A 72089-nucleotide genomic window follows, 5' to 3' on the forward strand; every position below is an offset into this window, starting at 1 on the left:
AGATATATGAAACTGAAATAGCTGTTGCAAAAAAACAATTTTTATACAACATTAAGCTTAAGATTAATAGGGGTGCCCAAACTTTTTCATATGACTGTATTCTTGCACATTCTAACTTACCATCATCAGGCACTTCCACATCTTTCACCCTGCTCAGAGTATAGCTGTTCCAATCCCAGGCCTAGGAGCAAAGAAGAAAGTTCCCAGCCACTCACCCACAGGCCCAAATGCTAAACTGGCATATTTACAGGCTGTTAGCCTAGGAAATATTGCCATATAGGCTGGTAGACATGGAGGATTTCCGCTGGCTCATGGAGGCAGCAGTCCCTTGGTACTCGGTCCCCAGCTGCCACTTTTTCCGATATGGCATATCTTGTACCATCACATGTCCAGCAACATCACCTGTGCCCTTACCAAGGCACTTACTGGCATTGTCCTCTTAATGACCGACACGTGGACAAGTCCTTGTTGTTTTAGAATCTATTTCGTTTTGACCATCCACCATTTTGTTGTGGTTTTCAGGCTGCTGGACTTTTTTCTCTTGTGCTCCGTAGGTCAGGTGATTGCATTACCCTTTATTACCCAGCACCTGCCTCCCAGTCCTTGCTGGACAACAGTGTTAATCCGCTAATGTTCTGGCTTGGTGCCTTGTAATCTTTCTGTGTTTGATATTGTGCAGTTCTGGGATCTCTAAATATGCCAGCTTTGTTTTTGGTTTCCCATTTGTTTCTGCAGCTTCATCTTTCCTTCTAGGAGGTTACCTGTTTTTGTTCCCAGTCCTAGATCGTTCAGGGGCACCCTTCCCCCCTACCTGTAGGCCTTCATTTAAGTTTAGCCTATGAAACTTTGGTGGGTCTATTCACAAGGAATAGGTCGCCCACGTCATCGTAGGGTTTCAGCCTAGTCCTAGTACAGGGTCAGCTGTTCCCCCTTCTACCATAGTTCTGAGCTGCAGATCCGGAACACTTCATATGTACTACTGACACCAAGGATTACTGACCCTACTTCTATAAGGGTTTTCTCCATCTCCCACAGCTGTTCCTGCACCCTGTCCTGCTCCTCTTCATCCACCATCTCAGGTATCTCAGAGCACATTGTCCTCATCAGCCAGAATCTGGAAGGATCTGCTGAATCTTATTTGTCTAGGAGACAAACCTGTTGTGAATTCTGCTCTTGGGCTCCCTCCGGTGGTTGTAAGTGGTAGCGCTGCTGTCTCTGAATCACAGCATTTATCAGGTGTGTTCACTTTTTGCAATTGTGACTGGGCTATTTAGTCTTGCTTCACCCTTTAGTCAGTGCCAGTTGTCCATTGTTCCTGGAGGATTCACATCTCTGCCTGGTCTCTCCTGCTTTGCAGTTCTTTTCATCAAAGATAAGTTCTGGCCTTGATTTTTTGCTGTCCACATGCTGTGGCCTTATTGTTCAGTTATTTTCCATGTTTTTTGTCTTGTCCAGCTTGGTCTGTATAAGGATTTGTTTAGCCAAGCTGGTATCTCTGGAGATGCAGATGTACCCTCCATATCTTTAGTTAGCTGTGGAGTTTTTGTATTTTCTGTGGTGGATATTTTCTAGTGTTTTAATACTGACTGCATAGTACTCTGTCCTATCCTTTCTATTTAGCTAGAAGTGGCCTCCTTTGCTAAATTCTGATTTCAGTCTGTGTATGTTTTTTCCCTCTCCTCTCACAGTCAATATTTGTGGGGGGCTGCCTATCCTTTGGGAATTTTCTCTGAGGCAAGATAGTTTTCCCTTTTCTATCTCTAGGGGTAATTAGTCCTCCGGCTGTGTCGAGATGTCCAGGGAGTGCTAGGTACATTCCACGGCTACTTCTAGTTGCGGTGTTAAGTTCAGGGTCTGCGGTCAGTACAGGTACCACCTTCTCCAGAGTACGTCTCATGCTGCTCTTAGGCCACCAGATCATAACAGTACAACTGGCCAACAATGAGTTAACCGCATCTCAGAAGAAGGGAAGGAAAGTGCTGAGCCATTTTTTTTTCTGTAGTCTGTTGTGTTTTTTTTTTTTTCTTCCCTCTTTACCTCTGGGTGGCTCAGGAGTTCGGCGCTGGTATGGATGTTCAGGGATTGGCTTCTCGTGTGGATTAACTTGCTGCTAGAGTACAGGGTATTTCCGATTATATCGTTCAGACTCCAGTTTTAGAGCCTAGAATTCCAACTCCTGATTTGTTTTTTGGAGATAGGTCCAAATTTCTGAGCTTTAAAAATAACTGTAAACTGTTTTTTGCTCTGAAACCCCATTCCTCTGGTGATCCCATCCAGCAGGTTAAAATTGTTATATCTCTGCTGCGTGGTGACCCCCAGGATTGGGCATTTGCCCTGGAACCTGGGAATCCGGCGTTGCTTAACGTAGACACCCTTTTTCAGGCGCTTGGGTTATTGTATGACGAACCTAATTCAGTGGATCATGCTGAGAAGACCTTGTTGGCCCTTTCGGGCAGAATCATATTGCCAGAAGTTTAGAAAATGGTCTGTACTGACTAAATGGAATGAGGATGCCTTGGCGACAATCTTCAGAAAGGGTCTTTCTGAATCCGTTAAAGATGTTATGGTGGGGTTCCCCACGCCTGCTAGTCTGAGTGATTCCATGTCTCTGGCCATTCAGATTGATCGGCGCTTGCGCGAGCGCAGAGTTGTGCACACTATGGCATTGTCTTCCGAGCGGAGTCCTAAGCCTATGCAGTGTGATAGGATTGTGTCTAGAGCTGAACGACAAGGATTCAGATGTCAGAATAGGTTGTGTTTTTACTGCGGCGATTCTGCTCATGTTATTTCTGATTGCCCTAAGCGTACCAAGAGAATCGCTAGTTCTGTTACCATCAGTACTGTACAACCTAAATTTCTGTTATCTGTGACCCTGATCTGCTCATTATCGTCATTTTCTGTCATGGCATTTGTGGATTCAGGCGCCGCTCTAAACTTAATGGACTTAGAATTTGCCAGACGTTGTGGTTTCCCCTTGCAGCCTTTGCAGAGTCCTATTCCTTTGAGGGGCATTGATGCTACACCGTTGGCTAAAAATAAACCTCAGTTTTGGACACAGCTGACCATGTGTATGGCGCCAGCCCATCTGGAAGATTGTCGTTTTCTGGTGTTGCATAATTTGCATGATGCCATTGTGCTGGGTTTCCCATGGTTACAGGTGCACAATCCGGTATTAGATTGGAAATCTATGTCTGTGACTAGTTGGGGTTGTGAGGGGGTTCATGGTGACGTTCCTTTGATGTCAATTGCCTCCTCCCCCTCTTCTGAAATTCCTGAGTTTTTGTCAGATTTCCAGGATGTATTCAATGAGCCCAAGTCCAGTTCCCTTCCACCGCATAGGGACTGTGATTGTGCTATTGACTTGATTCCAGGCTGTAAGTTCCCTAAGGGCCGACTTTTAAACCTGTCTGTGCCAGAACATACCGCCATGCGGAGCTATGTTAAGGAGTCCTTGGAGAAGGGGCATATTCGGCCATCTTCTTCACCATTGGGAGCAGGTTTTTTTTTTTGTTGCCAAAAAAGATGGCTCCTTGAGACCCTGTATTGATTATCGCCTCTTGAATAAGATCACGGTCAAATTCCAATACCCTTTGCCTTTGCTTTCTGATCTGTTTGCTAGGATTAAGGGGGCTAGTTGGTTTACTAAGATTGACCTTCGAGGGGCATATAATCTTGTTCGTATTAAGCAGGGTGACAAATGGAAAACTGCGTTTAATACGCCCGAAGGCCATTTTGAATACCTTGTGATGCCATTCGGACTCTCTAATGCTCCATCTGTGTTTCAGTCCTTCATGCATGATATATTTCGGAATTATCTTGATAAATTCATGATTGTATATTTGGATGATATTTTGATTTTTTCAGATGATTGGGAGTCTCATGTGAAACAAGTCAGGATGGTATTTCAGATCCTTTGTGATAATGCCTTGTTTGTGAAGGGGTCTAAGTGCCTCTTTGGAGTACAGAAGATTTCTTTCTTGGGCTTCATTTTTTCTCCCTCATCTATAGAAATGGATCCGGTTAAGGTTCAGGCCATTCATGATTGGATCCAGCCCACATCCGTGAAGAGCCTTCAGAAATTTTTGGGCTTTGCTAATTTTTATCGCCGTTTCGTTGCCAACTTCTCCAGTGTGGTTAAACCCCTGACCGATTTGACGAAGAAAGGCGCTGATGTGATGAATTGGTCCTTTGCGGCTGTTTCTGCCTTTCAGGAGCTTAAACGCCAATTTATTTCTGCCCCTGTGTAGCGTCAGCCGGATGTTTCTCTTCCTTTTCAGGTTGAGGTTGACGCTTCTGAGATTGGGGCAGGGGCCGTTTTGTCTCAGAAGAATTCTGATGGTTCTTTGATGAAACCGTGTGCCTTCTTTTCTTGAAAGTTTTCGCCTGCGGAACGCAATTATGATGTCGGCAATCGCGAGTTGTTGGCTATGTAGTGGGCATTTGAGGAGTGGCGACATTGGCTTGAGGGGGCCAAGCACATTATTGTGGTCTTGACCGATCATAAGATTCTGATTTATCTCGAGTCTGCCAAACGGCTGAATCCTAGACAGGCCCGATGGTCCCTGTTTTTCTCCCGTTTTGATTTTGTGGTCTCGTATCTTCCGGGTTCTAAGAATGTTAAGGCTGATGCCCTCTCTAGGAGCTTTTTGCCTGATTCTCCTGGGGTCCTTGAGCCGGTCGGTGTTCTGAAGGAAGGGGTGATTCTTTCTGCCATCTCCCCTGATTTACGACGGGTTCTTCAGGAATTTCAGGCTGATAAACCTGACCGCTGTCCAGTGCGGAAATTGTTTGTTTCTGACAGATGGACTAGTAAAGTTATTTCGGAGGTTCCTTGTTCTGTGTTAGCTGGTCATCCTGGGATTTTTGGTACCAGAGATTTGGTTGGTAGGTCCTTTTGGTGGCCTTCTTTGTCACGGGATGTGCGTTCTTTTGTGCAGTCCTGTGGGACTTGTGCGCGGGCCAAGCCTTGCTGTTCCCGCGCTAGTGGGTTGCTTTTGCCTTTGCCGGTCCCTGAGAGGCCTTGGACGCATATTTATATGGATTTTATTTCGGATCTTCCGGTTTCCCAGAAGATGTCAGTTATCTGGGTGGTTTGTGACCGGTTTTCTAAGATGGTTCATTTGGTACCTTTGCCTAAGTTGCCTTCCTCTTCTGATTTGGTTCCGTTGTTTTTTCAGCATGTGGTTCGTTTGCATGGCATTTCGGAGAATATTGTGTCCGATAGAGGTTCCCAGTTTGTTTCTAGGTTTTGGCAGGCCTTTTGTGCTAGGCTGGGCATTGATTTGTCTTTTTCTTCCGCATTTCATCCTCAGACAAATGGCCAAACCGAGCGAACTAATCAGACTTTGGAAACTTATTTGAGATGCTTTTTGTCTGCTGATCAGGATGATTGGGTGGCTTTTTTTGCCATTGGCCGAGTTTGCCCTTAATAATCGGGCTAGTTCTGCTACCTTGGTTTCACCCTTCTTTTGTAACTCTGGTTTTCATCCTCATTTTTCTTCGGGGCAGGTTGAGCCTTCTGATTGTCCTGGGGTGGACTCTGTGGTTGACAGGTTGCAGCAAATTTGGGCTCATGTTGTTGACAATTTGGTGTTGTCTCAGGAGGGGGCTCAGCGTTTTGCTAACCGTCGTCGGTGTGTTGGTTCCCGGCTTCGGGTTGGGGATTTGGTCTGGTTGTCTTCCCGTCATGTCCCTATGAAGGTTTCTTCCCCTAAGTTTAAGCCTCGGTTTATTGGCCCTTATAGGATTTCTGAGATTATCAATCCAGTGTCTTTTTATTTGGCCCTTCCAGCCTCTTTTTCCATCCATAATGTTTTTCATAGATCTTTGTTGCGGAAATATGTGGTGCCCGTTGTTCCCTCTGTTGATCCTCCTGCCCCAGTGTTGATTGATGGGGAGTTGGAGTATGTGGTTGAGAAGATTTTGGATTCTCGTTTTTCGAGGCAGAAGCTTCTCTTTATCTTGTCAAATGGAAGGGTTATTGCCACGAAGATAATTCTTGGGCTGTTGCCTCCGATGTTCATGCTGATGATTTGCTTCATGCCTTTCATTTGGCTCGTCCGGATTGGCATGGGGGCTCTGGTGACGGTTCAGTGACCCCTCCTCAAGGGGGGGTACTGTTGTGAATTCTGCTCTTGGGCTCCCTCAGAAGGTTGTAAGTGGTAGCGCTGCTGTCTCTGAATCACAGCATTTATCAGGTGTGTTCACTTTTTGCAATTGTGACTGGGCTATTTAGTCTTGCTTCGCCCTTTAGTCAGTGCCAGTTGTCCATTGTTCCTGAAGGATTCACATCTCTGCGTGGTCTCTCCTGCTCTGCAGTTCTTTTCATCAAAGATAAGTTCTGGCCTTGATTTTTTGCTGTCCACATGCTGTGGCCTTATTGTTCAGTTCTTTTCCATGTTTTTTGTCTTGTCCAGCTTGGTCTGTATAAGGATTTGTTTAGCCAAGCTGGTATCTCTGGAGATGCAGATGTACCCTCCATATCTTTAGTTAGTTGTGGAGTTTTTGTAATTTCTGTGGTGGATATTTTCTTGTGTTTTAATACTGACCACATAGTACTCTGTCCTATCCTTTCTATTTAGCTAGAAGTGGCATCCTTTGCAAATTCTGATTTCAGTCTGTGTATGTTTTTTCCCTCTCCTCTCACAGTCAATATTTGTGGGGGGCTGCCTATCCTTTGGAAATTTTCTCTGAGGCAAGATAGTTTTCCCTTTTCTATCTCTAGGGGTAATTAGTCCTCCGGCTGTGTCGAGATGTCCAGGGAGTGCTAGGTACATTCCACGGCTACTTCTAGTTGCGGTGTTAAGTTCAGGGTCTGCGGTCAGTACAGGTACCACCTTCTCCAGAGTACGTCTCATGCTGCTCTTAGGCCACCAGATCATAACAGTACAATTGGCCAACAATGAGTTAACCGCATCTCAGAAGAAGGGAAGGAAAGTGCTGAGCCATTTTTTTTTCTGTAGTCTGTTGTGTTTTTTTTTTTTCTTCCCTCTTTACCTCTGGGTGGCTCAGGAGTTCGGCGCTGGTATGGATGTTCAGGGATTGGCTTCTCGTGTGGATTAACTTGCTGCTAGAGTACAGGGTATTTCCGATTATATCGTTCAGACTCCAGTTTTAGAGCCTAGAATTCCAACTCCTGATTTGTTTTTTGGAGATAGGTCCAAATTTCTGAGCTTTAAAAATAACTGTAAACTGTTTTTTGCTCTGAAACCCCATTCCTCTGGTGATCCCATCCAGCAGGTTAAAATTGTTATATCTCTGCTGCGTGGTGACCCCCAGGATTGGGCATTTGCCCTGGAACCTGGGAATCCGGCGTTGCTTAACGTAGACACCTTTTTTCAGGTGCTTGGATTATTGTATGACGAACCTAATTCAGTGGATCATGCTGAGAAGACCTTGTTGGCCCTTTCTCAGGGTCAAGAAGCGGCAGAATCATATTGCCAGAAGTTTAGAAAATGGTCTTTACTGACTAAATGGAATGAGGATGCCTTGGCGACAATCTTCAGAAAGGGTCTTTCTGAATCCGTTAAAGATGTTATGGTGGGGTTCCCCACGCCTGCTGGTCTGAGTGATTCCATGTCTCTGGCCATTCAGATTGATCGGCGCTTGCGCGAGCGCAGAGTTGTGCACACTATGGCATTGTCTTCCGAGCTGAGTCCTAAGCCTATGCAGTGTGATAGGATTGTGTCTAGAGCTGAACGACAAGGAATCAGATGTCAGAATAGGTTGTGTTTTTACTGCGGCGATTCTGCTCATGTTATTTCTGATTGCCCTAAGCGTACCAAGAGAATCGCTAGTTCTGTTACCATCAGTACTGTACAACCTAAATTTCTGTTATCTGTGACCCTGATCTGCTCATTATCGTCATTTTCTGTCATGGCATTTGTGGATTCAGGCGCCGCTCTAAACTTAATGGACTTAGAATTTGCCAGACGTTGTGGTTTCCCCTTGCAGCCTTTGCAGAGTCCTATTCCTTTGAGGGGCATTGATGCTACACCGTTGGCTAAAAATAAACCTCAGTTTTGGACACAGCTGACCATGTGTATGGCGCCAGCCCATCTGGAAGATTGTCGTTTTCTGGTGTTGCATAATTTGCATGATGCCATTGTGCTGGGTTTCCCATGGTTACAGGTGCACAATCCGGTATTAGACTGGAAATCTATGTCTGTGACTAGTTGGGGTTGTGAGGGGGTTCATGGTGACGTTCCTTTGATGTCAATTGCCTCCTCCCCCTCTTCTGAAATTCCTGAGTTTTTGTCAGATTTCCAGGATGTATTCAATGAGCCCAAGTCCAGTTCCCTTCCACCGCATAGGGACTGTGATTGTGCTATTGACTTGATTCCAGGCTGTAAGTTCCCTAAGGGCCGACTTTTAAACCTGTCTGTGCCAGAACATACCGCCATGCGGAGCTATGTTAAGGAGTCCTTGGAGAAGGGGCATATTCGGCCATCTTCTTCACCATTGGGAGCAGGTTTTTTTTTTTGTTGCCAAAAAAGATGGCTCCTTGAGACCCTGTATTGATTATCGCCTCTTGAATAAGATCACGGTCAAATTCCAATACCCTTTGCCTTTGCTTTCTGATCTGTTTGCTAGGATTAAGGGGGCTAGTTGGTTTACTAAGATTGACCTTCGAGGGGCATATAATCTTGTTCGTATTAAGCAGGGTGACGAATGGAAAACTGCGTTTAATACGCCCAAAGGCCATTTTGAATACCTTGTGATGCCATTCGGACTCTCTAATGCTCCATCTGTGTTTCAGTCCTTCATGCATGATATATTTCGGAATTATCTTGATAAATTCATGATTGTATATTTGGATGATATTTTGATTTTTTCAGATGATTGGGAGTCTCATGTGAAACAAGTCAGGATGGTATTTCAGATCCTTTGTGATAATGCCTTGTTTGTGAAGGGGTCTAAGTGCCTCTTTGGAGTACAGAAGATTTCTTTCTTGGGCTTCATTTTTTCTCCCTCGTCTATAGAAATGGATCCGGTTAAGGTTCAGGCCATTCATGATTGGATCCAGCCCACATCCGTGAAGAGCCTTCAGAAATTTTTGGGCTTTGCTAATTTTTATCGCCGTTTCATTGCCAACTTCTCCAGTGTGGTTAAACCCCTGACCGATTTGACGAAGAAAGGCGCTGATGTGACGAATTGGTCCTTTGCGGCTGTTTCTGCCTTTCAGGAGCTTAAACGCCAATTTATTTCTGCCCCTGTGTAGCGTCAGCCGGATGTTTCTCTTCCTTTTCAGGTTGAGGTTGACGCTTCTGAGATTGGGGCAGGGGCCGTTTTGTCTCAGAGGAATTCTGATGGTTCCTTGATGAAACCGTGTGCCTTCTTTTCTTGAAAGTTTTCGCCTGCAGAACGCAATTATGATGTCGGCAATCGCGAGTTGTTGCCTATGAAGTGGGCATTTGAGGAGTGGCGACATTGGCTTGAGGGGGCCAAGCACATTATTGTGGTCTTGACCGATCATAAGATTCTGATTTATCTCGAGTCTGCCAAACGGCTGAATCCTAGACAGGCCCGATGGTCCCTGTTTTTCTCCCGTTTTGATTTTGTGGTCTCGTATCTTCCGGGTTCTAAGAATGTTAAGGCTGATGCCCTCTCTAGGAGCTTTTTGCCTGATTCTCCTGGGGTCCTTGAGCTGGTCGGTATTCTGAAGGAAGGGGTGATTCTTTCTGCCATCTCCCCTGATTTACGACGGGTTCTTCAGGAATGTCAGGCTGATAAACCTGACCGCTGTCCAGTGGGGAAATTGTTTGTTTCTGACAGATGGACTGGTAAAGTTATTTCGGAGGTTCCTTGTTCTGTGTTAGCTGGTCATCCTGGGATTTTTGGTACCAGAGATTTGGTTGGTAGGTCCTTTTGGTGGCCTTCTTTGTCACGGGATGTGCGTTCTTTTGTGCAGTCCTGTGGGACTTGTGCGCGGGCCAAGCCTTGCTGTTCCCACGCTAGTGGGTTGCTTTTGCCTTTGCCGGTCCCTGAGAGGCCTTGGACGCATATTTATATGGATTTTATTTCGGATCTTCCGGTTTCCCAGAAGATGTCAGTTATCTGGGTGGTTTGTGACCGGTTATCTAAGATGGTTCATTTGGTACCTTTGTCTAAGTTGCCTTCCTCTTCTGATTTGGTTCCGTTGTTTTTTCAGCATGTGGTTCGTTTGCATGGCATTTCGGAGAATATTGTGTCCGATAGAGGTTCCCAGTTTGTTTCTAGGTTTTGGCAGGCCTTTTGTGCTAGGCTGGGCATTGATTTGTCTTTTTCTTCCGCATTTCATCCTCAGACAAATGGCCAAACCGAGCGAACTAATCAGACTTTGGAAACTTATTTGAGATGCTTTTTGTCTGCTGATCAGGATGATTGGGTGGCTTTCTTGCCATTGGCCGAGTTTGCCCTTAATAATCGGGCTAGTTCTGCTACCTTGGTTTCACCCTTCTTTTGTAACTCTGGTTTTCATCCTCGTTTTTCTTCGGGGCAGGTTGAGCCTTCTGATTGTCCTGGGGTGGACTCTGTGGTTGACAGGTTGCAGCAAATTTGGGCTCATGTTGTTGACAATTTGGTGTTGTCTCAGGAGGGGGCTCAGCGTTTTGCTAACCGTCGTCGGTGTGTTGGTTCCCGGCTTCGGGTTGGGGATTTGGTCTGGTTGTCTTCCCGTCATGTCCCTATGAAGGTTTCTTCCCCTAAGTTTAAGCCTCGGTTTATTGGCCCTTATAGGATTTCTGAGATTATCAATCCAGTGTCTTTTCATTTGGCCCTTCCAGCCTCTTTTTCCATCCATAATGTTTTTCATAGATCTTTGTTGCGGAAATATGTGGTGCCCGTTGTTCCCTCTGTTGATCCTCCTGCCCCAGTGTTGATTGATGGGGAGTTGGAGTATGTGGTTGAGAAGATTTTGGATTCTCGTTTTTCGAGGCAGAAGCTTCTCTTTATCTTGTCAAATGGAAGGGTTATTGCCACGAAGATAATTCTTGGGCTGTTGCCTCCGATGTTCATGCTGATGATTTGCTTCGTGCCTTTCATTTGGCTCGTCCGGATTGGCCTGGGGGCTCTGGTGACGGTTCGGTGACCCCTCCTCAAGGGGGGGGTACTGTTGTGAATTCTGCTCTTGGGCTCCCTCAGGAGGTTGTAAGTGGTAGCGCTGCTGTCTCTGAATCACAGCATTTATCAGGTGTGTTCACTTTTTGCAATTGTGACTGGGCTATTTAGTCTTGCTTCGCCCTTTAGTCAGTGCCAGTTGTCCATTGTTCCTGAAGGATTCACATCTCTGCCTGGTCTCTCCTGCTCTGCAGTTCTTTTCATCAAAGATAGGTTCTGGCCTTGATTTTTTGCTGTCCACATGCTGTGGCCTTATTGTTCAGTTCTTTTCCATGTTTTTTGTCTTGTCCAGCTTGGTCTGTATAAGGATTTGTTTAGCCAAGCTGGTATCTCTGGAGATGCAGATGTACCCTCCATATCTTTAGTTAGTTGTGGAGTTTTTGTATTTTCTGTGGTGGATATTTTCTTGTGTTTTAATACTGACCACATAGTACTCTGTCCTATCCTTTCTATTTAGCTAGAAGTGGCCTCCTTTGCAAATTCTGATTTCAGTCTGTGTATGTTTTTTTTCCCTCTCCTCTCACAGTCAATATTTGTGGGGGGCTGCCTATCCTTTGGGAATTTTCTCTGAGGCAAGATAGTTTTCCCTTTTCTATCTCTAGGGGTAATTAGTCCTCCGGCTGTGTCGAGATGTCGAGGGAGTGCTAGGTACATTCCACGGCTACTTCTAGTTGCAGGGTTAAGTTCAGGGTCTGCGGTCAGTACAGGTACCACCTTCTCCAGAGTACGTCTCATGCTGCTCTTAGGCCACCAGATCATAACACAAACCATGGCACAAACACCACAGCAAAATTACTTAAAGGAATAACAGACCAGACAGATCTGTGGATTTTGCCACGGAACCTCCAACCAGGCATGTTGTGACTGGTCGCGTGACCGCGACGTCATCGCTGGTCCTATACTCACTGCATTCTTAGGAACGGAAGCTGCCGGTTGCACCGCTGAGAGCCAGGAGCAGTCGGAGGGGTGAGTATATCCATATTTTTTATTTTTATTCTTTATTTTTTACATGAATATGGATCCCAGGGCCTGAAGGAGAGTTTCCTCTCCTTCAGACCCTGGGAACCATCCAGGATCGCTTCCGATATTTGTGTCCGATTGACTTGCATTGGTATCGGGTATCGGTATCGGCGATATCCGATATTTTTTGGATATCGGCTTATTTAATCCGATACCGATACTTTTGAATATCGGAAGGTATCGCTCAACACTAAGGATCAGCGTTCTGACATGATATATTGATGTCCCAACCTGGGACAATGTTATAAAGTTAAAAAAATTAGCGTGTGCAAAAATATTTTTTCAAAAAATCCCCAAAGGTTAGGGTTAGGGTTGGGGTTATGGTTAGGGTTAGGGTTGGGATTAGGGTTAGTGTTGGGATTAGGGTTGGGGTTGGATTTAGGGTTAGAATTGGGATTAGGGTAAGGGGTGTGTTAGGGTTAGGTTTGTGGTTAGGGTTATGGTTAGGGTTGGGATTAGGATTAGGGGTGTGTTGGGGTTATGGTTGGAGTTAGAATTGGGGGGTTTCCACTGTTAAGCACATAAGGGGCTCTCAAAACAAGACATGGCGTCTGATCTCAATTCCAGCCAATTTTGCATCGAAAAGTCAAATGGCGCTCCTTCCCTTCTGAGCTCAGCCATTCACCCAAACAATGATTTAACCCCACATATGGGGTATCAGCATACTCAGAACAAATTGCACAACAACTTTTGGGGTCCAATTTCTTCTGTTACCCTTGGGAAAATTTAAAATTAAGGGCGAAAAAATCATTTTTGTGAAAAAAATGATTTTTTTATTTTTACGGCTCTACATTATAAAACTTCTGTGAAGCACTTGGGGGTTCAAAGTGCTCATGACACAACTAGATAAGTTCCTTAAGGGGTTTGCTTTCCAAAATGGTGTCAATTGTGGGGGTTTCCACTGTTTAGGTACATCAGGGGCTCTCCAAACACAACATGATGTCCGATCTCAATTCCAGACAATTTTGCATTGAAAAGTCAAACGGCGCTCCTTCTTTTCCGAGCTTAGATCTCAAAGCTGGACACCTGGAATGAGCTGTCATTTTATGCCTTGGAGGTCTTGTGCTGCCCTGCCAGTAGCGTCTTGTCTGAGTGGGTTTTTAGTGCAGCCGGGTGAAGTCATAACAGACAGGCACTTTTTGCATAAAAATTAACAAGGCCTGGATTAGCTCACAGTTTCCAGACAGCAGATGACAGCAGCACATACATTTTTTTAATCTTCAATATTTTAATATAGTTCACCAGTTGTTGCCTTTCAGTGGTTTACGGATGACCCTCCTCATAATTTCTGTCTGGCTTTGCGCTTCTGGTTAAGCCTTATGACTGTAAAAGTGCAGCAATTACACTTTCAAAATATTTTCTTTTTACAAATTTATATGGTTTCAATGACCCATCCATACAGCTTGACACCGTTATTGTTGCATTACTGTGGTGTAGAAAAGTATTTCAGGGTTAGATTACTCATTCATAGAGTATTATGTACTTTCTGTCACATTCTGGTGGTATATAACAGTGCAGAAATGCATTTGAAAATGTTGGTTGTTTGTTTACATTTCATACTCATACACTATTCTGTGTTCTAGAGTACATTTTTGTGATATATAACACTCGAATTTTGCTGTGTTACATTTCTCAGCCATACGGTATTAAGTGTTCTTTGGTACATTTTGGTGGTGTATAGCCTTCATAAAACTTTTTTAAAAAAATGTTATCGTTATTTTATTGATCACTAGTGATGAGCGAATATACTCGTTACTCGAGATTTATCGAGCATGTTCGGGGTCCTCCGAGTATTTTTTAGTGCTCGGAGATTTAGTTGTTCTTGCTGCAGCGGAATGATTTACATCTGTTAGCCAGTATAAGTACATGTGGGGATTCGCTCTCGACCAGGCAACCCCCACATGTACTTATGCTGGCTAACAGATGTAAATCATTCAGCTGCGGCAAGAAAAACTAAATCTCCGAGCACTAAAAAATACTCGGAGGACCCCCGAGCATGCTCAAGAAATCTCAAGTAACGAGTATATTCGCTCATCACAATTGATCACCCATAGGGTATGACATCCTCTTGGGTACATTTAGTTGCTATACAAGCCTCAAAAAACTTGTTCAAAAGTTTATAGGTATTACATTACTCACCGATAGACTGTTACGTAGTCTGCAGTACATTTCCTTGGCATATAACCCTCAAAAAACTTGTTGATAATTTAATCGATGTTATACTGCTCACCCATAGGCTTTGACTATGACATCTTCTTGGGTACATTTCATTGTTCTAAAAGCCTGAATAAACATGTTAAAAAAATTTATTGGTATTATATTGTTCGCACATAGACTATTCCATGGTCTGGAGTATATTTTGTTGGCATAAAAGCCTAAAAAAACTTGATCACATTTTTATCGGTATTACTGTATATACTCATGTATAAACCAAGCTTTTCAGCACAATTTTTATGCTGAAAAAGCCCCCCTCTACTTATACTTGAGTGTGTAGCAGAGGGTCACAGGAGGCAGCTGCTGGCTGCTGCGACTTAAGGTACCTTCACACTGAACTATATCGCTAGCAATCCGTGACGTTGCAGCGTCCTGGCTAGCGATATCGTTGAGTTTGACAGGCAGCAGCGATCAGGATCCTGCTGTGCCATCGTTGGTCGGAGCAGAAATGCCAGAACTTTATTTCGTAGCTGGATCTACCGTAGACATCGCTGAATCAGCGTGTGTGACGCCGATTCAGCGATGTCTTCACTGGTAACCAGGGTAAACATCGGGTTACTAAGCGCAGGGCCGCGCTTAGTAACCCGATGTTTACCCTGGTTACCAGTGTAAACGTAAAAAAAACCAAACACTACATACTTACATTCCGGTGTCTGTCCCCCGGCGCTGTGCTTCTCTGCACTGTGTCAGCGCCGGCTGGCCGGAAAGCAGAGCATAGCGGTGACGTCACCGCTGTGCTTTCCGGCTGGCACTTACACAGTGCAGAGAAGCACAGCGCCGGGGGACAGACACCGGAATGTAAGTATGTAGTGTTTTTTTTTTTTTTTACGTTTAAGCTGGTAACCAGGGTAAACATCGGGTTACTAAGCGCGGCCCTGCGCTTAGTAACCCGATGTTTACCCTGGTTACCAGGGGACTTCGCATAGTTGGTCGCTGGAGAGCTGTCTGTGTGACAGCTCTCCAGTGACCACACAGCGACGCTGCAGCGATCGGGATCGTTGTCTAGATCGCTGCAGCGTCGCTAAATGTCACGGTACCTTTACACCTGTGCTCGCTGCTAAAGAGAGATCAATATTCACTGCTCTCCATGCATATCAGAGTGGAGAGCAGTGAATATTAATTTCTCTTTATTAGCAGACACACTGTTAGCCTCAGCAGCTGGCTTCTTTCAGCTGCTGGGCTCTGAAGTTTGCCTGCCACTTAAGGGAGTGAATATTCACTACTCTCCACTACCATAGGTGTGGAGAGCAGTGAATATTCATTCCCTTTAGTAGTGGCAACACGTGATCACCCAGCCGCTGCAGCAAGCCAGTGGCTGAGGTTACTGTTCCCGCTATTAAACATCAATGAATATTCACTGCTCCAAATGCCTATAGTCTCGGCATAGAGAACACTGAGTATTCTGGCAGCTGTCCTCTGCTTGTATGCAGCGCATAACGTCACTGCCATGTGCTGCTTTCAAGCAAAAATCAGCTGGTGGCATCACAACAGAACGCTGTGAGGGAGCACAAGAAAGGGAAGTAGAATGGTTTATGTTTTTTAAAACTATGCATACCAGGATAAGTATGATGTGGCCATGCATACAAGGATAAGGATGAGGAGGCCATGCATAAGAGGATAGGGATGAGGAGGCCATGCAAACCTGCATAGAGATGAGGGGGCTATGCATACCAATATAGGGATGAGGAGGCAATACAGATCAGGATACTGATGACTAGGCCTTGCAAACAAGGATTTGGATGAGGAGGCCATGCATGCCAGTATAGGGATGAGGAAGCCATGCATACAGGGCTATGGATGAGGAGGCCATGCACACCAGGATAGAAATGAGGAGGCCAAGCATACCAGGATAGGAATGAGGAGGCCATTCATACCAGTATGGGGATAAGGGGGCCATTCATACTAGTATAAGGATGGGGATGCCATGCTTACAAGGATAGGGATGAGAAGGCCCTGCCAACCAGTATAGTGATGAGGAGGCCATGCATAAAAGGATAGAAATGAGGAGGGTAAAATTAGATGTATTGGCTTATATTTGGGCTGGCTTATACTTGAGTATATTATTATTATTTATTTATATAGCACCATTAATTCCATGGTGCTGTACATGAGAAGGGATTACATCAAAATACAAATATCATATAGTATATACGGTATATTGCTCATCCATAGACTATTCCGCGGTCTGGAGTACATTTTGTTGGTACATAATCCTCAAAAAAGTCTTCAAAAATGTAGGCTGTGTGCACACGATGCAGATTTGGTGCGTTTTTGTTGTGTTTTTTGGGGTGGATTTCTGACAAAAACTGAAGCACAACCTGATGCCAGCAAAGTTAATGAGAAACATGACGTGTCTTGCACACTGAGTATTTTTGACTTGCAGATTTGGTGCAGAAAATAATCTGCTGCATGTCAATTCTCTGCATTTTTGCCTTGCTTGTTTCACATTTGACTTCACTCAAATCAATCAATAACCCAGGCAAAAACACATCAAAAACATGGCTAAAATGCACCAAAACGCATGTTTTTGCAGATGAGTTTTTCCTGCCAAGAGAAATTTTATTCAACGTGTGCACATATCCTTATCGGTATAATATTGCTCACCCATATTCTATTCCGTGGTCTGCAGTACATTTCGTTGGTATATAACCATCAAAAGTGCATAGCCTTTATGAGTCTAGAAGAACCAATATATGACAAATTGAACAAAATGTATGTTAGGCCCTTATTTATATCTAATTAGGGCTGTGTCTGAGTCCCTTAATTTTGGCAGTTCTTGCTTCCTTTATAAATTACACTGAAATTTAAAAATTTTTAATTGAAAAATTAAGTTTGGTTTACTTAAATTATATATTTTTTAAAATCCTTTTTACATTTTGCCCTCTATACAAGTCATTATGCTGGAAAAAAAGCATATCAGAGAAAAATATAGGTGGATCAAGTCACACAGAAGACCAGTCAGATAGGCGGATTCTCGCTTCCCGATCCCCTTAAGGCCAGTCTCATAGATCCAGATAATTCCGGTACCGGAGTTTTCCGTGTCCATGTGTCCGTGTGCTCACGGGGCACATCAGTGTGGCACACGTGCGGCAGCCATGTGCCGCCCGTGTGCCGACTGAGGACCACACGGAACATGCAGGAGACAGAGCTAGAGTTAAGCGCTGTCCCCCCTGCGTGTGGTGCTGAAGCCGGCATTCATTCCTTCTCCCCAGCAGCGTTCGCTGGAGAGAAGGAATGAAAAATCAAGTTTTTTTTGCGTTTAAAATAAAGTTCGTGGTCACATGGGAGGTGGAGCCGCATATTCATCACTGTAATGAGTGGCACCATGTGACCGCTCATACAGGACAAGCTGCCGGCTCTGAGAGGAAGCATCGTGGGAGTTGGGTGAGCATTTTAATGCAAGCGGGTGGGCTGTTATGACCCCAATGGCTAGGGTCTCAGAGGAACGTGGAAGTCTGCAGAATACAAAAATCCAGCTCATAGGGCAGTGGTAACTGGGTTGACCATATATCTACTCCTAACGCCAACACTAGAAGTAGCCGGGGATCATTCCTACGTTGATTCTAGATGACACGCGCCAGCCGGAGAATCTAGCTACCCCTAGTAGAGGAAAACAAAGACCTTTCTTGCCTCCAGAGAAGGGGACCCCAAAGCTGGATAGAAGCCCCCCACAAATAATGACGGTGAGGTAAGAGGAAATGACAAACACAGAAATGAACCAGGTTTAGCACAGAGAGGCCCGCTTACTGATAGCAGAATAAAGAAAGGTAACTTATATGGTCAACAAAAACCCTATCAAAATCCACACTGGAAATTCAAGAACCCCCGAACCGTCTAACGGTCCGGGGGGAGAACACCAGCCCCCCTAGAGCTTCCAGCAAAGGTCAGGATATAGTTTTGGAACAAGCTGGACAAAAATACAAAACCAAAACAAATAGCAAAAAGCAAAAGGCAGACTTAGCTGATATAACTGGAACCAGGATCAGTAGACAAGAGCACAGCAGACTAGCTCTGATAACTACGTAGCCAGGCATTGAACAGAAGGTCCAGGGAGCTTATATAGCAACACCCCTAACTAACGACCCAGGTGCGGATAAAAGGAATGACAGAAAAACCAGAGTCAAAAAACTAGTAACCACTAGAGGGAGCAAAAAGCAAATTCACAACAGTACCCCCCCCTTAGTGAGGGGTCACCGAACCCTCACCACGACCACCAGGGCGATCAGGATGAGCGGCATGAAAGGCACGAACTAAATCGGCCGCATGAACATCAGAGGCGACCACCCAGGAATTATCCTCCTGACCATAGCCCTTCCACTTGACCAGGTACTGAAGCCTCCGCCTGGAGAGGCGAGAATCCAAGATCTTCTCCACCACGTACTCCAACTCGCCCTCAACCAACACCGGAGCAGGAGGCTCAGCAGAAGGAACTACAGGCACAATGTACCGCCGCAACAAGGACCTATGAAATACATTGTGAATAGCAAACGACACAGGAAGATCCAGACGAAAAGATACAGGATTAAGGATTTCCAATATCTTGTAAGGCCCAATAAAACGAGGTTTAAATTTGGGAGAGGAGACCTTCATAGGAACAAAGCGGGAAGAAAGCCATACCAAATCCCCAACGCGTAGTCGGGGACCCACACCGCGGCGGCGGTTGGCAAAGCGCTGAGCCTTCTCCTGTGACAACTTCAAGTTGTCCACCACATGATTCCAGATCTGCTGCAACCTATCCACCACAGAATCCACCCCAGGACAGTCAGAAGGCTCCACATGACCTGAAGAAAAGCGAGGATGGAAACCAGAGTTGCAGAAAAAAGGTGAAACCAAGGTGGCGGAACTAGCCCGATTATTAAGGGCAAACTCAGCCAACGGCAAGAATGTCACCCAATCGTCCTGATCAGCAGAGACAAAACACCTCAAATTAGCCTCCAAAGTCTGATTGGTTCGCTCCGTCTGTCCATTAGTCTGAGGATGGAAAGCAGACGAAAACGACAAATCAATGCCCATCCTACTACAAAAGGATCGCCAGAACCTGGAAACGAACTGGGATCCTCTGTCAGACACAATATTCTCAGGGATGCCGTGCAAACGAACCACGTTCTGGAAAAACACAGGAACCAGATCGGAAGAGGAAGGCAGCTTAGGCAAAGGAACCAAATGGACCATCTTGGAGAAGCGATCACATATCACCCAGATAACGGACATGCCCTGAGATAGCGGAAGATCAGAAATGAAATCCATGGAGATATGTGTCCAAGGTCTCTTCGGGACAGGCAAGGGCAAGAGCAAACCGCTGGCACGAGAACAGCAAGGCTTAGCTCGAGCACAAGTCCCACAGGACTGCACAAATGACCGCACATCCCTTGACAAGGAAGGCCACCAAAAGGACCTGGCCACCAGATCTCTGGTGCCAAAAATTCCCGGGTGACCTGCCAACACCGAGGAATGAACCTCGGAAATGACTCTGCTGGTCCACTTATCCGGGACAAACAGTCTGTCAGGTGGACAAGACTCAGGCCTATCAGCCTGAAATCTCTGCAACACACGTCGCAGATCCGGAGAAATAGCTGACAAGATAACTCCATCTTTAAGAATACCAACAGGATCCGTGACTCCAGGAGCATCAGGCACAAAGCTCCTAGAAAGAGCATCGGCCTTCACATTCTTTGAACCAGGTAAATACGAGACAACAAAATCAAAGCGGGAGAAAAACAATGACCAGCGGGCCTGTCTCGGATTAAGGCGTTTAGCAGACTCGAGATACATCAGATTTTTGTGATCAGTCAAGACCACCACACGATGCTTAGCACCCTCGAGCCAATGACGCCACTCCTCAAATGCCCATTTCATGGCCAACAACTCCCGATTGCCCACATCATAATTTCGCTCGGCAGACGAAAACTTCCTAGAGAAAAAGGCACAAGGTTTCATAACAGAGCAACCAGGGCCTCTCTGCGACAAAACGGCCCCTGCCCCAATCTCCGAAGCATCCACCTCAACCTGAAAGGGAAGTGAGACGTCAGGCTGGCACAAAACAGGCGCCGAAGTAAACCGGCGTTTCAACTCCTGGAAAGCCTCCACGGCAGCAGGAGCCCAGTTAGCTACATCGGAGCCCTTCTTGGTCATATCCGTCAAAGGTTTCACAATGCTAGAAAAATTAGCGATAAAACGACGGTAGAAGTTAGCGAAGCCCAAGAACTTCTGAAGACTCTTAACTGACGAGGGCTGAGTCCAAACAAGAATAGCTCGGACCTTGACTGGGTCCATCTCCACAGCAGAAGGGGAAAAAATGAACCCCAAAAAGGGAACCTTCTGTACACCAAAGAGACACTTTGAGCCCTTGACAAACAAAGAATTTTCACGCAAAATTTTAAAGACCAACCTGACCTGCTCCACATGCGAATCCCAATTATCAGAAAAAACCAAAATATCATCCAGATAAACAATCAAAAATTTATCCAGATACTTCCGGAAAATGTCATGCATAAAGGACTGAAAAACTGAAGGCGCATTGGAGAGACCAAAAGGCATCACCAAGTACTCAAAATGACCTTCGGGCGTATTGAATGCGGTTTTCCATTCATCACCTTGCTTAATGCGCACAAGGTTGTACGCACCACGAAGGTCTATCTTGGTGAACCACTTGGCACCCTTAATCCGGGCAAACAAGTCAGACAACAGCGGTAAAGGATACTGAAATTTGACAGTGATCTTATTTAAAAGCCGATAATCAATACAAGGTCTCAAAGATCCGTCCTTTTTTGCCACAAAAAAGAATCCCGCACCAAGAGGGGAAGAAGACGGACGAATATGTCCTTTCTCCAGAGACTCCTTGATATATGAACGCATAGCGGTATGTTCAGGTACCGACAGATTAAACAGTCTTCCCTTAGGAAATTTACTGCCTGGGATCAAATCTATAGCACAGTCACAGTCCCTATGAGGAGGCAGTGCACTGGACTCAGACTCACTGAAGACGTCCTGATAATCAGACAAATACTCCGGAACTTCCGAAGGCGTAGAAGAAGCAATAGACACAGGCAGGGAATCCCCATGAATACCACGACAGCCCCAACTTGAGACTGACATAGCCTTCCAGTCCAGGACTGGATTATGGGTCTGTAACCATGGCAGCCCTAAAACAACCAAATCATGCATTTTATGTAAAACCAGGAAACGTATCACCTCGCGGTGTTCAGGAGTCATGCACATGGTAACCTGTGTCCAATACTGCGGTTTATTTGCAGCCAATGGTGTAGCATCAATACCCCTAAGAGGAATAGGATTTTCTAATGGTTCAAGAGTAAAACCACAGCGCTTAGCAAATGAGAGATCCATGAGACTCAGGGCAGCACCTTAGCCAGCAAGGCCTTTTCTGCCTGAATCTCAAGATTGGGTTCCTCATAAAGTAAACCGAGCGCCAGAAAAAACGCATCAAGATCAGCCAATGCCGGATCTCCTGGCGCCAGCGAAAAAGCCCAATCCTGAGGGTCGCCCCGTAAGAACGAAATAACAATTTTTACTTGCTGAGCAGAATCTCCAGATGAACAGGGTCTCAGGGACAAAAACAATTTACAATTATTCACGAAATTCCTAAACTTAAACCTGTCTCCGGAAAACAGTTCAGGAATCGGTATTTTAGGTTCTGACCTAGGATTTCTGATAACATAGTCTTGTATGCCCTGCACACGAGTAGCCAGCTGGTCCACACTTGTAATCAAGGTCTGGACATTCATGTCTGCAGCAAGCATAGCCACTCTGAGGTAAAGGGGAAGAAGAAAAAAAAAAAAACTCAGAATCTTCTTTCTTATAATCCCTCTTCTGCAATGCATTAAACATTTAATACTGGCCTGGCAAACTGTTATGACCCCAATGGCGAGGGTCTCAGAGGAACGTGGAAGTCTGCAGAATACAAAAATCCAGCTCATAGGGCAGTGGTAACTGGCTTGACCATATATCTACTCCTAACGCCAACACTAGAAGTAGCCGGGGATCATTCCTACGTTGATTCTAGATGACACGCGCCAGCCGGAGAATCTAGCTACCCCTAGTAGAGGAAAACAAAGACCTTTCTTGCCTCCAGAGAAGGGGACCCCAAAGCTGGATAGAAGCCCCCCACAAATAATGACGGTGAGGTAAGAGGAAATGACAAACACAGAAATGAACCAGGTTTAGCACAGAGAGGCCCGCTTACTGATAGCAGAATAAAGAAAGGTAACTTATATGGTCAACAAAAACCCTATCAAAATCCACACTGGAAATTCAAGAACCCCCGAACCGTCTAAGGGTCCGGGGGGAGAACACCAGCCCCCCTAGAGCTTCCAGCAAAGGTCAGGATATAGTTTTGGAACAAGCTGGACAAAAATACAAAACCAAAACAAATAGCAAAAAGCAAAAGGCAGACTTAGCTGATATAACTGGAACCAGGATCAGTAGACAAGAGCACAGCAGACTAGCTCTGATAACTACGTAGCCAGGCATTGAACAGAAGGTCCAGGGAGCTTATATAGCAACACCCCTAACTAACGACCCAGGTGCGGATAAAAGGAATGACAGAAAAACCAGAGTCAAAAAACTAGTAACCACTAGAGGGAGCAAAAAGCAAATTCACAACAGTGGGCGCACAGGGGGTGAGAGGTAAGAGGTGACCACAAACTTTATTTTAAACACAAAAAAAAAAAAAAAAAACTTGATTTTTCATTCCTTCTCTCCAGCGAACGCTGCTGGGGAGAAGGAATGAATGCCGGCTTCAGCACCACACGCAGGGGGGACAGCGCTTACTGTAGCGCTGTTTCTCCTGCGGTGGTACGTGCACACGGAGGAGAGTGCACAATGTTCTCCATGTGCACATGTGCGGGATGCTTTGCGGACCGTGCTGCCGGAGAAAAAAGGACATGTCTCCGTGTTTTGCACATGGACACACGGTCCGTGAAAACACGAGACATGTGCATAGACCCATTCATTTGAATTGGTCTACGTGTGTCAGTGTCTCCGGTACATGAGAAAACTGTCACTACACGTACCGGAGCCACTGACGTGTGAAACCGGCCTAAGTGGCAGGTCTCTCACTGTGTGCGTGTATGAGGGCAGCATGGTGGCTCAGTTATTAGCACTGCAGCCTTGCAGGGCTGTGATCCTGGATTCAAATCCCAAGAACAACATCTGCAATGAGTTTGTATGCTCACATCATGTTTGTGTGGTTTCCTCCGGTGAAGGTGTGGGGGATAGGGCTTGTTGCTGTGGGCAAGAACTGAGTTCTCTTTGCTTTGAAACCCCTTTTCTAAATAGGAATCTGACTTGAGTATGCAGCACTGCTGGATTCTTTTTTGCTCCCTTATTTTATGGGAGTCCTTGTTACCTACTCTTGCATGGGACCAGATTCAACTGCACACATGATGAATAGTGATGAGCGAGTATAATCATTGCTCGGGTATTCCCGAGCATGCTCGAGTGATCTCCGAGTAATTGTTAGTGCTCGGAGATGTAGTTTTGATTGCCTCAACAGGCATTGCTCACATGTATTCAGTCTGACTAGTAGCCATAAATCGTGCAGCTGGGCAACAAAAATGAAATCTCCGAGCACTAACAAATACAGATTCATATAAAGCAAAAAGGAGCTATGGCTTAAAAAGTGTAAACATTTTATTTAAGTCAATTTATAAAAACATACATGAAATTACAGAAAATGGAAAAGAAGCGAAATTTCACTCAGCAGGGACACTGTGCACAATATAAGCGGACCAGCCTGCGGGGGATAGAGTACTAAAAGGGGCCTATATAAAAATCAGATGCAGCAACAAGGCTTGCAAAGTGCAATAATTAAGGTGCAAATGCAGCTTAGAGTGTAGATAGGTATAAAGGGTTAACCACCCTAGACATAAAGGATCCCCCAAAAAAAAGGTATGTTTGCTCAATAGCGTAGATACATTACCTCCGTAGGCATGAACCGGTCCATGCCTACGGAGGTAATGTATCTACGCTATTGAGCAAACATACCTTTTTTTGGGGGGATCCTTTATATCTAGGGTGGTTAACCCTTTATACCTATCTACACTCTAAGCTGCATTTGCACCTTAATTATTGCACTTTGCAAGCCTTGTTGCTGCATCTGATTTTTATATAGGCCCCTTTTAGTACTCTATCCCCCGCAGGCTGGTCCGCTTATATTGTGCACAGTGTCCCTGCTGAGTGAAATTTCGCTTCTTTTCCATTTTCTGTAATTTCATGTATGTTTTTATAAATTGACTTAAATAAAATGTTTACACTTTTTAAGCCATAGCTCCTTTTTGCTTCCTCGGATGTATATGTTTTATATGAGCTAGCTATACCTAGGCATGACAATCTTTTGAAGTTATTACAGATTCATATAAATTGAGGGGGCACCATAAGGTAAAATATAGTGGGATCCAAACAAGCCTAAAAATGTAAATCATGAACAAGAAAGATAAAAAGATCTAGGCCATGAAGTAAGGATCACCACACAAAAATACACAAAGTTCAAATTTTATTAAGTACAAATCCACACAAGAAAACCTTTAAAACATTAAAAAGTCACACATGTGACATAACCGTACAACGAAAAGCTTACAATAAAGCTATAACCCAGAACCCATCACACATGTGGGCCAAAAATTAGTATACCACCATATATGTATGTATAAGCTGCATACCATCAAATAATACTGAAAGATAGGAGAGGGAAAAAAATATATGATTGTACAAATAGCAACAAGAATCTACCATAAGATAGAATAAATTAGATCAACGGCTTACCCAAAATACAAGTCACCAAATAAATCACAAATTTATCTATCCACCCATGGAGAAACTTAGGTAGGGCAATTGCATATTAGCCCAAGATAGACCATGAGGCAGAAAGCTGAAACAGACCTGTAAAGACTTGACTGAACGGGTGTTAGGTGTCGAGTTCCCGACGCTGCACAGGGGGAATCTCAAACCACCTCTGCTGCTGTCTCTCATTCTCCTCCAGCCGCAGTGGAGCCTGCTCAGCAGAGACGTTAGTCCCAGCACCTGGCTCGGGCAGATACTGCACGTTAGGTTACTGCTGCCCTTCCAGGTTCAGCCATTATAACCAATACTGTTCAGCGGCGAGCAAGCGCTCCTGGGACTAAGTCCTGCTTTTCTCCTTCTGAGCATGCCCATGGGAAGACCTCTCATTGGAGGTCAGGAGTCACACGCTCAGGCCCTGTAGCAGTTCTGATTGGTCCACTGGGAAGGTCCTGGAGTTCTGCAGCTATAAAAGGTTTGCATGGCCGCTCGGCAGTGAGCAATTATAAATCAGTAATTGTGTATGTGTGGATGTATGCCTGTTCTGGTGAAGGCTCTAAATCATTCCCATCCCTAGAGTTGATGAATGTTCGCAAATGTTGGAGCTGTCAAGCACCAGATAGTGCCATCCAGCACCAGGCAAAATCTATTCTGCGTCTTATCAGTAGTGACTGCCAGAGCGGTGCTGTACGCACTCTGTGTGGCTGTCTCCTGTTTCTCCTGACAATCCGTCAGTGTAGGGTGGAAACTCCCGCTTGATCCCAGCATCCGACTCTGGGTGTCCTCAGGCGCGGGTTCAAAAGCCACCAAGGGTCAGAGCAGGATCAATCACCAGCATAGTGGGGGTGAATTGCAGAGATTCCACTAGTTTCCATTTGCTGCACCCTGTGACTGCTAACAGGGCACAGAGTTACCTTTACTCCTTGCGACTCTGTGAAGTAACAGAGTTTGCTCCTATACAGACCGGGTGTTGGAACCCGTGTCTATACTGGCGTAGTACCGCCATAAAGTGCCGCCATTAACTAGCAGCAGGTTCCACTCCTGCATGGCGGATCCCGGGCTGCAAATGCACCTTTACTATCATTATATTTACTCGGTATGTTCTGCCAGCCCTAACAGTATACTAGTGCCAGGGTCTGGCTAGTAATGGCGAACGATCAGCGTCTACAAAGGTACATCCAGCAGCTTGAGGGTAGGCCCTTGAATGCACAACCTCGGCCGTGGATGTCACCGCATCGCTGTTCAGGCTTCTAGCGTAGCTGCAGCCAGTTAGTCCACTGCCACCCCTGCTCCGACATTATTCTGTCTCCCGTTACCAGACAAGTTTTCTGGAGACAGTAAGCTGTGTCGGGGATTCGTGAGCCAGTGTTCCATACATCTAGAGCTCCTGGCTGCATGTTTTCCCACAGAATGGGCTAAAGTTGGATTTATTCTATCCCTTCTGTTGGGCAGGGCATTGGAGTGGGCAAGCCGCTGTGGGAGCGCGATGATCATGTGGTGCAGAGTGCTCCTCGCTTCCTGGACTCTCTGAAACAGGTCTTTTTGAGACCTCATGTCACCCATGATACGGCGCTCCAACTGCTGGCATTGACACAGAGCTCCTCCGTGGTCGGTCAATTTGCAGTCCACTTCCAGACTTTGGCATCTGAGCTGGAGTGGCCAGATAAAGTCCTTATCCTGGTGTTTTGGATGGGACTGGCTGACCATGTGAAGAATGCCTTGGCCACCAGGAAGATTTCTGCCACACTGGAAGAGCTTATAACTCTATCCACCCGCATAGACCTTTGTTTTAAAGATTGAAGGTTGGAGCTAACCCAGTGTAGGCAGAGGTTCCTGTTGGCTCCTACCTTTGCCAGGCCTCTGGAATCTCCTGTTCAGGTGTCCGAGTCCCATGAGGCCATGGAGGTTTCTCGAGCAGGACCTAAGTCCTGGGCCGCTCGAATACCCATGGTTTGTATTGTCTGCCAGCAGTTAGGATATTATGCCAAGAAATGTCCCTAGCGGTCGGAAATCGACCGTTTCTAGTAACAGTAGGAGGAGGTTTACTAGACACAGTAGCGTTTTCCTCCAACCTGTCCTTTAATGGGACAATCACCTTTGGCCCATCCACTCTTACAGTCGAGCTTTGTGTGGATTCTGGGGCGGAGGAGAATTTTATGTCCTCTGCCTTTGCCCAACACCACGCAATACCCCTGGTGATGCTCGTTAAGCCGGTGACTGTACGAATGTGGAATGGGTCGACACTGCCCTCAAAAATAACACACCAGACCATCCCATTTACATTATCTATGTCTCCATCCCATCAGGAGATTATTTCCCTTCATGTCATTCCCGAGGGAATAGATGAGATCCTGCTAGGGATACCCTGGCTACTTTACCACTCCCTTCATATAGACTGGTCCTCAGGGTGAATTTTGGGATGGAGTGAATCTTGTGAGGGCAGATATCTGAGGGAGTGCATTCAGGTTGCCACTACAGAGGTACCCGCAGATCTCTCTTCTCTCTCCAAGCACTATTGGTCCTATTCAGACGTGTTCTCCAAGTGGGCTGCAGAGATCCTCTCGCCTCACCGCCCCTATAACTGTCCTATTGATCTCTTGCCTGGGGCAGAGCCTCCCAGGGGTTGGGTCTACCCCCTGTCTCTCCTGGAGACAGAGGCAATGACTCAACACATCCAGGAGAATTTGGCAAGAGGGTTCATTAGGAAGTCAGTGTCACCTGCTGGGGCCGAGTTCTTTTTCATGCAGAAATAGAACGGGGAACTACGTCCATGCATAGACTACAGGGGTCCTAACGCCATCACCATTAAGAATAAGTACCCTTTGCCTCTGATATTTGAGCTCTTCAATAGGCTACGGGGAGCAAGGGTATTTACTAAACTAGATCTGGGGGGTGCTTACAACCTATTTCGCTTCCATGAGGGGGACGAATGGAAGACGGCTTTTAACACAAGGGATGGGCACTATGAACAACTGGTAGTACCCTTCAGGCTCTGTAATGCCCCAGCCGTTTTCCAAGACTTTGTGAAAGATGTCTTCCAAGATATGCTCTCCTCTTCGGTGGTGGTCTATCTGGATGATATTCTCATCTACTCTCCAGATTTGAATTCCCACCGGAGAGATATTTGCAAAGTCTTCAACCTACTATGGGCAAACTCCCTTTATGCCAAGTTGGAGATGTGTCTGTTTGAGCAGGAGTCCTTGCATTTCCTTGGCTATATCATCTCCACCCAGGGATTGGCTACGGATCCTGCCAAGCTACAGGCTGTGATGGGCTGGCAGGAACCCCATTCTCTCAAAGTGGTGCAGCGCTTTATGGGGTTCATTAACTATTATCGCCAGTTCATTCCTCACTTCTCATCTCTGGTAGCTCCCTTGGTAGCCCTCACCAAGGACAGAGCATATCCCAAATTGTGGTCGAAGTAGGTCTCCAAAGCCTTCATCTCTATTAAGTCTCATTTTGCTAGCGCTCCCATCCTTCATCGCCCCAATGTAGATAAACCATTTATAGTGGAGGTGGATGCCTCATCCGTTGGTGCAGGAGCAGTCCTCTTCCAAAAGGATGCTCAAGGTCGGAAGCATCTTTGCTTCTTTTTCTCCAAGACCTTCACACCCGCGGAGAGGAACTGCTCCATCGGGGACGGGGAGTTTCTAGCTACGAAATTGGCTTTCTCGGAGTGGAGACACCTCCTAGAGGGGGCTCATTTTCCCTTTCAAGTATATACCTACCACAAAAATTTGGTTTATTTGCAGACTGCCCAGCGGCTAAACTCTCGCCAGGCTAGATGTTCCTTATTCTTCTCCCTTTTCAATTTCACCCTCCGTTATCTTTACAGGGAGAAGAACATTTGTGCTGATGCTCTCTCCCGCTCCGTGGTATCTACAGTAGAGGAGGAGGAGCCTCGGCTAATTGTCCCTTCAGAGAGCCTGAGGACCGTTGCCCTGGTCTCACTAGAGTCTGTGCCCCCGGGCAAGACTTTTGTGCCATTTAATTTGCAACCGGAGGTTCTCTCTTGGGCTCACTCGTCCAGGGTGGGTGGACATTTTGGGACCAAGAGGACATCTGAGCTGCTGGTGCTGACGTACTGGTTGCCGCATATGGCCCGTGACATCGGAGACTATATTCGGGCATGTGTCTCCTGCTCCAAGAATAAGTTTCCTCGACAATGGCCAGCTGGGATACTTTACCCCCTACCGGTGGCAGACAGGCCCTGGGAGACGGTCGGGATGGACTTAGTGGTGATCTTACCCAATCCCATAGCTGCACCATTATTTGGGTAATCACCGACCATTTTTCCAAAATGGTGCACTTGGTGCCTCTTCCACGGCTACCTTCTGCAGGGCCTTGGCAGCGTTGTTTATTAAACACATTTTCTGCCTACACGGTATGCCTGGACAAAATTGTCAGTGACCGGGGTCCCCAGTTTGCGTCTCGGTTCTGGAGAGAGCTTTGTCGTCTACTCAGCATCGAGCTGAATCTCTCTTCAGCATACAATTCCGAGATGAATGGGTTGGTAGAGAGGGCCAACCAAACCCTGGTCACATATCTGCAACATTTTGTTTCAGCCATTCAGGATGACTGGGCATCCCTGCTACCGTGGGCGGAGTTTGCGCTGAACAAAGCTGTAGTTAACTCCACTGGGCAGACTCCATTCCTCCTTAACTACGGCCAGCATCCGCGGGTTCCTGTGCCTATGCCTGTGTCTTCCACCAATTCCAGGGTGGCAGACAGGGTTGTGGAGGCATGTGACATTTGGGACCACATACAGGATGCCATTTGGGATTCCAAGGAGAGAAAGAGGTCCTCCGCCGATGCACATCGGCGCTCCGCTCCGACATTTGCTCCTGGTGACTTAGTGTGGCTATCGGCCCGTAATATCAGGCTGCGAGTTGAATCCACTAAGTTTGCACCTCGCTACTTAGGTCCCTTCAAGGTCCTGGAACAGGATAACCCTGTGGTCTACCGTCTGGGCCTTCCTCCACGCCCAGGTATCACCGACACCTTTCATGTGTCCCTTCTAAAGCCTGTTCACATGTCCCAGTTTTCTGAGTCATCTGCTGGGACATCAGGTTCATCTACGGATGATTATGAGGTGAATGCTATCTTGGGGTGTAAGGTGGTACGTGGCAAAAAATTTTATTTTGTGGATTGGAAGGATTATTGCCCAGAGGACAGGTCCTGGGAGCCTGCTGAGCACATCCGGGCTCCACAGCTCATTGCTGCCTTTGAGCATAGTGAGGTCCATGGAGGGGGCCCTAGGAGGGGGGGTAATGTTAGGTGTCGAGTTCCCACTGCTGCACAGGGGGAATCTCGAACCACCTCCGATGCGGTCTCTCATTCTCCTCCGGCCGCAGTGGAGCCTGCTCAGCAGATACGTCGGTCCCATCACCTGGCTCAGGCAGATACTGCAAGTTTGGATACTGCTGCCCTTCCAGGTTCAGTCATTATAACCAATAATGTTCAACAGCGAGCAGGCGCTTCTGGGACTAAGTCCTGCTTTTCTCCTTCTGAGCATGCCCAAGGGAAGACCTCTTATTGGAGGTCGGGAGTCACACCCTCAGACCCTGTATCAGCTCCTATTGGTATATTAGGAAGGTCCTGGAGTTCTGCAGCTATAAAAGGTTTGCATGGCCGCTCGGCAATACCCTAGTATACATTAGTAATTGTGTGTGTGGATGTATGCCTGTTCTGGTTAAGGCTCCAAATCATTCCAATCCCTAGAGTTGATGAATGTTCGTGAATGTTGCAGCTGTCTAGCACCAGATAGTGCCATCCAGCACCAGGCACAATCTATTCTGCGTCTTATCAGTAGTGACTGCCAGAGCGGTGCTGTACGCACTCTGTGCGGCTATCTCCTGTTTCTCCTGACAATCCATCAGTGTAGGGTGGGAACTCCCGCTTGATCCCAGCATCTGACTCAGGGTGTCCTCAGGCGCGGGCTCAATAGATTTAAATAGGGTTATAGTTTTATTGTGAGCTTATTCGTTCTACGGTTATGTCACATGTGTGACTCTTTAATGTTTTAAAGGTTTTCATGTGTGGATTTGTACTTAATAAAATTTGCACTTTGTGCATTTTTGCGTGGTGATCCTTACTTCATGGCGTACATCTTTTTCTCTTTCTTGTTCATGAGCACTAAAAAATACTCGGAGACCACCTGAACGTGCTCGGGAAAACCCAAGCAACGAGTATACTCGCTCATCACTAATTGTAAAGATACTGTGCAATTCAGATACATGCTGTTGCGGCACACAGAGTGAGACAGAATCCCCTCCGGGTAATGTTCCCTTCATCCAGAGTACTATCAGTCCTTGCATGTATTCTGCCCAACATGCCCCCACCTTAACAGGTCCAGTTTGTACCAGGTACCTTTGATCTGGCATAACAGCTTCCCTGAAGCCCACCATCATTCCCTCTCACTGCAACACGACCGGCATCTTCTGACAATACCTCTTCTGGACCGTAAGCCCAAGACTTCCCCTGCATCCGCCCAAGAATTCTAAAGTGTGCTTATACTATGTAGAGAATTGGCACTGACAGGACCTTTTCACCGCTGCTGCATTACTGCCTTGGAACTAGTCAAACACTAAACAAACTAAACATTTAGTACTTCCCCTTCTTATCTTACCTAACCCCTCCCAGTGTATGGGCTAATCTCTTGCTATTAACTATGTACTGCCCTAAGTGGGGAAAACTATATCCCTATGTTTTGTTAAGGTTTCCCTAGTGTACAGACCTCTTCAATCTGCTGGAACGACCTTGAGTAAAAGCCTCCAGGAAAACCGTGACGCAAACCAGCTGTAAGGATAAAACACAAAACTCTTTATCAAAATATATAACTGTAAAACATTCATATAAAATACTATTCACATTAGCTTTTTCTAGGATCAAAGAGACCAGTGATTCCAGGACAGCATGTGGAGAAATATAAGACTAGTCTCCCATACAACTTGATCCTTGATGGCCATTAAACTTAGCTATAATATATGGCTGGTGCAGCCTCGATCTGATACATTGGGCAGCATATAACAGCTGTCAGTTTCCCTTTTACCCAATGAGTCCAATATATATTACCAAGTGGTTAACAAACGGTAACAACTGTAAGCATGCCAAAAATTGATGACTCTTTTCTTAAATAAAAAGAACAGACCCAGATTGGAGATCGGTTCTCTTTAAGGTTTTATAATCTTATCTAACGGCATAAAAAACGTGAATGATTCATGCTATACTAGTATTGTACCTATATGTTATTTGTATCTTTCTGTTCTTTCTGCTATTTTTAGTTTATAGATATATTTTTAATAAATATATAAAACATATTAATCTTATTAGGCCTTAAAATATATTTAGATAAAATATTATATAAAAATGCAACATAGCAATATAACATGTCATGTTGCCAGGTGGTGTTATCTGTGACAGTGTCAAAGGACACTGCTTTCATTAATTAGGGAATCCCAACTGAGTATTGACAGATTAATTCCAGCACTGTCTTTCTTCAGAGAAACAACCAAAATGTACCGTATTTTCCGGCGTATAAGACGACTTTTTAACCCCTAAAAATTGTCCCAAAAGTCAGGGGTCGTCTTATATGCCAGGTACGGCATGTGCAGGGAGCGATCCTGGATGTTCCCAGGGTCTGAAGGAGAGGAAACTCTCCTTCAAGCCCTGGGATCCGTATTCATGTAAAAAATAAAGAATAAAAATAAAAAATATGTATATACTCACCCCTCCGAGAAGCCTGGCTGTCACCGCTGCAAGAGTCTGCCTCCTTTCCTAAGAATTGCAGAGCGTGAAGGACCTTCGATGACGTCACGGTCAGGTGACCAGTCACATGAGCGGTCACGGACCAATCAAAGGACTGCGACGTCATCGAGGGTCCTTCATGCTCTGCAATTCTTAGGAATGGAGGCAGACGCTTGCAGCAGTGACAGCCAGGCTTCTCGGAGGGCTGAGTATATACATATTTTTTATTTTTATTCTTTATTTTTAACATGAATATGGATCCCAGGGCCTGAAGGAGAGTCTCCTTTCCTTCAGACCCTGGGAACCACACGCCGTATAAGATGACTGGGCGTATAAGATGACCCCCGTCTTATACAGTGGGCATATCCCAAATTCCATATTTTATATGGAAAAGTTGGGGGTCGTCTTATACGCCCAGTCGTCTTATACACCAGAAAATACGGTATGTTCTTTTTATGCTTTCAGATAATCTTGATATCTGGCCATTTGCCAAGCACATGGACATGTGTCAAAATTCAAAGTGGAATGCACAAGATTTACAGCAAGCAATTACTAGAAACCCCACACCCCTGCACAGTATGAGCAGTATATACATTAGCAATGGTAAAAAATTCAAAGAAATGCATGAACGTACAAAAAGAAGCCTACTATCACAATGAATATTTGTTAGGACATCTATTTAAAGCATGAGCATTAGTGGCAATGTTTGAAAACATCATTTGCATTTTGTATATTTTCTTTATAGAAGGTAAAAAATATTGTAATTAGCAGAATTAGCAGTAGATCAAACTGGGTGATGATATTTCCTAGTTACAAAGATGTTTTGTTAGTTCCAGGTTTTCTTTTGATTTTTCTTGAAGTGCTTTACAAGAGAATGTAATTTCTAATTAATTGGTATAACCTTGTTCAATTGGCCTTTCTATACCCTCTTCCTTTATCCACTATCTTTTTTATCTCATTCTTTCATGTACTGTATTAGTTAAAGAATTTATAAGAAAGCAGCAAAGTCTTAAGCCAGGAGACTACATGCACTGTTCACAGGAATTTCGATTTTTACTATAAGACTGAATTATACCCATAGACCTATTTAGCCTAATAATGTTAAATCAAGCTCAATGTATGTGGTTAAAATGTCAGTCACTGAGAATGAATGCAGCCTTGATTATAATAATTCTGCATTTTCCATAACTTGCTATATTCATTACTTTTTATTTTTCAAACTATTTTCTATTATCAAAATGCAACAATCTGCTGCTGGGATGAAATGCATGACAATGTAGCCAAATCAATATTGGTTGCATCACTATTCTGTTATTCTAAGATATTTGCCTCAGGCAGTAGAAATGGCTCCAAATACAGAAAATCACTTAAAAACTATGAATGAAATCTCTTAACTCTGTCTCCTTATCCAGCCTGTGTTGTTTTAAATCTCTAGTCACATCTCGCCTTGTGTCTAATAATGTTTTATTTCCTTTGCATAAATGAATTGTTCTTTTGCAAATATAAAATATCCTAGAACTATTTTAAAGAATTGTTTGAAGTTCCGAAAGTCGTACTCCCTCTTCTGTGGGTAGTCTCTGTGGACTTAAACATACATGGCAACTCCTTCAGAAAGAGCCTCTCAAAAGAGATTATATTAAAAATGAAATCTAAGAATTTTTAGATCAAAAGAATAATGATTTTTTAAAATCTTTACTACAGTATGTGATAAATTATTCTGAAGGTAGTATAAAGACATACAAAGTTTCATTCGGGAATAGAAGAAAAAGTTGGCAGTGACTTTGAAATTAGTGTAGATACAGAGCAATGATATGCCATCCTTATTAAGTTAAATATCTCAATAAGATGGAACATGAATGTGACTGATGTAAACATAATAGATTTAAAATGAATTAAATTAGAACTGTGCTTTATTGTAGCCTCAATGCACTGACATTGTATGAAAAATATAATTTCTTTAAATGGATGGAGCAGGTAAGAAATAGGCTGGCTTCTCATGGAAGGAGGTTGTTTATCACTTCACATTTTTATGTATGCACCTTATGTTCTTTAGTTAAAGTGACTGCATAAAGCAAATATCATGTATCATGCATAGATTACTTGGCACAGAGTCAAAAGGCTTTTGTACCGTGTATCAAGCAGATAACAGAAATCTACTTATATATTGTACATCAAATTTCGAGAAAGAACAATTGGCTCTGGGCATCACAAATGACTGCATGACTCTAGAAAATGGCACTTAGCGCATAATTGCCAGTGACATTTATGCATATTGTCATGTTCTAACCTTGTTACATACAATTTCACAGCTATGTTTCAATATCTATGTCATATCTAGCATTTGTAAGGATAACCTATTACTGTGAAATAGGAAATGGGGCATTCGTTCTTTTTATATGTACAAAAAATACTAGCATTGCTGGAAATCTCATTACAATTGTGCCTACTTTTAGGCATTTAGTATACAGTGGGGAAAAAAGTATTTAGTCAGCCATCAATTGTGCAAGTTGTCCCACTTAAAAAGATGAGAGAGACCTGTAGTTGACATCATAGGTAGACCACAACTATGAGAGTCAAAATGATTTGACAAGATTTATTTTGCAAATTATGGTGGAAAATAAGTATTTGGTCATTATCAAAAGTTCATCTCAATATTTTGATATATATCTTTTGTTGGCAATGACAGTGGTAAAATGTTTTCTATAAGTCTTCACAAGGTTGGCACATACTGTTGGTGGTATGTTGGCCAATCCTCCATGCAGATATCCTCTAGAGCAGTGATGTTTTGGGCTTGTCGCTGGGCAATACAGACTTTCAACTCCCTCCAAAGGTTTTCTATGGGGTTGAGATCTGGAGACTGGTTAGTCTCGTTGCCCTGAAAATGTGCCTGGGATCAATATCATACTGACCCATCCACGTTTCATCTTCAATACCCTTGCTGATGGTAGGAGGTTTGCACTCAATATCTCACAATACATGGCATTCATTCTTTCTTGTACATGGATCAGTCATCCTGGTCCCTTTACAGAGAAACTGTCCCAAAACATGATGTTGCCACCCACATGCTTCACAGTAGGTATGGTGTTCTTTGGATGCAACTCAGCATTCTGTCTCCTCCAAACACGACAAGCTTTGTTTCTACCAAACAGTTCTACTTTGGTTTCATAAGACTATACGGCTTTCTTTGTATACTCTTCTGAATAATCCAAATGCTCTCTAGCAAACTTCAGATTGGCCCGAACATGTACTTGCTTAAGCAGGGGGACATGTCTGGCACTGCAGGATCTGAGTCCCTGGTGGCGTAGTGTGTTACTGATGGTAGCCTTTGCTACAGTGGTCCCAGCTCTATGCAGGTCATTCAGTATGTCCCCCCGTGTGGTTCTGGGATGTTTGCTAACTGTTCTTGTGATAATTTTTACCCCAAGGGGTGAGATCTTGCATGGAGTTCCAGATCGAAGGAGATTATTAGTGGTCTTGTATCTCTTCCATGTTCTTATTATTGCTCCCAGAGTTGTTTTCAGCACACCAAGCTGCTTGCCTATTAGAGATCCAGTCTTCCTAGCCAGGTTCAGGGCTACAATTTTGTTTCTGGTGTCCTTCGACAACTCTTTGGTCTTCAACATAGTGGAGTTTGTAGTCTGACTGTTGGAGGTTGTAAACAGGTGTATTTTATACTGATAACATGTTCAAACAGGTGCCATTACTACAGATAATGAATGGAGGACAGAGGAGCCACTTAAAGAAGAAGCTACAGGTCTGTGAGTCAGAAATCTTTCATGCTTTAAGGTGACCAAATACTTATTTTCCACCATATTTTGCAAAATAAATCTTGCCAAATCAGACAAGGGGATTTTCTGGATTTGTTTTCTCATTTTGACTCTCATAGTTGTGGTCTACTTATGATGTCAATTACAGGCCTCTCTCATCTTTTTAAGTGGGAGAACGTGCACATCTGGTGGCTGACCAAAATAATTTTTGACAATTTGACTAGTTGTATTCTCATTATATGAGTCAGTAAAACAAATATTATTGTCCTTATTAGGTTTTGCTTTATAATTTTATTAAATATTTCCAAATAATGTGGAATATTCATAAATTGGTTATGCCAGCTAGACAAATCCTTCTTAATAGACAGCCAGAAAGCAGTTGCTACTTCCAAGGAGATCTACAGACAAGTTTTCCCTGAGAGACCATATTTTTGGACTATAAGATGCACCGGACCATAAGACGCACCCCAAATTTTCAGAAGGAAAATAGGGGAAAAAATGTGTCAAATGGGGGTCCATCTTGCAGTCCGAATTCAGCTTACCAGGGAGAGGTTTCAGCACTGGTGGAGGAGTAGTCACAGAGGTTGTTCGGTGGTCCAGGCTGGTGCGGTGGCCTCAGGGAAATCCTATCCCAGGCTGGTGCGGTGGTTCTGTTGCTCTGTGGGGCTGCGGTGGCCTGTGGGGCTGTAGTGCTCTGTAAGGCTGTGGTAGCCTGTGGGGCTCTGTGGGGCTGCGGGGCTCTGTGGGGCGGTGGCAGCGGCTGTCTTTGCTGTGTGGGGGGCTCTGCCGGCATTTCGTCAAAGCCTGGAAGCCCCCGCAGCTCCTTTGCTGTGATGCGGAGGCCTCCAGAAAGATGGCCGCCAGTGGCCTCTGGAAAGATGGCCACTGGGTGTGCCGCATGCTCAGATTCAGATTTTGGCAACTTGTTTTTTTTCTTTGTTTCAGTGACATTTCTGCTTTGGACATGGTGCCTTTACAACAACACACTGAGTAACTATACTTTCATTCTACAAGAGTCATAAAATACCTGACAGCAGTTTTGAATATACTTGGGGGTGCAGTTTTTAAAATGTTATCTCTTTTGAGGTGATTCCACTATATAGGTCCCCCAAAATCACTTCAAACTGATTTGGTCTCTAAAAATATAAGTATTTCAAATTTACATGAAAAAATTAAAAAAATACTGCTACATTTTTAAACTTTCTAACATCCTAAAAAAAAATAAAAGAACATTTTACAAATGGACTGATGTAAGCAAACATGGAATAAATGTTGCAAAACTTGAAAAAGTAAAAAACATTCTCACCGTACTCAATCAATACGTGCCTGTCTTCATCATGATGAGTACCATTTCCAATACTGCTGAGCCACAGAAACATCCAAAGAAATAATGAAGAAAGATAGGTACCTCCAAATAAAATCTTCAAGCTTCATTTCATATCCATAAGGTTAAAAGTGTTTCATGAGATGGCAATAAAACTCACTCTCAAGCGTTTCTAGCATCTACTGTGCCCTTAGTCATAAAGTAAAAGACCATTTCGGACATGCGCAAGTGTGCCTCTGAAGTTGGGAAGCATACATCTGGCTGCAGAGGAGCAATGATGTAGGGGAAGAAATTCTCACACATGCGTGAGTTTTGCAGAAAGCTAGCAATGACTAGTCTGAGGAAAACAACGCTTCATCAAGTAGACAAATGCCTAATTAGCATAAGAAACACTAAGTTTATAAAGCTTTTTTAAAAACGTGTCTAGATGTTAAACACTATAGAGGGCTGGTTAGGCAGAGTATTTGTAAGCAAATAGTCTTTTGCTTGCGAGTTGGAGGTTATGGAGGACCTGTCAGTTCCCTTGAAAACTAGACTGAGTGTCATATGGGTAGACAGGTATATGAGAGGCTTTTCAGCATAGCAATTTGTGTTCAATCAAATTTTGGGGGAAAATCGGTAAAGCAGACAAATTTAACTATAGTTAAAAATTATATATTTGTAATTGCATTTAGTTGGATGACCTGCTTAAATTGCAGAAGGAGTCAAGCTATTTGTAATGTGTAACTAACACTTGCTAGCCTAAAGGCCCCGTCTCACTTAGCGACGCTAAAGCGATCCCGACAACGATACGACCTGTCAGGGATCGTTGCTGCGTCGCTATGTGGTCGCTGGTGAGATGTCAAACAGTGAGATCTTCCCAGCGATCGCTGCTGCGATCTCACTGTTTGACATCTCACCAGTGACCTGTAGCGACCTGTACAACGATGTCACATGGGAGCTATTATGACGATTCAGTGTCTGAGTCGTCAACGAGGTCGTTGTTAAGGTGTCAAACACAGCAATGTGTGCTACCCAGCGGGACCTCAACGATCAAAAAATGGCCCAGGCCATTCCGACACGACCAGCGATCTCACAGCAGGGGCCTGGTCGCTGCTATGTGTCACACATAGCGAGATCGCTACTGAGGTCGCTGTTGCGTCACAAAACTTGTGACTCAGCAGCGATCTCGCTAGCGATCTCGCTAAGTGAGACGGGGCCTTAAGGGCAAATAATACATTTACTGATGAAAATAGTCAATATTCTGCCTCTCACAGAACACATTGAAGTCCCTTATAAATTCCAGTCCTCTTGTGACAGACAACCGCCTGTCTTCAATTGGTCAACACCTTAATTGTTTACTGCCAGACATAGGGAACACTAAACCCTATCTTTGAGTCGCTCTCCTGCAGTAGTGAACACAGACAGAAGAGGACACCTGAGCAAGAACAGTATATGGAACCTTTGCTGTCCCAGTGCTCATCATAATGCGCAATTCCACCTTCTTTGGAGGTGTTAGTGGGTTATCTAACAGCAGATCTTGGTTTATTGCGCAGGATGCAAAAATGGTATGTCCGCCTCTGCTCTCCATTACATTCTAGCTTCAAACACTCATAAATATAATAGTGTATAAATATTGTATTTTTACAGCAATTTGATTACCTTTTAAAACTATTGCTTACCAGTAATTTTAATTTGGAAAGGAAGTTAAAAAAATTAATTATATTGTGGTACCATGCTAGCCAGAAAAATCTATGTAAATACTTTTATGTCCAAAAATGACAAAAGTATTATCGGAGTGATACCTTTATTGCCTAACGAGAAAAAATATATTTGCAAGCTTGGATAGAACAGGGGCTCCTTCTTCAGTCAGTATTACAAATTAATTAAAAAGATAAGAGCACAACATATAAGAGATATTACAAAAGGAGATTTGTTAATTAGGTGGAAGGGGTGATGCCTCCTAATGATAAGCCAAGGAAATCAAAATAGGGATTTTGTTACAAATAAAGAGGGGATGGTAATATTCTCTTAGTTATCTAGAGTCCTTCTGGTGGAGGCGTGAGAGTTGTGTCCATGTAATGAGTCATAAATCCAGGAGTCATATTGTCAAAGAATTGTACATCCTACACAGGCACACAATTAAGAATGACCTGGACATGACAGTGGGAAAAAATTTCTCTGGATTTGGACACTGTATGATGGATTTAAAAGTCGTATGCCCTTTGCTCCCGAAGGTGGATTGCACATTAATGACCAGGCCAATTTTCACACTGCTGACCACTGTCAATTTATGAGGTAACAACTTTGGAATGCTTCAATAGATCCTGGTGATTATGAGACTGTTTTTTCGTGACATATTGTACTTCATGATAATGGTCAAATTTCTTCGGTGTGACTTGCGTTTATTTGTGAAAAACAAAACAGAAATTTGGCATAAATGATGAAACTTTCTCAGTTTTCCAACTTTGAATTTTCATGCCCTGAACATTTCACACATGTCTACTTTACATCAGTGCAATTTTGGAACCACAATTTTTTTTTGTTAGGAAGCTATGAGGGTTAAACTTTGACCAGTGATTTTTCATTCTTCCAACAAAATTTACAAAACCATTTGTTTTTAGGGACCACATCACATTTGAAGTCACTTTGAGGGTTCTATACGATAGAAGATACTCAAAAGTAACACCATTCTAAAAACTGCACACCTCAAGGTGCTCAAAAACCACATTTAAGAAGGTTATTAACCCTTCAGGTGCTTATATCATAGTTATTAAGGTTGAAGGAAGACTTTAAGTCCATCTTGTTCAACCCATAGACTAACCTAACATGCCCTAACATGTTGATCCAGAGGAAGGCAAAAAAACATGTGCAAAGAGTAAGCTTCACATTGGGGAAAAAAATTCCTTTCCGACTCCACATATGGCAGTCAGACTAGTTCCCTGGATCAACACCTAATGTTGCATTTTCATAATGGTAACAGGAGAAATTTCACCAAACAATTTGATAGGCAATTTCACCTGAGTATGCCGCTGCCCAATATGAGGGGAAAAAAAACACTGTTTGGGTGCACAGCAGGGCTGATAAGGGAATGAGCATCATTTGACTTTTTGAATGTAAATTTTCCTGTAGTCATTAGAGGATGTCATGTTCCATTTGTAGAGCCCCTGATGTGACTAAACAGTGGACACACCCCATAAGTGACCCCATTTTGGAAACTGTATTTAGACATGTGGTGAGCAGTGCACTTTGAACTCCCAAGTGCTTCACAGAAATTTATAATGTTGAGTCATGAAAAAAAATAAAATCACATTATTCTTACAAAAATGTTATTTTTGCCCCAAATTTTGCATTTTCATAAGGGTAGCAGGAAAAATTGCACCATACAATTTGTAGTACAATTTCTTCTGAGTACATCGGTACTCCAAACTTGGTGGAATACTGCGTCTGAGGTACAGTGCAAAGCTCAGAAGTAAAGAGGTGTCATATTGGAATTCAGATTTTGCTGAAACGGTTTGAAGGTGCCATATCACATTGGCAGAGCCCCTGAGGTGCCAGAGCAACAGAAATCCCCTATATGTGAACTCATTTTACAAACAACACTCCCAAATTAATTAATCTAGGGGTGCAGTGATCATATTGACAGCACCACATGCCTCACAGATTTTCTGCCATTGAGCGGTGAAGAAAGAATAAATTACATTTTTATCACAAAAATGTTGTTTTAGCCCCAAGTTTTTTTTTTATTTTTCTAAGGGCTAATAAGAATTTTTTTTTTTACAACAAACAGGTCATTTTTTTCTGAGTGCACCAACACCCTACATGTAATCGGGAAATATTTTTCAGGCACAGAGTGCCAGATTTTACTGTTATGGATTGAAGGTACAATGACCCACTGTGAGAGCCCATGAGGTGCCAGAACAGCATAATCCCCCCTCTCAATGAATTCATCTATGGGTGCAAGTTGCCTCTTCTGAGAAAAAGAGGACTTAAACTCTATAGTGCCACCTGTTGGAAGTAGCGATCCTACAAGTCACAATCAACCCTTTAACGAGTCGTGCAATATGACTTAGGATAAAAGCCAAATCAGTATCTCAATTCTCTATATGTGCAGTGATCATATTGACACCACGGGTGTGTCACAGAATTTTATACCATTGGGCAGTGAAGAAAAAAATAACTACATTTTCATCACCAAAAGTTTTGTTTTAGCCCCAGATTTTATATTTTCACAGAAGTGGGTAAACATAGTACCAAAATTTGTCCCACAAATTCTACTGAATGTGGTAGCACCCCATATATGGCTGTACAGTACTACTTAGCCATATGGAGAGACTCAGGAGGAATGGAGCGCTATTTGCCCTCTGGAGTGCAGATGTTCCTAGAATAGACTGCGGACTCCATATACAGAGCCCCTAATTGCTAGAAGAGCAGAATACCCCCTCAAGTGACCCCATTTTGGTAATTATACCCCTTGGGAAATCTATCTACAAGTGTAGTGACGATTTTGACTCCATGGGTATTTTCCAGAAGCAAACAGCAATGAATTTTGCCAAGTGAAAATTGCAAACTGCCGTTGTAGTGACCAGTACACTGTAGTGACCAGTATATTATGCCTAATGCATCCTTCTGGAGGCATGCGCCCATAAGTTAGGCAGGCTCTCTTGCTTCAGAAATGCCAAATATGGATTCTAAATGTGGTTTAGGTTCACTGTGAGGCTCATTTGGGAGTGGAGAATTTGCTGAATTTCTGTTGGCGGGTGAGGAGGCATTTTTCTTTTCAGAGCCTTTGTGCTACCAGCCAGTAACCTGAAAGCCCCCAATATTTCTGCTAACAGATGACAGACCGGAGTGAGGGCTTGCTTTTTTATGGATTGAGTTGAAGATTTTTTGGTGAACATTTTACATAACATTTGGGATCACATTTCCCTGGCGCGCAATGCTGAGAACTTACTTTGGGGTTTCCATCTAAATCTCTGAGTGACATGATTCAGATGAAAACCCTGAGGGATCACATATTTCAGAGATTTACACGGAGACTTCAGTACAAGCTCTCAGTGCAGACCGCAGGAAAATTTGCATTGAACCTTACTGTAATCTTTGGGAGGCAGAATGAATAAATCAGCAGTAGGTGACAAATTGCTTTCATACATGTTTTACGCCATTTATCATGTGGTATAAGTAACTAGGCAACTGCATTCTTTGAGTCAGTGGTACGATTACACTAAAATACAAGATTTATATCAGTTTTTATGTTTTGATGCTGTCACTCACTAAAAGACACTTTTTACTGCAAAAAATAGTTTTTGCATCACCATATTGTGAGAGCTATAATGTTTCCATATTTTGGCCCACAGAGTCATATGAGGGCTTGTTTTTTTTCGCAAGACAAGTTGTTTTTATTGATACTACTTTCGGACACATAACATTTCTTTCTATTCTGATATTTGGGAAGCAGAATGAACAAAAAACAGGAATTTAGGATTTTTTAGGGGGGGTGTTCCATGCCATTCCGTGTGTGGTAAAAATAATAAGGTAGTTTTATTATGCTGGTCAATATGATTACAGAGATACCACATTGATATAGCTTTTTTTATGTTTTGGCACTTTTACACAATAAAAACTATTTTATAGAAAAAATTATTTTTGCATTTCTTTATTCTGAGAGCTATAACTTTTTATTTTTCCACTGACGGACCTCTATGGCAGCTTGTTTTTTGCGGGAAAAGATGACGTTTTAGCAGTGCCATGTTTATTTACGTGCGTTATATTATCGTATTTTTTTCCACATTTGTTCAGCTGTATGATGATAAAGCATTGTTTTTTGCCTTGTTTTTTATTTATTTTCTTATTGGGTTCAATAAAGAGGTTATTTTGTTTGACAGTTTTATAGGTCAGATTGTTGCAGATGTGGCGATACCAAATATATATTTTTTTATTTTTTCCATACAAATATATATTTATGGATATAATATATTTTATTTTTTATTTTTTTAGGGAAAATATTTTTGCAGTTATTTAAAAAAATTAACTTTATTTTTACTTTTTTACTTTATCCCATTAAGAGACTATGATGTTTTGCAGGTTGATCGCTTGTACAACATGGGGATGCAGCAGCATCCCCGTGCTGTATGAACTGTCAGATCTGCAATGACGGAGAAAGTTGCTGATCACGCACTGTGCATGATCAAGCAACTTTCCTAGCTCTGATAATTCTGTTTTGTCATGAGGACATCGGGTCACCATGGTAATGACCGGTACCCCGTGTCACGCCGCTGGGTCTCCGATCCAAGGGCAGAGGGACTGTCATACCTCTGCCTCCTTCCTGAATGCTGCGATCGTGTTTAGTTTCAGCAATTAAGTGGTTAAAGTGCCAGGCGAACAGTCTGTGTGCGAGGGCAATCGCGGTTATGTAATAAGTCATCCCTGGAGAAAAAGTTCCAAGACGCAGAGACTTATTATTGCGAAAAATGTAAGAAAGGGGTTAATGCTAAAAGCTTATTCTAAGGAGGACAGAGAGAGAAGAATTTGGGAATACAAACTGATAAGGATGTTCAATTCCTTAACAATAGGATCCAATTTAAAACCTGGATTTATGACTCCCTACATAGACACAACTCACACCTCCACCAGAAGGACTCTAGATAACTAAGAGAACATTCCCACTCCTCTTCATTTGCAACAAAATCACTAATTTGATTTCCTTGGCTTATATTTAGGATGCATCACCCCTTCCACCTCATGAACAAATGCCCTGTTGTAATATGTCTTAAATGTGCTCTTATCTTTTTCATAAATTTGTAAAATGCCTGAAGAAGGAGCCCATGTGCTCTGAAAGCTTGCAAATATAATTTTTATGGTTAGCCAATAAAGGTATCACTCCGAGAATTATTTTGTCATTTTTGAGCTTAAAAGTATTTGCATTGATTTGGAAAGGAAAAATATTTCACAAGATTTTAGAGAAGTGGCATCAAACAAAAATCCACACTTTAAGTGAATTTTAGTGAAGACACCCTTAAAATGGATGTCATTGTCTCCTTGATGAACATTACATGTTTTTGTACATGTTTCAGGATGAGAATAAGACAGGTACAGCATTTTGGCAGGGAATACTATGTACATACCCATTCATTATAGATGACTCACTATTGTCATTTTGTTATTCTACTAAAATGTCATCCCCATGTACTAAATTGATTCTGTGCGCTAAAGCAAACATGATGCAATAATACTTTTCAATCAGTAAAGAGGAGCAGTTGACATTCTGGTCTGAAAAAAACTAGATTTCTTGAAAGCTTTGATAGCTTTTCTTGTCTTATAACTTATAAGACGTTAAAGAATGTGTACTCATCATTTTTGCTTTTAGACTGTAAAAATGAAAATGTATTTTTATTTTTCGCCAACAAGTAGCAAAGATACATGGTAATTATAAATATATATATGCATGTATATATACAGTATATATATATATATACATATATATATATATATATATATATATATATATATATATATATATATATATATATATATATATATATATATATATATATATATATATATATATATATATATATATATATTGTAAGGCAGTAAGGCAGTGACCGGTGTCATATGCGAGGATCGCTATGTATCCCCCAGGATGTGCTTAGAAGCATATTAGATCCGCTGGAGTGCCCTGTGCTCACAGCAGGTTTGCCTGTGAGACACAGGGAAGAATAAAAGTGAGTGTGAACTGGATCAAGTTATTTGACCCAGAAATTATTCAGGAAAACCCGGTATGGGCTTTTATTTTTGAAACGGACTGCAGGAAGGCAGTGGGGCCGGTCTGTTTCCTCCAGCCCAGATCTTATAATGGCCCAAGGCCATAGAATCTGGAGGAAAGGAAAAAAAAACCTGCAAGAGAGTTTGGGTGTGTCAGTATTGGTCTGGGAGTCAGATCTAGCAGGAGCTTTATGAGGAGCTCTGTCCATGTGGTGCAACACGGGCCTGGCAGAGCCTGAAAAGCCTGACACCCCAGCGTACACGGTGGTGTATTACGTTCACGGCAACAGATTGTGGACTGTCTTTAATTTTCCCGGCTGCATACCGAAGGACTTGTTTGCTTATTTGTCCTGTTTGTGAGTATGCTGTGAAATAAACAAGACTTTATTTTGAACTTTATATGGGTCACTGCCTATTCACTGCATAGCAAGGACATCGCTACATCACAATATATATATATATATATATATATATATATATATATATATATATATATACACACACACACACACACACACACTGCTCAAAAAAATAAAGGGAATACTAAAATACCACATCCTAGTTAATTCTGAATGAAATATTCCAATTGAATTGCAAATTTGTATTCATTGCATAGTGGAATGAGTTCAGAACAATAGAACATAACAATTAAAAATGTAAATCAAAATGAATATTCCATGGAGGTCTAAATTTGGAATGATACGCAAAATCAAAGTGGAAAATCAAATTACAGTGGAACGTCAGTGGAAATGCCTCATGACAAGGAAAAGATGCTCAGTATTGGTTGTGGCCTCCATGTACCTGTATGACCTCCATACTGTACAATGCCTGGGAATGCTCCTGATGAGGTGGTGGATGGTCTCCTGAGGGATATCCTCCCAGACCTGGACTAAAGCATCGGCCAACTCCTGGACAGTCTGTGGTGCAACGTGACATTGGTGGATGGAGCGAGACATGTCCCAGATGTGCTCAAATGGATTCAGGACTGGGGAACGGGTGGGCCACTCTATAGCTTCAATGCCTTCATCTTGCAGGAACTGCTGACACACTCCAGCCACATGAGGTCTGGCATTGTCCTGCATTAGGAGGAACCAGGGCCAACCACACCAGCATATGGTCTCACAAGGGGTCTGAGGATATCCTCTCGGTACCTAATGGCAATCAGGCTACCTCTGGCAAACACATGGAGGGCTGTGCGGCCCTCCAAAGAAATGCCACCCCACACCATTACTGACTCACTGAAAAAAACGGTCATGCTGAAGGATGTTGCAGGCAGATCGCTCTCCACGGCATCTCCAGACTCTGTCACGTCTGTCACATGTGCTCAATGTGTACCTGCTTTCATCTGTGAAGAGCACAGGGCGCCAGTGGCGAATTTGACAATCCTGGTGTTCTGTGGCAAATGCCAAGCATCCTGCACTGTGTTGGGCTGTGAGCACAACCCCCATCTGTGGACGTCGGGCACTCAAACCATCCTCATGGAGTCGGTTTCTAACCGTTTGTGCAGACATATGCACATTTTTGGCCTGCTGGAGGTCATTTTGCAGGGCTCTGGCAGTGCTCCTCCGGTTCCTGCTTGTACAAAGGCTGAGGTAGCAGTCCTGCTGCTGGGTTGTTGCCCTCCTACAGCCCCCTCCATGTCTCCTGGTGTACTGGCCTGTCTCCTGGTAGCGTATCCAGCCTCTGGACACTATGCTACCAGACACAGCAAACCTTCTTGCCACAGCTCGCATTGATAGTAACATAGTAACATAGTAACATAGTTAGTAAGGCCGAAAAAAGACATTTGTCCATCCAGTTCAGCCTATATTCCTATATTCCATCATAATAAATCCCCAGATCTACATCCTTCTACAGAACCTAATAATTGTATGATACAATATTGTTCTGCTCCAGGAAGACATCCAGGCCTCTCTTGAACCCCTCGACTGAGTTCGCCATCACCACCTCCTCAGGCAAGCAATTCCAGATTCTCACTGCCCTAACAGTAAAGAATCCTCTTCTATGTTGGTGGAAAAACCTTCTCTCCTCCAGACGCAAAGAATGCCCCCTTGTGCCCATCACCTTCCTTGGTATAAACAGATCCTCAGCAAGATATTTGTATTGTCCCCTTATATACTTATACATGGTTATTAGATCGCCCCTCAGTCGTCTTTTTTCTAGACTAAATAATCCTAATTTCGCTAATCTATCTGGGTATTGTAGTTCTCCCATCCCCTTTATTAACTTTGTTGCCCTCCTTTGTACTCTCTCTAGTTCCATTATATCCTTCCTGAGCACCGGTGCCCAAAACTGGACACAATACTCCATGTGCGGTCTAACTAGGGATTTGTACAGAGGCAGTATAATGCTCTCATCATGTGTATCCAGACCTCTTTTAATGCACCCCATGATCCTGTTTGCCTTGGCAGCTGCTGCCTGGCACTGGCTGCTCCAGGTAAGTTTATCATTAACTAGGATCCCCAAGTCCTTCTCCCTGTCAGATTTACCCAGTGGTTTCCCGTTCAGTGTGTAATGGTGATATTGATTCCTTCTTCCCATGTGTATAACCTTACATTTATCATTGTTAAACCTCATCTGCCACCTTTCAGCCCAAGTTTCCAACTTATCCAGATCCATCTGTAGCAGAATACTATCTTCTCTTGTATTAACTGCTTTACATAGTTTTGTATCATCTGCAAATATCAATATTTTACTGTGTAAACCTTCTACCAGATCATTAATGAATATGTTGAAGAGAACAGGTCCCAATACCGACCCCTGCGGTACCCCACTGGTCACAGCGACCCAGTTAGAGATTATACCATTTATAACCACCCTCTGCTTTCTATCACTAAGCCAGTTACTAACCCATTTACACACATTTTCCCCCAGACCAAGCATTCTCATTTTGTGTACCAACCTCTTGTGCGGCACGGTATCAAACGCTTTGGAAAAATCGAGATATACCACGTCCAATGACTCACCGTGGTCTAGCCTATAGCTTACCTCTTCATAAAAACTGATTAGATTGGTTTGACATGAGCGATTTCTCATAAACCCATGCTGATATGGAGTTAAACAGTTATTCTCATTGAGATAATCCAGAATAACATCCTTCAGAAACCCTTCAAATATTTTACCAACAGTAGAGGTTAGACTTACTGGCCTATAATTTCCAGGTTCACTTTTAGAGCCCTTTTTGAATATTGGCACCACATTTGCTATGCGCCAGTCCTGCGGAACAGACCCCGTCGCTATAGAGTCCCTAAAAATAAGAAATAATGGTTTATCTATTACATTACTTAGTTCTCTTAGTACTCGTGGGTGTATGCCATCCGGACCCGGAGATTTATCTATTTTAATCTTATTTAGCTGGTTTCGCACCTCTTCTTGGGTAAGATTGGTGACCCTTAATATAGGGTTTTCATTGTTTCTTGGGATTTCACCTAGCATTTCATTTTCCACCGTGAATACCGTGGAGAAGAAGGTGTTTAATATGTTAGCCTTTTCCTCGTCATCTACAACCATTCTGTCCTCACTATTTTTTAAGGGGCCTACATTTTCAGTTTTTATTCTTTTACTATTGATATAGTTGAAGAACAGTTTGGGATTAGTTTTACTCTCCTTAGCAATGTGCTTCTCTGTTTCCTTTTTGGCAGCTTTAATTAGTTTTTTAGATAAAGTATTTTTCTCCCTATAGTTTTTTAGAGCTTCAATGGTGCCATCCTGCTTTAGTAGTGCAAATGCTTTCTTTTTACTGTTAATTGCCTGTCTTACTTCTTTGTTTAGCCACATTGGGTTTTTCCTATTTCTAGTCCTTTTATTCCCACAAGGTATAAACTGCTTACAGTGCCTATTTAGGATGTTCTTAAACATTTTCCATTTATTATCTGTATTCTTATTTCTGAGGATATTGTCCCAGTCTACCAGATTAAGGGCATCTCTAAGCTGGTCAAACTTTGCCTTCCTAAAGTTCAGTGTTTTTGTGACTCCCTGACAAGTCCCCCTAGTGAAAGACAGGTGAAACTGTACAATATTGTGGTCGCTATTTCCTAGATGCCCGACCACCTGCAGATTTGTTATTCTGTCAGGTCTATTAGATAGTATTAGGTCTAAAAGTGCTGCTCCTCTGGTTGGATTCTGCACCAATTGTGAAAGATAATTTTTCTTGGTTATTAGCAGAAACCTGTTGCCTTTATGGGTTTCACAGGTTTCTGTTTCCCAGTTAATATCCGGGTAGTTAAAGTCCCCCATAACCAGGACCTCATTATGGGTTGCAACTTCATCTATCTGCTTTAGAAGTAGACTTTCCATGATTTCTGTTATATTTGGGGGTTTGTAACAGACCCCAATGAGAATTTTGTTACCATTTTTCCCTCCATGAATTTCGACCCATATGGACTCGACATCCTCATTCCCTTCGCTGATGTGCCATCCTGGATGAGCTGCACTACCTTAGTCACTTGTATGGGTTGTAGAGTCCATCTCATGCTACCTCAAGTGTGAAAGCACATCAAACAATCAAAAGTGACCAAAACATCAGCCAGAAAGCATTGGTACTGAGATGTGGTCTGTGGTCCCCACCTGCAGAAACACTCCATCTGTTGTCTATTCCATTTGCACAACAGCATGTGAAATTAAATATCAAACAGTGTTGCTTCCTAAGTGGACAGTTTGATTTTACAGAAGTTTGATTTACTTGGAATTAAATTCTGTTGTTTAAGCGTTCCCTTTATTTTTTTGAGCAGTGTATAAATATAAATATATCTCTGCCACTTGTTAAATAAAAATAAAAATAAACTTTCATTTTTAGGCCCCCTACACACGTTCAGGAATTCATGCAGAAAATTCCTGTGAAAATCCGGACATTTCTGACGGATTTCCGCATGAAAACCGCATGCGTTTTTTAGCACGTTTTTTGTGTGGTTTTGACTCGTTTTTGGCGTGGTTTTTCACGGACATTTCCCAATGCATTAGACAGTGGGAAAACCGCAAAAAAAACGCAAAATTTATGAGCATGTTCATTATTTTTCCGCAATGCGTTTTTCATGCGGAAAAACACACATCATGTGCACAGATATTGCGGATTTCATTAAAAATGATGGGATGCTTAATGTATGCAGATTATTTGCGGTTTTATAGCGTTTTTATAGCGCAAAAACGCTAAAAAAACGCAAGTAATCTGCAACGTGTGCACATAGCCTTACAGTCAAAAAGCAAAAATGCTGAGTACTCATAATATACACTCACCGGCCACTTTATTAGGTACACCATGCTAGTAACGGGTTGGACCCCCTTTTGCCTTCAGAACTGCCTCAATTCTTCGTGGCATAGATTCAACAAGGTGCTGGAAGCATTCCTCAGAGATTTTGGTCCATATTGACATGATGGCATCACACAGTTGCCGCAGATTTGTCGGCTGCACATCCCAAAGATGCTCCATACAAGGCAGGATGGATCCATGCTTTCATGTTGTTTACGCCAAATTCTGACCCTACCATCCGAATGTCGCAGCAGAAATCGAGACTCATCAGACCAAGCAACGTTTTTCCAATCTTCTACTGTCCAATTTCGATGAGCTTGTACAAATTGTAGCCTCAGTTTCCTGTTCTTAGCTGAAAGGAGTGGTACCCGGTGTGGTCTTCTGCTGCTGTAGCCCATCTGCCTCAAAGTTCGACGCACTGTGCGTTCAGAGATGCTCTTAGGCCTACCTTGGTTGTAACGGGTGGCGATTTGAGTCACTGTTGCCTTTCTATCAGCTCGAACCAGTCTGCCCATTCTCCTCTGACCTCTGGCATCAACAAGGCATTTCCGCCCACAGAACTGCCGCTCACTGGATTTTTTTTCTTTTTCGGACCATTCTCTGTAAACCCTAGAGATGGTTGTGCGTGAAAATCCCAGTAGATCAGCAGTTTCTGAAATACTCAGACCAGCCCTTCTGGCACCAACAACCATGCCACGTTCAAAGGCACTCAAATCACCTTTTTTCCCCATACTGATGCTCGGTTTGAACTGCAGGAGATTGTCTTGACCATGTCTACATGCCTAAATGCACTGAGTTGCCGCCATGTGATTGGCTGATTAGAAATTAAGTGTTAACAAGAAGTTGGACAGGTGTACCTAATAAAGTGGCCAGTGAGTGTATATATCTATATATATAATTGTCTAAGGGTTTTTCTGTCTGTCCTGGAAATCCCACATCTCTGATTGGTCGAGGCCGCCTGGGCCTCGACCAATCAGTGACGGGCACAGTATCGACGTAGAAATCCTGCGTCTCAGATTGGTCGAGGCCGCCTGGGCCTCGACCAATCAGCGACGGGCACAGTATCGACGTAGATGTCATAAAGGAAATCCTGCGTCTCTGATTGGTTGAGGCCGCCAGGCCTCGACCAATCAGCGACGGGCACAGTATCGACGTAGATGTCATAATGGTTGCCATGGCGACCATGATGTCATAAAGGTTGCCTCGACCAATCAGCGACGGGCACAGTCTGCCGCGAATTCTGGAATCATCATTGTCCATATACTACGGGGACATGCATATTCTAGAATATCCGATGCGTTAGAATCGGGCCACAATCTAGTATACATATATATATTTAATGTTGCAGGAGAGCCAGTTACACTAGGTGTTAAAGCTTAGCACTGCCAGTCCTGATTAGGGGCACCTTCATAGCTATGACTAGAACCAGGTCATGTTTTCACTGTTGTCAGTCAACTGGGGGAGCTGAGCAGAATGGGATGTGTTGAAGCTTGAGAGAGACATGCCAAAATCTTTGAGTAGAGACTGCACTGGCCAAGTGCAACAAACGGCAAGTATCATTGGTTAGTATCACTGATGTTTTTTTATGTGACGAGTCTGATGCTAGCTCAGCCAAACATGAATAGCCAGGATCTATATTGTATAGTTAGTGCCTGGACAAGGCTAGGGATTTCTGTTTAAGGTTTTATTTTAGAGCCTGGATGCAGGAAGTAGAGAGGATGCTCAACTAGTCTCCTCATTCCCCATTGGTGTTTTGGTTGGGTTCAGATCATGAGTATCCATTGAACCACTCTTACCCTGTTCTTAAGAAATGCAACAGATGTGTGATGGGGATCTTTGTCATGTTGGGTAAATGCACTTCTACCCAGGGCATAGAGTGATGGTAGAATCTTATCCATCAATGAAGAGCAGTACACAGTGGGGTAACAACTAGCAGATCAAGGGCCCAGTGCATCAGTGGCCCACTCACAGCAGCAGAAACTTCAGCTTGATGTTGAATGCACCAGCAGCTGACATCGGCATGCACGTAACGGGGCATATGGCAGTGACGTCATATACTCCAGTCACATACCGAAGTAATCTACGGGGTGAATTATACTACTACGTATGACTATTGGGGTGCATGATACTACTATATATGACTATGGGGATGTATTATACTACTAGATCTGACTATGGGGTGCATTACACTTCTATATATGACTGTGGGATGCATTATACTTCTATATATGACTATGTAGATGCATTATACTACCATATATGATTATGGGGATGCAGTACACTACTATATATGACTATGTGGGTGCATTATACTACTATATACGACTATGGGGTGCATTATTCTACTATACAGCTCTGGCAAAAATTAAGAGACCACTGCAAAATTTTCAATTTGTCTGATTTTTCTCTTAGTTATAGGTAGATATTCTATAGATATATTTTTGTGTAAATTGTTCTTTTATTCTATAAACTACTGACAACATGTCTCCAAAGTTCCAAGCAATACATTTTAAATTTATTTTCTGAAAATGAGAACTGGTCAAAATAACCAAAAAATGCATTGCTTGCAGACCTCAAATAATGCAAAAAAAAAAAACAAGTTCATAATCATTTAGAAACAACAATACCAATGTTTAACTCAGGAAGAGTTCAGAAATCAAAATTTTGTGGAATAACCATGATTTTTAATCACAGCTTTCGTGAGTCTTGGCATGCTTTCCGCCAGTCTTTCATACTGCTTTTGGGTGACCTTATGCCACTCCTGGTACAAAAATGTAAGCAGTTCTTCTTTGCTTTATGGCTTGTGACTATCTATCATCCTCTTGATTACATTCCAGAGTTTTTCAATGGGGTTCAGGTCTGGAGATTGGGCTGGCCATGACAGGGATTTGATGTGGTCCTTCATCCACAACTTGATTGACCTAGCTGTGTGGCATGGTGCATTGTCCTACTGGAAAAAACAGTCCTCAGAGTTGGGGAACATTGCCTGAGAAGAAAGGAATCTTTTTTTCCAGGATAGCCTTATATGCGGCTTGATTCATACGTCCTTCGCAAAGATTAAATTGCCCAATTCCAACCTTGCAGTAGCATCTCCAGATCATCACCTGGTCATCTAGTGGTTAGACGGAGACCTGGTGAGGTGTACAAGCCACAGTGTCTTGCACTCACTGTGAAATTTGGTGGAGGATCTGTGATGATCTGGGGATGCTTCAGGAAGGCTGGAATAGGGCAGGTTATTTTGACCATTTCTCTTTTTCATAAAATAAATACAAAATGTATTGCTTGGAACTTCGGATACATGCTGTCAGTAGTTTTATAGAATAAAAGAACAATTTACATTTTACTCAAAAATATACCTATAAAGAGAAAAATCAGACAAGCTGAAAATGTTATATTTGCCAGAGCTGTATATGACTGTGAGGTGCATTATACTACTATATATGACAATGGTGGTGCATTATAATATTTGATCTGACTATAGGGTGCATTACACTACTATATGACTGTGAGGTGCATTATACTACTACATATGACTATGGGGGTTTATCGACTAAAGTTTCAGATTCACAGCTATATTGTGGTAAATATCTAATATAATTAGATTCAGTAAATGGTATGATATTAGTTGATTTTATTTTTCTCAGATCTTATTATTTCCTCTGGCTTGTTGTTTTCCTAGACTCTGGTGATAAGCTTTTCTACATTTTCATCTCAACGGTTAAATGTCCCCTGTTGTGAGGTTCCTAATATCCCTCTATATCAATACCCTGATGTGTCACTATTATATAGTTCTCAGGACTATGGGTTCATCCTCATATGTTTTGCATTGTGTGGCCGCGGACCTTCACTTGCTGCTTATTTCAAACAAATTTTATGTTTGATCTGCTGGTCCATATGCAACAGGTGTGGAATCTTTCATCTTTCCATCTCCTTACTTTAAAGTATTGAAACATGATATATTTGAGCAGGTTATGAGGTTTTTCCCCATAAAGAACATTGATAGCATATCCATTTTGGAGAGTTGAGCCAGTGCTCAATTTTTGGAATACAGTCCATGATTAAGACTGTTGTGAAACGCGTTGGACTTTCTCTGACAAGTTTTAAGCAGATATTTTAACCTGCGTTAAAATAGTTTGTTGCCCATAAATTGAGAGCTGGAATGACTTCTGTTCTTTGATAGCCACATTAAACTATGGAGAAATTCATGCAGATGGATTTGAGAGGGCAGAACACAAGTAAGCTGGCATTGTGGTCTTCACATCTCCCATGTGGAGCCACTGCCAATGGAGCATTGGGTACCTTATTAGATTAGTGATTTCTTCAGCTAATTAAGTCCCAGATACATTTTGGCATATTAGAGAAGTCAGCAGAATTTCATCCCTCAGACTATTGATGTGCATGTGGCTCTTTCGAAGAAAAGTCCAGCAATAACTTTACAGAGCTAGTCAGTTTTTCCATTACTGAGAAATCAATGGCAACGGAGCTGTCAGTCAAGGAGCAGGAGGAGGTGACACTGGGTGGGAATAGAGCTGGAGTGACAGCTGTCAGATCTACAAATAGCCCTTTATTCTTGTTTGCATATCAATTAAGCATTTGCACTACTAAAGCAGGATGGCACCATTGAAGCTCTAAAAAACTATAGGGAGAAAAATACTTTATCTAAAAAACTAATTAAAGCTGCCAAAAAGGAAACAGAGAAGCACATTGCTAAGGAGAGTAAAACTAATCCCAAACTGTTCTTCAACTATATCAATAGTAAAAGAATAAAAACTGAAAATGTAGGCCCCTTAAAAAATAGTGAGGAAAGAATGGTTGTAGATGATGAGGAAAAGGCTAACATATTAAACACCTTCTTCTCCACGGTATTCACGGTGGAAAATGACATGCTAGGTGAAATCCCAAGAAACAATGAAAACCCTATATTAAGGGTCACCAATCTAACCCAAGAAGAGGTGCGAAACCGGCTAAAAAAGATTAAAATAGATAAATCTCCGGGTCCGGATGGCATACACCCACGAGTACTAAGAGAACTAAGTAATGTAATAGATAAAACATTATTTCTTAATTTTAGGGACTCTATAGCGACGGGGTCTGTTCCGCAGGACTGGCGCATAGCAAATGTGGTGCCAATATTCAAAAAGGGCTCTAAAAGTGAACCTGGAAATTATAGGCCAGTAAGTCTAACCTCTACTGTTGGTAAAATATTTGAAGGGTTACTGAAGGATGTTATTCTGGATTATCTCAATGAGAATAACTGTTTAACTCCATATCAGCATGGGTTTATGAGAAATCGCTCATGTCAAACCAATCTAATCAGTTTTTATGAAGAGGTAAGCTATAGGCTAGACCACGGTGAGTCATTGGACGTGGTATATCTCGATTTTTCCAAAGCGTTTGATACCGTGCCGCACAAGAGGTTGGTACACAAAATGAGAATGCTTGGTCTGGGGGAAAATGTGTGTAAATGGGTTAGTAACTGGCTTAGTGATAGAAAGCAGAGGGTGGTTATAAATGGTATAGTCTCTAACTGGTTCGCTGTGACCAGTGGGGTACCGCAGGGGTCGGTATTGGGACCTGTTCTCTTCAACATATTCATTAATGATCTGGTAGAAGGTTTACACAGTAAAATATTGATATTTGCAGATGATACAAAACTATGTAAAGCAGTTAATACAAGAGAAGATAGTATTCTGCTACAGATGGATCTGGATAAGTTGGAAACTTGGGCTGAAAGGTGGCAGATGAGGTTTAACAATGATAAATGTAAGGTTATACACATGGGAAGAAGGAATCAATATCACCATTACACACTGAACGGGAAACCACTGGGTAAATCTGACAGGGAGAAGGACTTGGGGATCCTAGTTAATGATAAACTTACCTGGAGCAGCCAGTGCCAGGCAGCAGCTGCCAAGGCAAACAGGATCATGGGGTGCATTAAAAGAGGTCTGGATACACATGATGAGAGCATTATACTGCCTCTGTACAAATCCCTAGTTAGACCGCACATGGAGTACTGTGTCCAGTTTTGGGCACCGGTGCTCAGGAAGGATATAATGGAACTAGAGAGAGTACAAAGGAGGGCAACAAAGTTAATAAAGGGGATGGGAGAACTACAATACCCAGATAGATTAGCGAAATTAGGATTATTTAGTCTAGAAAAAAGACGACTGAGGGGCGATCTAATAACCATGTATAAGTATATAAGGGGACAATACAAATATCTCGCTGAGGATCTGTTTATACCAAGGAAGGTGACGGGCACAAGGGGGCATTCTTTGCGTCTGGAGGAGAGAAGGTTTTTCCACCAACATAGAAGAGGATTCTTTACTGTTAGGGCAGTGAGAATCTGGAATTGCTTGCCTGAGGAGGTGGTGATGGCGAACTCAGTCAAGGGGTTCAAGAGAGGCCTGGATGTCTTCCTGGAGCAGAACAATATTGTATCATACAATTATTAGGTTCTGTAGAAGGATGTAGATCTGGGGATTTATTATGATGGAATATAGGAATATAGGCTGAACTGGATGGACAAATGTCTTTTTTCGGCCTTACTAACTATGTTACTATGTTACTATGTTATTATGTCCACTACAAACAAATGCTTTTAAAACATGTAACCAATCTTGAAGTCAGTCTGATGGGTAATAAGGCGGAGATTTTTCTATGGTCTTCCTGTACCCCGACTACTCACTAAGTTGATGCAATAACTTATAACACTTTAACTATTAGACGCTCTTTAGTTCCTAATATATTACCTCATTGTTATTTTTTAGACAATATCCCATTAAGAGTTATCCCTTGGCTTACTGATCTGAATTATGTTGATGTTTATGGACTTTGGGATTTTTTACTGAACCTACCAATCTCACACTTCCTTTTAAACCAGGTCCCCTGCATAGAGGTCTGGCCAAAAGGAATCCAGGAAACAACCTTGGGATCTCTTAAGGCCCCGTCACACACAGCGACGCTGCAGCGATACAGACAACGATGCTGATCGCTGCAGCGTCGCTGTTTTGTCAGTGTGGTCGCTGGGGAGCTGTCACACAGACCGCTCTCCAGCGACCAACGATGCCGAGGTCCCCGGGTAACCAGGGTAAACATCGGGTTGCTAAGCGCAGGGCCGTGCTTAGTAACCCGATGTTTACCCTGGTTACCAGTGTAAAATGTAAAAAAACAAACACTACATACTCACCTTCGCGTCCCCCGGCGTCCGCTTCCTGCACTGACTGAGCGCCGGCCCTAAAGCAGAGCGGTGACGTCACCGCTGTGCTGTACTTTCACTTTCCAGCCGGCAGTCAGTCAGTGCGGGAAGCAGACGGCAAGGGACCTGACGGACACCGGAATGTGAGTATGTACTGTTTTTTTATTTTTTACATTTACAATGGTAACCAGGGTAAACATCGGGTTACTAAGCGCGGCCCTGCGCTTAGTAACCCGATGTTTACCCTGGTTACCAGTGAAGACATCGCTGAATCCGTGTCACACACACCGATTCAGCGATGTCAGCGGGACCTCAACGACCAAAAAAAGGTCCAGGCCATTCCGACACGACCAGCGATCTCACAGCAGGGGCCTGGTCGCTGGTACGTGTCAAACATAGCGAGATCGCTACTGAGGTCGCTGTTGCGTCACAAAACTTGTGACTCAGCAGCGATCTCGCTAGCGATCTCGCTATGTGAGGCGGGGCCTTTACAAAAACTCCATGTAAACTTTATTATCTCAAAACTCAGGTCGGGAAATAAGCATAAATCTGATTGGCTATGGCTGGAATTTTTGGTTGGTCTTCGGTCTATTCCCCCTAAACTCATCTCTAAATTGTTTGCTAATCATGTCAATCCGCCCTCTCAATTCAAGCCACTTTATTTATCCACGTGTGAATTGGAACTAAACCTGTCCCTGTCTCCCCAGGAGTCTAGTCAAATCTTAAATAACTCCCATGACTTCTCAAGGTTTATTCTATTACAGGAAAACGCTTTTAAAATCCTCTCACGTTGGTATAGAACTCCGGATAGACTGTTCCACATGGGTTTACCTTCCTCTCCCCTTTGCTGGAGGTGTTCTGGTTCGGTTGGAACCCTGGCTCATATTTTTTGGTCGTGCCCTGTTATATCCAAATATTGGTCAGAAATTAATAGATATCTTTGCCAATTAGGCTTAACTAAGCGGGACCAAACTTCTCAAGAAGTTCTACTATCGCTACCTACCAACGAATTTAAGCCCAAGAAACATGATCTACTCTCTCTTTTGCTAGCGGCAGCAAAACACCTAATTTCCCTACATTGGAGACAACCCTCCCCCCCTTCAATTGCAGAGTGGATAGCTAAGGTTCAGGATATTTACAGAATGGAGGAGTTGTCAAGTTGGGATTCACACACTCATGGTAAATTTATATCAATTTGGCTTCCGTGGATAAATAAACCCGTTCTCTCTTCTTGACAGTTATCAACTTTTGTCTTGGCTATACACTCCCCTCTCCATTTTCTGGTCTCGCATTCTGCTGCCGAGATTATGTGCTCTTCCATTGCCGGAGTGACAGAGCATGACCTCAAATTACACCAATTTATATCAAATATTTCTACCTCAGATAGATCTCATTACTCATTTTTTACTTATCCTAAGTATCTTGTTTTTTGCATTCTTTACTCATAGTGTCTCATCTTTGCAAGTTTCCAGAAGATATGACTACGTTCTTTTGGGAACCGTTATTATACCTACTAAGTTACTAATACCTGATATTCGTTCTTTGTATTGTTTTCCCTTGTTCTATGGTCTCTGCCAGTACGGCTTCATATAGATGTAACCGATACTCTATCTAGAATTCATATATTGCTTTGGTTACTGTTTGAGCAAATATTTTCTTCTTTATGGAGCATATGTTGATTGATAATTGGCTGAGCCATTAATTTCTTGTATTGTATGTTTATTAAAATTTCCTTAAATAAGGAATTAAAAAAAAACAAAAACCATGTAACCAGCTGCCTCCAACATGTTTCACCATTACTGGCATCTTCAGGGGAATGAGCTACGAAGTATATCTTCAAAAAAACTAAGAATTTTAATAGCTGTAATTATGCTTCAGTTTCTCACTGAATTCATAGTAGGATCAGTCAGTATTATTTTTGAAAAACATTCAATATATCCAGCATAAGGAGTTTAAAATAGTTGCTTAGTGATACTAATAAAAAAAAAAATCATGGAGCATCAAAAGTAATGTTTTAAGAAAACGCTGGCATGTTTCAAGCTCACTTAATTATTGTATATATTGTAATATAGCTTGTGACATTATACAGGTACTCACAGATGGTAATTAGATCATATTAGTCACCTCCTGGAACTATAAAACCATTATGGATGGAACCATTGTTTAACCCTGAATGAATAAAAGTTGAGAAATAGAATTTGAAAGAAATTTAAGGGCTTGGTAGAGATAGAACAGTGAAGATTTGTATTAACATAACGTAATGGTGAATCATTTCTCTTCGTAAATTCATACCCAAATGAACACTTGTCAAGGTGAAAGATCCATAAAACCTGTCGGTTTAGCAGTCACCATCATCACACATTTTTAACTATTTAAATGCCATGTGAGCAAAAGTATTTCATTTCTCATTGATACATGTTAATAAAGTGTTTGACTGCATTTGACACATTCTACTGTTCGATGTTAGTGATGTTTGAAGTAGTCTGTGGTCATAAAATCAGCTAAAAAATACAGGTAAAGAGTTGAAACCTCTCCAGTTGTATTTCCTGAAAGAGGTTACTGACAGATTCTCAGTTAACTAATTCTGCAGCCAGCAATAGACAGTGCAGCACAGAAGCTATACAAGGCAAACTGTTAAACATTTTTTAATGAAACTCAATTACAAAAATACATACAATTAAGTAAGGAAAAATTTGTCCTCAAAAGTGGATAATTCATGTAATGTTTTTTATTTATGTATACTAGGTAATTAAAGTCCCAGGATACATAACTGATTTGTTTTTAAAGTATGAACATTTATGTATTCAGCAAAATCAAATGTGTTTATTTTCTTATCTTTTTATGAAAAAAATAGGAAATGGGAAAATAATCATTCATAGTTTTTTTCAGTATTAAAAAAATGCAAACTTTTTAACATTGCTAGTTCTCTTAGGAACTTACTTAGAGTTACTATAGTACTGCAATACTTCTATTTAGTGTTGTGCTATAATGAATATAGCGAACTTCTATGAAGCTTTGTCTGTTGGAGCGCTTCATAGGAGTACAAAGATGACAGTCACAAGGGCACGGCAATCCATCAGTACTGCGCAGTTTAACTACTAATATGCCACGGTCGCTGTGTCTAATGTGAAGAACTGCAGTGATTATAGCAATTGTGGGTCTCTTTTTTGTGCTCCCTTAATTATATAAACAGATTTTAAATTTCAGATATAATCCTCTATACCTTAGGCAGAGGGCTACTTTGCATAGAAGCTACACAACTATCATTTCATCATATCTAAAGCTTTCCTTTTTTCAGGAAAAAAATATTTTTTTTCTGTCTTCTGCTTTCAAATTTTATATGTAAGCAATTCCTATGTGATTTTTATTTCATTATACCATCTGAGTCATGTCAGCAAGGTTACATCAGTAGGTAACTGACAGCTGCGACCCAAGCTAAAATCATTGCCAGAAATCTGTTCCACCCAAACAGCTGTCTAGTTATTAATATTAATGGTAAAACTTACTTGTTCTGGACATTTATTAGGGTCCCATACCTCCCAATCTCCAAAAGATGTCACTTTCCTGACAGTTTGACTGACATATTACTGAATATGTGAAATCTCCATAAAACTAAAATGGAATCCAGCAACAAGCTTTTTTTTTAACTAAACTACTTGTCATTTCACATATTTAAACTGTTTAATTTGATAAGAGAAGGGTATCAGAGAAGCTGTTCATCTACCGACCAGTACATAATGCTAAAATCTGATGAGTGCTGGTCAAATGATCATCAATAAATAATGATTTGTAGTTTGTCCTCACCCCCCTAATGGTGTTTGATGAGACTAATGTCAAATTTTTGGTCAAACCTGTGAAGTTTTTTGGCATCAAATTTTGCAAAAAAACTGCATTAATAGATCTTATATTGGCCAGGGACTTTTCATGGTGACACAGTCAAGAGGCTTCCAAAAATTGTTGATTTAATTGGAAGCAAACCTTTCTCTCAATTTCGATAGAATAAAAGGAACTTTTTATTTGGATTTACTCCATAATGTATTAGGAGCACTTTAACAGGCTCCTAATAACATTTTCAATTATAATGTTAGTGAGGAATGCTGGGCCACTTGTGAAATCCAATGTGGATAACAGCAAAAGGTGGTAACCATAGGGGAAGGGAGCATAACCCAGCTCTGGAGTTGAGAAAAGTGTGCATTATTGGGCCTGTGCATTACATACAAGAGCTGCAGAGTTCAGAACAGTGCTTTGACCAATCGGTGGAATTCTTAGACTCCATACGCCAATATATCAGTAACACATAGCAAACCCTATAATGTGTAAGAAAAAAAATGTAAATGATAGTTGCCTTTGAATCTGGTCATATAGATTACATTGGATTCATAGTAAAAGGATAATATGGCTTTAAAAGTAAAGGTAATATTACACATTCAAATTAATAGCTGTCCATTTATTATATAGACAGAGCAAGACAAAGCAAGACTGTATCTTCGAAGCCTCATCCTTATCACAATTACATTGATTATTTTCCTTATAGACTCTTTAGACCAGAGGTCCCCAAAGTTTCTGACCTTGAGAGCCACATTCAGCCACATTCAGCACTGAGAGAGGGTCGCGAGCTACATTCAGCCTTGAGAGAGGGTCATGAGCCACATTCAGCTCCCGCCCCCCTCACAATAGTGGCAACCAAAGCCCTCATTATAGGCATAATGGTAACCAAAGGTTTTCCACAAAAATCAATCACTCCAAAGCAGTATACAAAGATCCAGGGGGTTCCTACAACACCCTCAATTCAGTATTCTCCTATTAAGCACTCCCAAGTCACTGTCACATCCAGCTTCAAACACCTCCTATGACACGTCATGTCACACCTAACAACAGTATATGTGCATCCAGATCTGCTCTTCTATGCAGGGCTGCTCACAAAATTCACCATTTTCAGATGTGCTCTTCATACCTATTTGCTAGCACTGGAGCTAATGCTCCAAGCTGACAGACAGCCGCAAGCCACAATTCATAGGACCACGAGCCACATGTGGCTCCCGAGCTACAGGTTGGGGACCCCTGCTTTAGACAGTGGATGACCTTATGAAAAAATTCCTTTAAATAATGAGATGTGGTAATACATCCACCACTTACTTTGGTCAATCGTACAAATAACAAGAGTTGTCCATACATATATGTTACATGGTATAAAGGAGATAGTCTACACTTCTGAAAGCAGCTTATATCCCAGCAGGATAAATGGGTGATAAAATGCAATATGAAGATCCTTGTTTTTTCTGACATCTTCAATTAACCCCTTTCCGACCTCCGCCGAATTAGTACTGCGCTGTGGGAGGTGCATTTCTGACCAGCGCAGTACTAGTACGGCGCCGCCATTTTCCAGTTACCACGCGGTATCGCGCGATGACTGGGTTCGATGGCTGCTGTCCATTACAGCAGACCATCTCCGCACGTAGCCCCGGGGGGCTGCACCACCCCCCCACATCGGCGATTGCTGTGATTGGCTGGTCAATTCTGACCAACCAATCGAAGCAATAAAAGAGTAAAGTTATTATTAAAAAAAAAGCATGTGACTGGATGTGATCTGTGCTGAATGACGTAGCACCAATCACAACCATCACAGTCGGTGGGGTGATCACCATGTCACCTCACCTGATTAACCCCTAGGGCACTGATTGGCTGAACAATAGCTTCTAGCCAATCAGCTCCAAATTTTTAGCTAGTGCATTAGGGGAGCGTACGTCTCATTGTTGCTGACGTCCGTTTTTCTTTTGTAAAAAATAATTATTTGCGGCTGGTAAATTTATAGGGAGGGCAAAAGTGTAGTGAATATCTAATTTTTTTTACAAACTTTTTTTTTTAACATCTGATTTTTCTTTTCATTTTTTTATTTTCTGCATTTTATCTCTCTACTTTTTTTCTCTCCGTTTTGTTATAACAGAGAGTACCCTATTACACAAGCCCCACACATTACACGTGTAAAAGCACCACTTACATACACATCCCCAGAGTTTAGAAAAAAAAAAAATGGCCCATTCGTCAACCAGGCGCTATTCACCAGAGGAGACTTACGCCATCATTGCATCCGACACGGATTCAGCCAGTGAGGAAGATCCCACATTCCTCTATTCCTCATCATCCTCCTCATCTGGCGAGGAAGGACCCCCAGCAAGGCACCCTAGGACCCAGGCAACTCCTGCAGAAATTGATCCCGAATGGATTGCACCCCCTGAAAATTTTCAGCCCGTCATTCCGGATTTCAGCAGCAGCTCAGGAATCCAGTTTGACACCACTGGCCTCACTGAAATTGACTTCTTCAAATTCTTTTTCAGTGATGAAATAATAAATCTTATGGTGACCCAGACGAACCTGTATGCCCAACAATTTTTCACCCAAAATCACACGTCATCATATGCCAGATGGAGCCCCGTAAAAGCAGCAGAGATTATGACATTTTGGGGAATTTTGCTGCATATGGGCATAATAAAAATGCAAATATTTTCTAAATTTTTGCCAAATTTCTATTTTTTTCACAAATAAACGCAAGTCATATCGAGGAAATTTTACTGGTATCATAAAATACAATATGTCACCAGAAAACAATCTTAGACTCAGTGGGATCCGTTGAAGCGTTCCAGAGTTATTACCTCATGAAGTGACAGTGGTCAGAAGTGTAAAGATTGGCAGGGTCGGAAAGGTGAAAACAGGCTGGGTCTTGAAGGGGTTAAGGGAACAGGAAAGGCTTCTAAACAGATAAGATTGCTTGCAGATTCTAGCAAAATTGTCAAGGTCCACAGACAATCTTATGTGTATGGGCAGCTTAGCTGTTCTCTTAGGGTACCGTCACACTAAGCGACGCTGCAGCGATAGCGACAGCAATGCCGATCGCTGCAGCGTCGCTGTGTGGTCGCTGGAGAGCTGTCACACAGACCGCTCTCCAGCGACCAACGATGCCGAGGTCCCCGGGTAACCAGGGTAAACATCGGGTTGCTAAGCGCAGGGCCGCGCTTAGTAACCCGATGTTTACCCTGGTTACCAGCGTAAAATGTAAGTACATACTTACATGCGTCCCCCGGCGTCCGCTTCCTGTAATGAGTGAGCGCCGGCAGTAGCAGGGCACAGCGGTGACGTCACCGCTGTGCTGTGCTTTCACTTTCAATTTGCGGCGCTCAGTCAGTGTGGGAAGCGGACGCCGGGGGAAGCATGTGAGTATGTACTGTTTGTTTTTTTTTACATTTTACGCTGGTAACCAGGGTAAACATCGGGTTACTAAGCGCGGCCCTGCGCTTAGTAACCCGATGTTTACCCTGGTTACCAGTGTAAAATGTCGCTGGTATGGTTGCTTTTGCCGTCAAACACGGCGATACACGGCGACCTAGCGACCAAATAATGTGCAGACCTTCTAGCAGCGACCAGCAATTTCACAGCGGGATTCTGATCGCTGCTGCGTGTCAAATACAGCGATCTCGCTCCCTAGGACGCTGCAACGTCACATATCGCTGGCGACGTTGCTTAGTGTGACGGTACCTTTAGTAAAATGCTGAATAATTCTGCTACTTTTTTCTTGCACCATTTTCATATGTTATTACAATGGATCAATTAAATACTTAATGCTATTCAATAGAAATCTTACCTTAGAGAATGTATTTATCTGAGACACAGACTTTGTGTTCTTGAAAGTGTCGCTTGATTATTTAATTAAAATGATATTCCCGAACATATTGCCAGTGAGAAATGGTTAAAACAGGTAGCGGCCTGATGCTGTGATCAAATTTTTGCTAATGAATAAAACATTCAACCAACATGTTGTTCTAGAATGTGCAAATAGGATGCTAAAAGAAGTGAGGCAGAAGTAATCTTTCCTAGACACTCGGAATTACAGGAAACTGTAATGATGATTTCCACTGCAATAATTACTAGGAGGAAAGTTGATTTCATGAAAATGTAAAGGAAAAAATGCATTTACATAAATGTAGCAGCATTGCGCACAAAATGTTATTAATGTAATCTTTCTAAAACAAAAATCAGTCTTCAAGAAGAGGTACAAGTATTTTGATTTCTTTCTTAGGCTTGTTTCTCCCTGAAAAACAGTACGAAAGATATTAGTGTCTATGTGTATAATATATTGTGGCATAAGTGTGGCAACCATGTGCTGCCTCTGTGCTGCATCAGTACCACATTTACCAGCACCAGGGAAGCAGTAGTACAGTTAGCACTGCATCAGGTGCTGAAGACCGCTCGCATCAGTTTTCCCTGCTCTGCCAGTAATCAGCGCGATCAGGGGAGAATGATGAGAGTTATATTCAACTGATAACAGTGAGAGCAGGCTGCGGCTGATGGGATTATTCATCGGCCACCGCCTGTGCTACAAATAAATAAATATAATGGCATGGGGTCCCTCCCATTTTTGACAACCAGCCTTGATAAAGCAGATAGCTGGGGGATGGTATTCTGAGGCTGGGAAGGGGCCATGGATACTGCCAACACCAAGCCTAAAAATAGCAGCCCGCAGCCGCTCAGAAAAGGCACATTTATTGGATGCATCAATGGTGGTGCTTTGCCCGGCTCTTCCAACTTGCCAAGTGGTGTGGTGGGAAGTCGGGCTCATATTTGTGGGGTTGATGTCACATTTGTATTGTCTGGTGACATCAATTCCGTGGTTTCGTAATGGAGAGTTGTCTATAAGACACCTACCATTACTAATCCTATAGTTGTGTGGTAAATAAAGACACAGCAAGAATAAAGTATTTTATTTGAAATAAAAACAAAATACACTTTTCCATTTTTTTTTTTAAATAACGAACACATTTATACTTAACTAAAACCTATTCCATTGAAACCAATGTCTACTGTAATAGAACAAAAATGAAAACACAATATCCCTCCCTTGTCTGAAGTTCAGTCCCACGCTGTAATCCATGTCTGGGGATTAATAGTTTTCAACCTGGAAGTTGCTTAAATGTGACTTTCCAGGCTAAGAACTACTGATGAATGAGCTGCTGCGAGCATCAGTGACTAGCAGTGACCTCATCGAGGATACCGTGAGTCACTGAGGCTGCATTCCCAGCCGGATTGAACTGGGGTGACCTCGGCACCATGAGAAAATGGCACTAGGTTCACTGCAGTTAAGCTCACCACAGATTTCTCACTTTTTATACTCAGTAAATTGTGCATTAGCAATAGTGAAAATTATATGTATATTCTTCCCTCAAACAAGTGAATGTGCTAATATTTTTCATTATCACTCCTGCTACTTTGTCACCAACATGCAGTCATAAATGAAAGTTTGGGATGGTCCTTACATCTGGTATTAAAACCTTACAATGCCTCCAGGTGGCTTCTGTGTGAATAGGGGCTGAACAGGATCACAGCACACAGCAAATGTCCACACAGCAAATTGGAAGCTATCTAAATGTAACGTCCAGCTCAAAGGAAGGGATGCCACCCCCTTATCTGCACTAAATGCAGAAACCTAAAGTTAAACCGAAAAAATGAACTGGAGTATAAGTTCGTATTCATGCAAAATAGGAGCATGTTCACACTGGCCATTAACCAGACAGAACCTAAGATAGAAACAACATAAATATCACTATATTGTAGCAGGATTTCCAGGAGAAATGGGCTCCTTCCCTGTCCTTCCAGCTAGGAGGACCCTAGTATATCCCTGTACCCCAGATTGCCCCTGAAGGTGGAAATACTAGGGTCTTGTACCTTGCTATGTTCCTATATGCATGCTGATTTGTTTCTTCCCTGACCCAGGGAGCTATGGAAGTGTATAGGATAACATTAACCTGACATACAAGGGAAACAGGGATAAAAGAAGATTACAATCATACAAATACAATCACCAAACAACCGAATGGAAATAAAGGGAATAGTAGGAGGAGTAAATCAAATGGGAGATGATTAGTATAAACAGATGATATAAATAATTTTGGGTACTTGGTAAATATTGTTTTTGATCAAAAAAAGCGTAAAAGCCAACCCAAAAGCGTCAATATTTACCTAAATTCAGGATGCTTCTAACCTGTAGTATCAAATCCTTACCATACATGATAGTGAAGTCTGTGTGATTAAGGGCTGAACAGGACTGGGTCCCAGCCAGGGACTGTCTAGTGGGCTTGGCCTCGCTCCATACACTTGTATTCAGTGAGGCCACACCCCATCTAGTGGCAAGGCCGTCCAGTGAGAGCCGCCGTCTAGTGGGCGCAACCTCGCTCAATACAAGTGTATGAAGCATACTCCAGGCCCTGGTCGGGAGTATGTATATTATACATATGGTGTTGGTACCAGTTCAGAAACCAGAAAATCCTCACAGCGCAGAGTTCATGTGCTGGTGGGACTCATAAGTCTCCAGTCGACAGGACAAGATGTAGTTTTGAACCACACCTTTCATATTACCATACAGAAAAAGAAAAAAAAAAGGTGGAAATGGTGAAAAACATCCAATTCCACTATAGTATTTTAGGGTTTTATTTTTATAACATTCATTTTACATTAAAATGGACTTAGAAACATTATTCTCTGGGTCACTGCAACTACAGAGATACTAAACATATATAGTCATTTTGTACTATTTTATTAGTTAAGAAAAATCTGAATTGTATAAAAAAAAGAAAAATAGTTATTGTTTGTGTTGCCATTTTCTGAGACCTGTAATTATTTTTATATTACCATCATTGGAGCTGTGTGGGGGATTGTTTTGTTTCATAGAGGGCTGGTGTTTATATTTATGCAATTGCGGTGTGCGTATTATGCTTTGATCACTTATAGCATTTTTTTTAGCTATTGCAGTGCGAAATGCAAAGTTGTGGTATTTTCATTTTTTCTTGTTAGGGCATTTGCTGAGCATGATTATTGTTGTTGGAGTTTTAAAATAATTTTATAGGAAAAAAATATCACTTTAATTTACCCCTAATATATAGTGGGTACTAAAAGTATTCAGACCCCTTTAAATTTTTCATTCTTTATTTCATTGCAAAAAAAGTTCTTTTTTTCTCATTAATGTACACTCTACACCCCCCATCTTCACTGAAATACAGAAATGTAGAATTTTTTGCAAATTTATTAAAAAAGAAAAACTGAAATATCACATGGTCATAAGTATTCAGACCCTTTGCTCAGTATTGAGTAGAAGCACCCTTTTGACCTAGTACATCCATGAGCCTTCTTGGTAATGATGCAACAAGTTTTTCACATGTGGATTTGGGGATCCTCTGCCATTCTTCCTTGCAGATCCTCTCCAGTTCTGTCAGGTTGGATGGTGAAAGTTGGTGGACAGCCATTTTCAGGTCTCTCCAGAGATGCTCAATTAAGTTTAGGTCAGAGCTTTGGCTAGGCTAGTCAAGAATAGTCACAGAGTTGTTCTGAAGCAATTCCTTTGTTATTTTAGCTGTGTGCTTAGGGTCATTGTCTTGTTGGAAGGTGAACCTTCGGCCAAGTCTGAGTTCCAGAGCACTCTGGAAGAGGTTTTCATACAGGATATCTCTGAACTTGGCCACATTCATGTTTTCTTCAATGGCAACCAGTCGTCCTGTCCCTGCAGCTGAAAAACACCCCCATAGCATGATGCTGCCACCACCAGGTTTCACTGTTGGGATTGTATTGTGCAAGTGATGAGCAGTTCCTGGTTTTCTTCACACATACTGCATAAAATTATCACCAAAAAGGTCTAGCTTCATCTCTTCAGAACAGAGAATCTTATTTCTCATAGTCTGGGAGTCCTCCATGTGTTTTTTTTGGCAAACTCTATGCGGGCTTTCATATGTCTTGCACTGAGGAGAGGCCACTGTGCTCTTAGGAACCTTGAGTATTGCAAAAATTCTTTTGTAACCTTGGCCAGATCTGTGCCTTGCCGCAATTCTGTCTCTGAGCACCTTGGCCAGTTTCTTGTCTATTCCTTGCCACAATTCCTGTCTATATAAGACCTCACAGATTATATACGTCTTATCAGTTTAATTACACAAAGCTGGACTCCAATGAAGGAGTAGAACCATCTCAAAGAGGATCACAAGGAAATGGACAGCATGCGACTTAAATATGAGAGTATAAGCAAAGGGTCTGAACACTTATGAGATATTTCAGTTTTTCTTTCTAAATAAATGTGCAAAAATGTCTACATCTCTGTTTTGTCCAGTCGAGATGGTGTGCAGAGTGAGAGAGAGAAAAAAATGAACTTTTTTGAATGTACTAAGTAGCTGCAATGAAACAAAGAGTGAAAAATTTAAAGGGGTCTGAATACTTTCCGTATATATACACTCACCGGCCACTTTATTAGGTACACCATGCTAGTAACGGGTTGGACCCCCTTTTGCCTTCAGAACTGCCTCAATTCTTTGTGGCATAGATTCAACAAGGTGCTGGAAGCATTCCTCAGAGATTTTGGTCCATATTGACATGATGGCATCACACAGTTGCCGCAGATTTGTCGGCTGCACATCCCAAAGATGCTCCATACAAGGCAGGATGGATCCATGCTTTCATGTTGTTTACGCCAAATTCTGACCCTACCATCCGAATGTCGCAGCAGAAATCGAGACTCATCAGACCAAGCAACGTTTTTCCAATCTTCTACTGTCCAATTTCGATGAGCTTGTACAAATTGTAGCCTCAGTTTCCTGTTCTTAGCTGAAAGGAGTGGTACCCGGTGTGGTCTTCTGCTGCTGTAGCCCATCTGCCTCAAAGTTCGACGCACTGTGCGTTCAGAGATGCTCTTAGGCCTACCTTGGTTGTAACGGGTGGCGATTTGAGTCACTGTTGCCTTTCTATCAGCTCGAACCAGTCTGCCCATTCTCCTCTGACCTCTGGCATTAACAAGGCATTTCCGCCCACAGAACTGCCGCTCACTGGATTTTTTTTATTTTTCGGACCATTCTCTGTAAACCCTAGAGATGGTTGTGCGTGAAAATCCCAGTAGATCAGCAGTTTCTGAAATACTCAGACCAGCCCTTCTGGCACCAACAACCATGCCACGTTCAAAGGCACTCAAATCACCTTTCTTCCCCATACTGATGCTCGGTTTGAACTGCAGGAGATTGTCTTGACCATGTCTACATGCCTAAATGCACTGAGTTGCCGCCATGTGATTGGCTGATTATAAATTAAGTGTTAACAAGAAGTTGGACAGGTGTACCTAATAAAGTGGCCGGTGAGTGTATATATATATATATATATATATATATATATATATATATATACACACACACAAACACGTGGTCAAAATTTTTGGTGCCCCTTGTTTAATGACAGAAAAAAACACATTGGTCACAGAAATAACTTGAATCTGACAAAAGTAATAATAAATAAAAAATCTTTGAAAATGAACAAATGAAAGTCAGTCCTTGCTTTTCAACCATGCGTCCACGGAATATTTTAAAAAACAAAAACGGCTCCCTGTGAACGTGATGCAGGGGAGCTAATGGGCCCTAGAATTAATATTGAGGCTGGATTGCAGGACTTAAATGTCGCTGATAGTGATTGAAAGTCGTATTTCGGAGGTTAACAGGAGCAATCTCCAAGTGTGCTGATTGCTGTTGCAAAAGGCACATGCCAGCTTTTTATTTGCTCTCTAAATGTTAAATAACAATCTTTATTTTTAAATAGCGCTAACACATTCCGCAGCACTCTACAGTTTGCACACATTATCATTGCTGTCCCCGATGGGGCTCACAATCTAAATTCCCTATCAGTATGTCTTTGGAATGTGGGAGGAAACCGGGGTGCCTGGAGGAAACCCACGCAAGCATGGGGAGAACATACAAACTTCTGTGAGCTCTCCTGCTGAGCCAGTTCCAAGGTCCTTGGCACACTCCATGATGTACTGATATGTCAAGGAATGTTAGGAAGTTAATTGCCTAGACTTATATATAGAACAGTCCTTCCAGATACGCGGAGTTAAAACATTTGATGTTGATAGCTGCAAGGCCTTATAGGTTA

This window comes from Ranitomeya variabilis, chromosome 5, assembly GCF_051348905.1.
Source record: "Ranitomeya variabilis isolate aRanVar5 chromosome 5, aRanVar5.hap1, whole genome shotgun sequence".
Lineage (NCBI taxonomy): Eukaryota > Metazoa > Chordata > Amphibia > Anura > Dendrobatidae > Ranitomeya > Ranitomeya variabilis.